Genomic DNA, 72,089 nt, shown 5'->3' on the forward strand with positions numbered 1-72,089 from the left:
AAGGTCATTAGCTTTCCTTGGTCACATTATTTTTGGTGATGGCATTAGAGTTGACCCTCAAAAGACCAAAGCAGTAAGAAATTGGCCAAGATCTGTATCTTTATCAGATATCAGGAGTTTCCTAGGTTTGGCTGGCTATTACAAATGGTTTGTTGAAGATTTTTATCTATTGCATCCCCTATGTCTAGATTGACTCAGAAAAAAGTCAAGTTTCAGTGGTCAGATCCTTGCGAGAATAGTTTTCAGGAGTTGAAGACTCGACTTACCTCAGCCCCAATCTTAGCTCTTCCAGATGGTTCAGATAGGTTTGTGGTATATTGTGATGCATCCAGAGTAGGTTTGGGTTATGTCCTAATATAGCATGGTAAGGTCATAGCCTATGCCTCCAGACAACTTAAACCCCATAAGAGGAATTATCCTACTCATGATCTTGAGTTAGCAGCCATAGTCTTTGCCTTGAAAATTTGGAGATATTATCTCTATGGAGTTCATGTAGATGTCTTCACAGATCATAAGAGTCTTCAGTATGTATTTTCTCAAAAGGATCTTAATCTTCGTCAGAGAAGGTAGTTAGAGCTCTTGAAAGACTACGACATGAGTGTCCTCTATCATTTGAAAAAGGCCAAAGTAGTGGCCGACGCTCTCAGTAGGCTATCCATGGTAGTGTTTCTCATGTGGAGGATATTAAGAAGATGTTAGCTTAAGAAGTCCATCATCTTTCTAGAATAGGCATTCGCTTAGTCGATTCTTCAGAGGGTTATGTATGTGTTCAAAGTAGTTTAGAATCATCTCTAGTTTTCGAGGTGAAAGAAAAGCAAGATAGAGATCCCAGCCTAGTCAAGTTGAAAGAGTCAGTTCAGGATAAAAAAGTAGAGGTTTTCTCCCAAGGAGGAGATGGTGTTTTGTGTTGTAAAGGTTGTCTCTCTATTCCAGGTGTAGATAACTTAAGGTAGCAAATTCTTACAGAAGCGCATAGTGCATGCTACTCTATTCATCCAGGGGCCACAAAGATGTACCACAACTTGCGGGAAATCTATTGGTGTAGGATGAAGAGAGACATTACAGAGTTTGTGGCTAAGTGCTCTACATGTCAGGAAGTTAAGATAAAACATCAGAAGCCTAGTGGGTCTATATAGAAGTTCAGTATTCCTACTTGGAAGTGGGAAGTTGTGAACATAGACTTCATGACGGGTTTGCCTCGAACTCGTCATCAGCTTGATTTAGTCTGGGTCATTGTAGATAGAATAACCAAATCAGCTTATTTCCTTCCAGTTCATACCTCTTATTTATCCGAGGATTATGCCAAACTCTATATTAAGGAGTTGGTCAGATTTTATGAAGTTCCTTATCTATTATCTCAGATAGAGGTACCCAATTCACCTCTTATTTCTGGAAAGCATTCCAAAAGGGTCTTGGTACCCAAATTTATCTCAGTACAACCTTTCATCCTCAGATAGATGGTCAAGCAAAAAGGACTATTCAGACGTTAGAAGATAAGCTAATGGCATGTGTAATCGATTTCAAAGAAAGTTGGGATGACCACTTACCTTTGATTGCGTTTGCATACAAAAATAGCTATATTCTAGTATTCGAATGACTCCATTCAAAGCTCTCTATGGTAGGAGATATAGATCTCCAATTGGTTGGTTTGAAGCTAGTGAGGCCTCAGTCATAGGTCCTGACTTAGTATTCGACACCTTAGAAAAAGTCTAGTTAATCAGAGAAAGACTCTGGGATGCTCAAAGCTGACAGAAGTCTTATGCAGATGTTCATAGAAAAGATCTAGAGTTTGAGGTTGGTGATCATTTCTATCTAAAGATCTCTCCCATTAAGGGAGTGAAGAGATTCGGAAAGAAGGAAAAGCTTAGTCCCTGATATGTCGGTCCCTTCAAGATTCTCAGTCGTTTCGGCAAGGCAGCTTATAAGCTCGAATTACCTTCAGATCTAACCTCAGTTCATCCAGTCTTCCATGTCTCTTTGCTCAAGAAGTGTATAGGTGACCCACTAGTTGTAGTCCCTATTCAGAGCATTGATGTTCAGAACAATCTCTCTTATGAAGAGATTCCAGTTGAAATCTTAGACTATCAGACTCGTAGATTGAGGAACAAAGAAGTCCCTCTAGTTAAATTTCTTTGGCAAAATTAGTCCATCGATGGAGCTAATTGGGAAGCACCAGAAAGTATGCGTACCAAGTATCCTCACCTCTTCCCCACCAACTTAGATCAAGCTCAAGGTAACAGTTCTCCTTAAGCTTACTCAGTTTCGTGATAAGTGTTCATCACGAACTTGGTATTTAGTTGTATGTTCATGTTCCCAGTATAAACTTGGTATCAAGTACCATTGAATATTCAGTCATGCATTCACGTATTAGCTCAGTTATATAATTATGCATTCGAAATGCATTCTCATTGTGAGAAACTTAGTTCCTCGAAACATTCAGTCATGCATTCATGAATTAGTTAAACATATATCAGATATGCATGTTCAGTATGTTATGTTTAACTTGTCAGCCATGAGATCATGTTCCAATTATTCATGTTCAGTTCATGTTCAGCTTATTGTTTCCCCTCTCAGCCAGTCTCATGTGAGGACGAATGTTCTCAAGGGGGAGATATTGTACTACCCCAAAGTTTTCTAGCAAATTTCATCCCAAGAATGCCTAGTATTAGCTCTAAAGTGAATGATAATTATTCAATGAGGAATTTTCAAGATTTTCACTTTTTTCATGTGGAAAATTCAATAATATTTCCATAAATATATGATTCGCTTAAATCCGATAATCGGGTAATGATACTTATCCTCTACTTATGAAAGAATCTTTTCTTTGTGTGTTTCATTTGTTACCTTTAAATTGCAAAGTTATTTTTTATGTTAGTGTTTCCCCAGTGGCTATGATTAATTAATTTGTGCTTATTTTACTCTTAGTTTATTGTACTCACTTTTCAATGATTCCGAAATGGGGGATACTGAGTTCATGTAGTAAGGACCAGGTACCAGGTGAATTGAGTTGCAGATTTAAATGTCATGTTGGTAGGGGAAGTAAATGATATGTTGGATAAATGAATGATGGAAGACATATTGATAGAGAGAAGTGGGGAAGCATGCAAATGCACTAAATGAAGGTGCATGATGACAGGGGAGAAATCATAGTTTTTGCTGCAAATGACAATAAGTGGCCAATTCCCTGTGTTGCATAATGGTGGAAGCATGATGATAGGGGGAACATTCATATTCAGAGTGGTAACCGCACTGATTAAATATGATGGATGTGCCCATAGCTATGTGGTTGGTTTGTTATCATCAAAAAAGGGAAAATTGTTATATGTAATTTTGATGATGAGCATCTAATTTCAAGGGACTAGGTTCATAGATGTTCATGGTAAAGTATAGTTGGCACGCATGTCTACATAGTTTTGTCCTCTTGTGTAACAAACTTGCATGTGTTGCTTGTACTGATTAAGACACCTGGTCCAATGAGATTTCATCTCTAATCATCACCCAGCTATAAAAGAAAAAAGATACTTCTTCATCTAACAGATTTTACACAAATCTAAAGAGTGAAGTGAAACAATAAAAAGTCCATTTGAAGATTGCTCAACATGGCTCATGTTCTTATTTTTGTAATATGCTTAAAGAGTGAGTGAGTGTTGTTGAGTGCTGATTTATAATCAAACTACTAATGCTATAAGAGTAGTGTTTTCTTTTGTTGAGAGAAGTGCTTAGGCATAGTTGCCTAAGCTTGTTGCTGGTTAGAATTAACCAGTTTTGGGGGGCCCTTGGCAGAGTTAACAAAATGAGCTTGTAGTAGAGTTATTATAAGCGAAACAAGCCTAGAGTTAGGCTGAAATCGAGTCTATAATCAAGAGGTTGATTATAGTAGATTTTATTGGTGCTTGTGAGGGCAAGCCGTCATTTTGCCTCCCTTGAAAAGGAGGTTTGCACGTTAAATCTTGTGTGTTGTTTCTTTCATGCACTACCCTTAGTTTTCCTGCACATTATTATTAGATTGTGTGTGATTGACTTTGAATCTCCTGGTCCATCACTATGTGGTGCAGCCCCGAAGGTTCTACAGTAACTTTATTCAACTTCCTGTAATCAATACACAGGCTTAGGATACCATCCTTCTTCATAACAAAATTGGATCACCCTAAGGAGAAGTACTAAGAAGAATAGATCCCTTATTAAGTAACAACTGTAGTTTAGTCTTAAGTTCCTTTAACACCGATGGAGCCATTCGATAGGGAGGAACTTAAATGGGGAGAGTACCCAGCTCTAAATCAATATAGAAGTCAATGTCCCAGTCCAAAGGCATACTAGACAAATCTGTGGGAAACACCTCCTGAAATTTAAACACTAAGGTGAGTGACTCAGCAGAAGGAGACTATGAACTAACACCCCAGATATGTGCGAGAAAATTTGAATACCTTCTCCCAACTAACTTCTTAGCTTGAATAAAAGATATAATTTCATTGGCTTAGGCTTATACACACATTCCCACTCTAACTTATCCATTTTGGGTATCTCTACAGTCACTATCTTAGTATTACAATTTAATATAGCATGATACAAAGACAACTAAGTCATACCTAGGATAATGTCAAAATCAAGCATATCCAAGATTATCAAATCTACCCAAGTCTGAAAACCTATGAAAAAAATAGAACATATACGATAAACATGGGTCACTACCACAAAGTCTCCAATCAGAGTAGACATTTAAAAAGGTGACTTAATTATCTCACAAACTAAGTCTAATCCCAAGGTAAATCTAATAGATACATAAGAATATGGAACCCAAATCATATAAAATAGTATCAGTTCAATCACAAATAAAAATAGAGCCTGTAATGATGGCATTAGATGTGTTAGCCTTGGTATGGACTAGAAAGACATAACGTAAGCTCTATTATTAAGCTGGGCAACCTCCCTAGATGGTTTCACTCCATCCTTTCTTGAATTACCATTATCTCATCTTCTACCATGACCTCTCTGATTATTACCATGCCCACCCTATGGATGACCCTTATTATTACCACTATATTCACCGCCTTAACTAGAAGGAACAACAACCTTAGACTATTGTTGGCTTTGTAACCCAACCTATCTTTAAGAAAAATATCTGTTGAATTTTCCTATAGCACCATAAGTATAACAAACTTACTCAAAAGAGGGCAGATTGGCTGATGAATAAGAAACCTTTTGGCCTCTAGAAATTGAGGGTTATTGAATAGCCCCTGAATGACCACTTGTACAAGATGACAGAGCTAATTGAATAAGGTGATCCAAATAAGTCTACTGGCAATGACCCCTAGAGTAAGAAGCACCAAAGTTACCCGTATTTTTGAACTTCTTTGCTAACACCTTTGCATGACCAAGTTGTTTTACCCCTTCCTCCTTTTTCACATAATCAACCACATTATTAAAGGTCTTTCCAGCTGAAGTCATATGTACAATAAAAACTATAGGTCAATTTTTAGGACTTTCATAAACAAGTGAATCCTCTTCTTTTTTGTACCAAGTAACTGAGTAGCATAATGGGACATAATATGAAACTTGGCCTCATAGGCCGCAACAAACATATTTCCCTACTTAAGGACCAAAAACTCATTCTTTTTGTGATAATAGGGAGTACGGGGTACATACTTTCCCAAAAATAAGGTATGAAATTCAGCGTATATCAATGGAGGCAAAGCTGGTGATCGAAACTCCAAATATGCCCTCCATCACTACTTGGCATCACCTTATAACTGGAACTCAAATGCATCTTCTGTCTCAAACTCCACACCATGCTGCTCAACAATACCCATTTTATACAACCTTTTGTACCAATCAATAATTAACTAAAATGCATCATCTATCTCAAAGCCAAAAAAAGTAGGAGGTGTCATCTTTAGGAATTAAATCAGAATGTCATGTTCAGTCCCAGTCATGATAGGACCTAACATCAAATAAGGAAAGATCTCAATCTCACATACCTCAGCCATTTTAGGAATAACTATAGTAGTCAGTTGAATAACTAGAAACTAATAAGCAGGAATAGACGGAGTGTCCCCAGTAATGACTAATCCACTCAAGAAAGAAGCACTTGCTGAATCATTTCATAATGCATAGGGAAAGTGTTGTACCTCTAATCAAAGCCACCTCTTTCCGCTCCACAACATCCTCACTCATCTCCTTAATCTTATCATAATAATCATAGGGTAAGAAAGGTGTCACTGATCTCTGACAAGGCTAATCAACTATTGATTGATCTACATCACTGGCAGATGTTTCTCTCCCTTTTCCCCTTCCTCTAGTCCTTACGCATCCTTATTCTTAAATAGCCGGTTCCACAACTATCGCTGCTAGTATAAGGGATATAACCCTAGCTCTATTTACTCTACTATTAACCATATGCGAACAAAAGAATTAAGAAGGTCAGATACCAATTAAAATCAAGTCATAGCATGAAAGGATAAAGAAATGATAGTTTCCTAGTCTTATAGCCTCTCAAAGAAAAGTATAGATGTTTTCAAACCGTTTTGTAAGACTCTACTAGACCCATTTTTGTACAATGAGATCAATAAACCTATGTCTCTAATACAAACTTTGTCATGGCCAAAACCTATTAACACCAAATACATGGTAGGAGAATTAACTAACTTAAAAGCATCAAACCAACACATAGCCAGAATAATGAAACTAACTATTTTTCATTCAATAAAAACATTGTCGCCAATATTCTAAATAATAAACAGTGCAGAATAAATAAACTTAACAAATCTCCTAGGACCTGAAAGTAATTGGATCAAAACACTAATAAGTATTAACAAATGAGTTCAACCAAAAACTACTAAAAATATCTAAGTTTGAAACAATGGACCAAAAATCGAATAGAGAACTCATGGTATCCCAAAAGATGTAGCTCACCCTTGAGTTTGAATACTATCGCAATCACTACTAAGGTCTCTAAATAGTCACCAGAATGTGCTCTATACTTAACAAAAAGAAGAGTATGTGTAGTATTAGTACATAAAAGACAATAGTGTACTGGTATGGTTATCAGCTAATCCAAAAAAAAGAAATATTAACACATAACCATAACTTAGTAAAATAAGACAACCATGAACATGGACAATGTAACCTTACCCCAAGTTCTTAACACTTAACCTTATTCAACAACATTATGGAAATTAGTCATTATAAGACAACATGGATAACAAGTTGAGTCAATACCACGCCAACAAGACTCCAAGTCAATAACCATGACACCAATAATTTGATCAACCATATCTCATTTACACAAGTAAATAGACAATACAGATTTATGCCATAACTTATAATTAGACCGAACCACTTAAGGATCCATATGTATAACAACAATGGAAATTATCATGCAACCTAGTTTACATGAAGAAACCACCTTTCAAAAATAATCACTTGAACACAGTTTACTCAAGGAACCCAAAAAACAAGTCAACACTTAATCCCGATTCATTCAAGAAACCAATATAACAACAAACACATAATCCCTAATTTACTCAAGGAAATATCATACTCATCTGAACCTTGTAAATACATGCTAAGGGTCTTATGGCCACCCACTAGCCATGACCTGTAAGGAATGAGCTTTTGTCCGTGTACCAATTTTTTGACATCAAATATTTGTCAACCTTATATCAATTAATCCTGTAAAGATGTCGAAATACTAGTACATCCCACATTAATGACAGCTATCACAACAATCACAACCACAGTGATAACAGAAACAATGCTTATAATAACCAACAAGTTTTCATATAAGCTCATTGCATGTGATTAATAATTATGATATCAAATTGTCATTCACTTTTCTTAAACATGCATTATACAAGCAATATGAAAGAATAGTTATTATGTTCATATAAAATAAATTATGTTTCAACTACATTAAACCATCACCTACCTCAATCCAAGCCTAAAATACTCTAATGAACTTGAGCCTTTCTTTTTTGCAACCTCAGCTTGATTGTGGTTATAAAATAGAAATATAATAAAAAATCAATAAATAACCTACAATATTGAGGATTATAATCCTAATTCCAAACCCCAAAGCTAATGTCCTGATCATTCCTTCAACTCTAGGATTTCCGACAATTATTCCTCTTTATACCTACCAATTTCATTGTTAAAATAGTGATTTATAGTCATTCAAGAGATAATCAACAAACAACCAAAATCCAAAATTTTTACACCCAATTTACCTTATTACACTAGAAAAATTATTTAGGTTAATCTAGTGATTCTAAGGTATCAAGATCAAAAAAATAGTTAACACGAGTGATTAACTTACGGTTACAAATAAATTTGATGGATAATGGGTGAAAATTGCCAAAGATCGCCTATGTTATTTCCAAAATGAGTTTAGAAAATAATTAAACATTTTGAGGTAATTTTTATATAAATCTGCACATATCCCGCTATAGCGCCCCTACCCCTATAGCGGCGGCATTGCTATACGAGAATCTGGCTGCTATGGAAAGATTGACTGACTTTGACTTTCGTTATAGTAGAAATTTTCTTGTGATAGCGGCGTTATCATAGCAGTCTACCACTTGCTATAGTAGGTGTGGTGAAGGAGAAACTTAAGATTTCTCCCAATTTTATCTTTTTCTCAATGTACCTTCAAACCATAACATTCTGGACTAACTCGTTTACATCAAGTTCGATATCGATAGTTCTACTTACCCGGATTCACTTTCAGAAAATTATATGGCTTCTTTAGCTTCTTAGCTAATATAAAAACATGCTAAACTTTATTAAATTTATATAATACATCCTCGGATTACCCTATACCATACCTCGCTCGGATTTCATTTAAGACTAGCCTAGCTTGAAATTTCTAACTTCCAATTTGGGGCAAATCTTTACTCAAATCTTTGGATGTTAGACTTACCCATAACGATGGAAAGGATTGTCATAGAATGTTGGCTTTTTATTAAGGTATGAAGTATGTTGTCTTTCTTTACATATATCTAACCCATTAGATGTATCAATATGCCCAAAGCGGAGAACGTCCCGCTATAACACCCGGTAAATGGTTGCTATACCAACATTGTTATAGTGGCAAAAATTGCGATTTTATTTTAAAATTCTTCAAAATAGTTTATTTTTAAAATATATTTTGGGATAAGAGAAAGACAATTTTGGGCAAAAATCATCAGCTAACCATCATTTTGCTTCATTAAGGTAAAGATTTCATCTATGTTAACTAGTAAGTTGATAATCTAGTCTTAGATTTGCTGGTTTATTTAGTTTGAAGAGTGTTAAGGACTGATTTTAGTTGTTTTTATAGTGCAAGAGGGATAAACATAATTTTTTTAATTAAGATGAAGGTTTCATCACTGTTAATTAGTAAATTGATAAACTAGTTTAATCCCTGTTATTTAGTAAATTGATAAACTAGCCTTAGAATTGCTAGTTTATGTAGTTCGGAGAGGGTTAAGGGATGATTTTAGTTGATTTTCTGGTACAAAAGAGTAATTTAGGTATAAAATTAGTGGATTTTGATTAATAATTATCAAACTATCCTTGCATGTTATTAATTCGCTAAATTATCCATAAAATTTATAATGTTAGGTGAATTAAAGTAGAAAAATGCTTAATGGGGAGAGAATAATCATATACTTGGCCTTAGAGAGTAGGTGTAAGTTATAATTCCTAACATGGCAGATTATTTCATTAATTATCCATTTGTATGTATTCTAGACTAAGATCAACCAAAAATTACACGGAAAGACAATGCTTATGGATAGTGGAGTTGTGCATACTTGGTTCATGGTTGGTGATGGTATTGTATTTTAATCTAATTTGTACTATATGCACATATTAACTACATCTTAGTTTTGCTTGTTAGTGCATGTTATTTGGTATGGTCAATTTAAAAAATTTAACTTGTTGTATGATTTTGACATACCTTATTGTTAAATGAGGAATGTTTCATATTTGAACATTCTCTCGGCTAATTGGTGGAATAAGATTGGTAGACACTTGTATCTAGGGTTTTCTATATAAACAAAATTTAGCTCCTACAAGTCATGAGCAGATGGTGGTTATGATACCTATAGAGTGTATGTATGAGGTTCCAATGAGTTTGACGGTTCTATGATTAGACAAGATAAATGCATTGTATGTTTGATAAGTGCTTAAACTTGTCTTAACTTTTTTTGACTTGACTTGACTAAATTTAACTTAATCCTAATGTCTTCACATATTACTTGTAATCCTAAATTATTTATTGCTTAAACTTGTCTTAACTTGTTTTGACTTGACTTGACTGAAGTTAACTGAAGTTGACTTAATCGTAATGTCTTCACTTGTTGCTTGTAGTCCTAAATTGTTTGATTGATACTTGTTATGAAGTATAGTTAAAATGAGCATGGATTAACTTGTTGTACTACATTTTTGTTAAATGTTCATATTCTCATCTTGGATTGGCCAAATGACCAAACCAGTGCACTGTTATTCTTGTGTGCTGATACTACACCTGCTCTTATTATTGTTAAGTCTAGTGCATATTCCAATGACTCCTATAAGACCTCACTTGTGACCCTAGTGTACGATCAAAATTTTAGGGGTGAGCAGCTTATTTGAGATACCATGAAACTTTCTTTTATGGCATTGTCTTTTGTTTGAGCTTATGCACTTTTCTTTAGTTTTTGTGGTTGCATCACCTTCTTTACATTCTTCGAGTTTCAGATTCTAGGGGTATTGTTAATTTAGTACTTATTTCTTCATTTTTCTTAAGTTGTTAGAGTGGATGATCTATAACTATTGATGGAATAGTTTTATTCATTTTCTCAAAGTACTATTTAATGCGTTTGGGGTTATTGGTTCTCCCACCAGAGAATAGGATGGGTGCCACTCACGTCCAATTAGGTCATGACAACAGTTAGGAAAACTAATCTAATTATTTTTTTTCTGAGACCTCTATTTTTATTTTGGTTTATTTATGGCTTTTACCTTAGGCTTACTAGTAATGTTTGCTTATACATTGTAGACTACAGATATCAAGGTATAACCTTTGTGAAAGCCTCTCTAGTTAATATGATAAATTTTATTTGTAATCAACGTTACTCATATTTATTTTTATGTTCCATAACTATTAAATTAATGCTTTTATTTTAATAATCCTACACAAGATCAATAATGTTATCTCTACCTGATCCATTTATACATTTATTTGTTCTTATAAATTTTATTTTCCCTAGCTTTTATTATGTTATAAATTATTTATTTAAAATTTACATGCCAGATAAGATACCAAAAAAGTTATCTATCTGGTTCCTTGGACATTCGAATAACTTATATCTATATGACACAATCCAATAACTTAGGTAATAATGGCACCTACCTTGACTTTGCCTTAGTAGGTAAGCGAAAAATTCACAATAGATAATAAGTACGAGAAAAGGAGAAACGGAATGATATGATACTTTTAGAATGAAGTCAAGACATAGTAATCATAAACCCAAAGTATGAATGAAAATAAAACCAAATCCCAAAACCTGGTCTCATAAGTATAAAGAGCATTTAAAATAATTTGAACTTTGAAAATATGTCACTGTCTTCGAATACACATAAAGACATAAAATATATATGGAAACTAGAACAATGCACCAAATAGGGAGCTCACCTGGTACTCCAAAAATCAACTATCATGGCACAAATCAGCTACCATAGCTGGTACATGCATTGGGATCTATACTAAAAGGGTATAATAAGAGTAAATATAGTCCACTTGTACTCAGCAAGTATCACAGATCGACTAAGTAAAGTATAAAACAATGCAAGTAAAAGATACTATAGCACGTAACCTACAAAACAAAAAATTTTCCAAATGATATTCCATATCATCTCCACTAATAGTTCGATGATATAAAGATAATAAGAAATACTACAGATAGAACATAACTAAGGAAGGTAACTATACCACAACAACACATAAGGGAAACACAACAATGTTACGCAATGCAATATAGTGATGATGTGACGATGATGAATGTAAGTCATTGCATGGTTTTTCGTATACACCTTCCGAGTCTTAACACTTCAAGACAGGACCCATAGGGGATTCATAATTTGTACTTTCTTATATCGCAATATCATATCTCAATTCATCTCGACAGCTAATGTTCACAAACAAGGAATTTATAAGTTGTCTTAATTTCTTTAAAAAATTAGTATTTCTCAGTAGTATCAGCATCTCATGAATATATAGGTAAGAAATAAGGATGAAATGCTCAAAACCAATCAATATAAAGATAAAATAAATTTAATATAGTATAAATGGGCCCAAAATTCAATTCAACATGTCAATAATTTATGATATGAGACATTCTCGACACCATTAAAATAAATATTCATGTAAGACATCAATACTATCATTTCAAAAATCCCTCTCTCGGATATTACTATCATGATAGAAGGAAATAATATTCAAAAAGGCATATAATATCTATTCAAGCCCCTGTACTGACAACACTATAATTATAATGTCATTTAATGCACAAATAAGACCTACAAATGTTAAATATCTCTCTCACTCGGACATCACCACAATTATATTATCATAAGTCAACAATAATATGCACATAATTCCCCACATGGACACAAGATACTAATAACAATTTCACAATACAACTCCTTCGACTAAATTTCCAAACCCATAACATACTTTGTATGATCATTAACTATCCATCCCAGACTGAAGGAAGTTAAGCCATAACCTACCTCAAAAATTCAAAACTCAAAGCCTAGACCTTCAACGTAAAACCTTTTCTTTATGAGTGGTCTTGAAATAAACTAAATCTAATGAAAGCATAATCTATACATCAAAAGAAATTAATGATACCCATATCAACTATATTTTAAATGGTTCCAAAATTAGTTTAAAAATTAATTTGACATCAAAAGGGGTAAAATTATAATTTTATTTTAGAAATGTGTTTCTATGTCAAAATGAGTCAATATTTAAGAATCCATGTGAAAACAAGTTGAAGTCGATGCTTAAATCTATAAAAAAATCATTTTAAGAGTTTACGAGAAAAATCCCTAATTTTTAGATTGAAAACAAGATAAAAATGTGTTATTGAATATAGAATCAATGAGAATAAATTAAAATAAAATTATAGAGCTTACCCAAGCATGAGTGATAAGAAAACCTTAGAAATCTCCCTTACTTGATGAAACACCCTAGGATTTAGACCCTTGCAAAATTTCTTAAGTTTTGGACTTTTTTGACTTGCTAAGACTCAAGGGTTCCAATTGTACCCTCGAATATGACTCTTAGGCTATATTGAGGGTTCACTCGTACCCTAGGTAGTATGGTTGGATTGTCTACTTCCCAGGATATGACTACTAGGGTATGAATAGCATAGGAGCATATGAATGGTGTAGTGTAAGTTGTATGGTGCATGATCGTCTTGGTCTTGTAGAGTCTATCCAAGATACAATTAGTTGGTACAATTGGGAGTGTTAATATTACCCTTAAGGTACGACTAGGGAAGTGTGAGTCGTATAAAAACCAGTAGGTAGGGTCATGGCATGGCCGTGGGTACTAGTTAGGGTATCATTCGTACCCTAGGATCAGAATGCTAAGAGGAGTCGTACTCCTGAACATGGATTGTTTTAATTTTTAAGTCAAGGGTAGTTTGAAAATTTCATACACAGTTTGAAAATTTCATACACCTAAACCCTCATGTACTCACGTTAAATAGCCCTTGGTGGCCTTCCATAATACTTGTTAAAGGGTCAAAACACTTCAACTACTCTCTCAAACTCACTCTTGAAGGTTGGAGGCTAGGGTTTCTTTATGTGTTCTTCAAAGGGCTCAAAGGTCGAGATTTCTTTCCTAAATCTTCTTGTATAAGGCATGTACTCCTTCCCTAATTGTTAGTTCAAACTAAATACATATATATTGTGTTTTAAAACATTGATTTATAAATGATAAATGGTGGTTTTTAAAATATATATTGAGGGTCTTGATGCATATGGTTTGGTATTGGCTGAAACTATGTTTTTACATATTTTTGGTAATGGTTTTCATGTGTGGTTATTTGTTGGTTATGGTTTAACAAATGGGTTTGGAGCAACCCTAATTATGGTGGTTTATGCATTGGTTTTGGTCTTGGTAAAGGTATTCCCTCAACATGTTTGATAAAATGCCCTAAAGAAATTTTTTACTTACTATTAAACTTTCATTGGGACTCTTACATGGTATGGTTTAATAATGGAGCTTTAAATAGTTTTGAATGGTTTTGCATGGTTTAAATGATATAAATGCTTTAAATGCTTAGCATATTCTAAAATGGTTTCGAGTGGTTTAAAGGGTAAAGGTTTTGGTTATCATGGTTGGTCTATTTTGAAAACCTAGTGGGATACATGGAAATCCCTCAAGTGAATGCATTAATGGAATTGGTTTAAATGGTTTTGAAAGGAAAAAGGCTAAATGTTTATGCTTGTGAGGAACATAGAAGTCCCTAAATGGTTTAACATGCTAAATAAAAGGGCACTTGGAAGTCCCCTTAAACCTGTACATGGTTGGCTATGGATAATATTTTTAAGTAAAGATTGGTATGACAATACCAATATTTATGGACTTGGTTAATAAATGGATAATGGTTTGGTTTTTTGAAAATTAGTTTTAATTGGGAATTAATGGCGGGATATGTACCAAAGTCATGGAAGGTAAAGGTCTTCGGGGACCAAAAGTGGAAACTCATATTTTCCTATATGAGGTTGGTCTTAGTGACCCTGTGCATGATGTAACACTATATTTTGGGGGATGTAGTAGTTATCCCAAGGGTTACTTTCCTAGTCGTACGTCTACACGTATTGGACCCTTTTAGCAAGGCGAGCTAAGCCCATATAGCCCGTGAGTTATTTAGGACAGCAAAGCTACACAACCTAGGTAAAGGATTTAAAGGCATGCTAAACACGATTCCCTTTCCCGACATGGTTATATATATATTTATATAGTTGTATGCATTATGGATGGTTTTACTGGGTTTTATAAATAGTATTCTATCCTTATCTTGAGTGCATGCTATTGTTTACACACTAACCCATCTTCGGGTGGCTGTACACCCATACTATGCAGGAATCAACCATTCTATTTCTTTTGCTTAGTGATCGGATTAAGGGTCAGTCAATGTTTAATTGAAGTGGTGAGCTTCCATTGCTCAAAAAGCTTTTATTTCATGCCATGGGTTACTTTACATATTTATTGTCTTTCATAGATTTTGGTTTTTGTCTATGGTCGGGAGTAAGTCCCAACTAGGTACTCTTTGGTTGGTCTATAAGTTTTGTATGGACAACTGTGGACTTAGGTATGGTATGGATGGTTTATTTTATATATATATATATATATCATGATATTGGCTTATGGTTTCCTCATTAGTTTGGATTTGTTATTGGTGGTTGGACTTGGTTGGGTTGGTCTTAGATATAGACTTATCCTAGAGTCACCACATTGGTGTATACGCTATCTTATTATATATTCAGACATCAACCAACTCAAGATATGCATTTGGTGGTTAGGTTGGGAAATAGGGGCGGTTCCTGGTCCTGGTTGGACTTGGATTGCTTATTACGACAAGGCCCTAGTTTGGGCTATATCAAGTTGGTAAAAAAGCTTTAGGTTTCAATGTCATGGGTGTCTACAAATGTATGTTGAGTAGATTCTTACTTATCGATGTGTCGTGCACCACATTTATAATTAGGAGGCTTGGAGGCATTTAGGATATTTCACTTTATTAGTTATTCTACTTTCGGGCTATGGAGTCTAAGGTCTTGAACTCTTCTCCAAATCTTCTTTTGTTCATATTTTGGATTTTGTCCTCTAAATGATCTAAAGTTCATGGAAACTTATCTGCTCTAGTAAAAAATAGCATGGATGGATCTAGTACAACTCATGGGGAACAGACCTTATTAAGGGTCACAACTTATGGTTTTCCGAGTAGATCCCAATCTGCATCATCCCATTTTCTTTATATATTTTATGGTCAGTTACACCATGGGTGTTGCAAGAAAGTAAGGAATAGGTCTCATGTAACGGGAGTGTCCTATAAGGGTTGCCACTTAGGCAAGTCAGGCATTGAGTGATTTTTCTATCTCTGACATTGGTCAGGGTTGTCTCACTATTTTTACTATCCCTCGGGAGTCTGAGGCATCTTGTGATACCGACATAGGCATGTTGGAAAATCTTCTCTTTATGGTGTGTATGGTTTACTTGGATTGGGGTCCTCTCTCTCTTGTGACTTTATTGGTGGATGTGCATTTTGGTCTTGGTTCTAAGGTTATTTTGACCTCTTTTATTCTTCTATTTTTACCATGGTAGGTGACTCTTTGATTACCAATAGAGTCTATGATGGTGTGTGGTATTTGTTAGTAATAAAAGAGTCTTGGTGGATTTATTTGACTCAGATGTGGTGAATTTTGATGTCATTCAAGGGATGAATTGGGTGCACTCGTACTTCTCATTATTACATTGTCAGATTTGTTAGGCTCCCTGGTGAGTTGATAAGGATTGGAGGATAGTTTCGTTCCCTAACCATTATGGGAAATAGTTGTATCATATCTTAAAAATCAAAGATTGGTTTTAAAAGGGATGTCTTTATTATTAGGCCCGAGTTAAAGATTTTAACTTGGAAGGTTTTTCTTTGCATTCTATTTTGGTGGTGAATAAATTTCCTAGGGTCCTTTTTTATGACCCTCGTGGTGACTTTCTAATGTGGAGGTTGGTTTGGGGTTGGTCTTGTTTTAGACATTTGTCCAAATTTCTATACCTTCTTTATATAATAATTTTGGGAGAGTTAAAGGATCTTAAGGTGAAATTAAGGGATCTCTTAGATGAAGGTCTCATAAGTCTTAATATTCCTCTGTGGAATGTTTTGTTCTTACATGTATAAGGGGAGTGGTTTTCCCTGGAAATGGATAGGTTGTCGGTGGGTAACTAAGGAATTTGGAGTCTCCTCCTTATATGGTGGAGCATTCTTATGTATATTCTATAAGGGTACTTTGCAAGTAGTACATGCTGGTTGGTAGATCTTAGGCTTTAATCAAGATGCTTAATTTTGATAAAAAGGAGTATGATAAGCTCGGAAATAACAATGCAGTAGTTGTAGAGGTAAACTGGTAGGTTGGATAAGGTTGATGATTTGGGAAATACAATAGTAAGAGAGTTGTACCGCATAGGTTGGGAGTTCAGGTTGAATGGGGGGAGTGGGGATCTAGTCATTTGATAGGTTAAAATCATGGAGCTTGTATGTATCCTTGTCCCTATACTTGTACTTTACTATTGGCATGAAATTAATTATTTAATTCATAGTTTTGAAATTAGGTTTTCGTACAATTGAGGTCTTTGACATGGTTACTCATTCAAGTGATTTTCCATGGGTTATGATGCATTATTCGTGCTTTATTTATGTTTATAAACATTGTGGGATGCATAACAATGTTAAATGGATTTTGGGGGAACTATGGGTTTTTCCAATTACTTGGTTTTGGTCTTAGAAATTATATGTCCTTAAACTATTTGTGAAATTTCCACTGAGTATAATTTTGTCATATGGTTTGACTTTTCTTTAATCTTTGCATTGCATAAGTGATTAAAGAGACATAAATTGGTTTTGGTTAGATTCAAATGATTTTTGAAAAGGCCTTGGTTGCTATGTTTGATTTTGAATGGTTTTGGTTTAATTGGAAACCTTAGAGTCTATTTGGTATCATGGTTTTTGCATATCTATATTGGGTTGTAGGTAGCATTTAGTTGAATGAGATTTTGGGTATAGGAAAAGCCAGCATCCCTGGTGTGTCTTCGATGATACCCATTAGGGCTGAGTATTATGCTTGTAGGAGCAATGGGATTAAGGTTGTTGGTTAATCTAGAATTCTCTTTTAGCGGTAAACTTTAAGGAAAGGTCGGGGTTGCATATTCTGATAACATAGTCCTCTCTCGGTTAAGAGAGTACTCTACTAGTATTGCATGTATTCGTTTAGCAAGCCTAAGGTTTGCATTTTGCATTCACCTTGTTCCCTGGATATGAGCCTTGACCTTGTGTTAAGTTACTCATGGTATATGTGGTTATGTTTCTTTTAGGGTTTAGTCTTAAGGACTTCTCTTATGGTATAGCTTGGTTGGGATATTTCTTTATTATGGTCTAGGTGGTTGTTGTAAAGTCCTTCGTGCCTATGGTTCTGTATCTTCTTTCAGGGGTCTTTGTCTTTCCTTGGGTTGCATAGGTAATTCTTGTAATTTAATTTCTTAAATAATTCTTTTTGTGCTAGGATGGTAGAGACTTGGGAATTATAGTGGCATTGTGGAATGGGGAAAATAGAAGTCCCTGAGTGGGGGAGAGTCTAGGGTGACTACCAGAGTTAAGGTTTTGGAAGGTAAGGTAAGGTTGTTGTCATGGGAAATGGTTAGGAAAGAAATAGGTGGTGAAAATCCTTTGTGAAATATTAAATGGTGCTAGATATTTTGATGGATAGATCATAGCACGGGTATATAAGTCGTAGGCTTGAATGTTCAGATTTGTAGATGTACAAATAGTTGTGTTGGGTACTTGAGAGGTTTGATAAGGCATGGTCTTATGAAATTGTCTTCATGCCATAGTGGTTGAATAGCTTTTACAGGTTGGGGTTTTTGGTTATAATGGTTGTCTATGGTTTGTCCATGTCATTTACGCATGGTTCCCATATTATAATGGTGATGGAAGCGGAGTGATTTTTTAAGATAGATGTACGGAGTACAGCCCGGTGGCCTAAGTTAACACCTTTTATCTTTGGATAGGCTTGAACATAGAAGTGGTGTATATCTATACTCAACATCTCATAGTGGCGTGTCTCGGTAACTTCTAGATTAGATTGGATCTGGTCTTTAGCATAAGTTTCATTCATCCGGTAATCTATATGTTTTTGGAGTGAGGTGTGGATGGTCCTAGGTTGGTTGGTTCCTTTGGATGGTATTGGTATCTCGAGTTATTTGTTCTTATAGGGAGTTATCGACAAGGATCTTGGGTTGGTAAGTTAGCCAACTGCAAATAAATAACGTATGACACCGGTAAAGGTCCCACGATGGAACTAAAAGTCCGAGAAAGTCATTTGGAATGCGGAAGGGGATATGGAGTCCAAGTGTCTGTGTTGATTCTTGGTTTTGGAAATTCATTCGTAAAGTGTGTGCACTTCAACACGTCTTTTTGTATTCTAACGTGATTAAAGGTGAGGAATTGTTCCTCTTGCACCTTTATTCACTAACTTAGATAGAGGTCAGAATGAAGGTGTTGGGGTGTAAATCATGCTTGGGGTATGTGATGATTTTCTAATCTTGGTTTGTGTTCTTTTCCTCTATTTCAGTTGGAAGGATGTTTGATAAGTGTTAATGTGTTACCTCATGCTTATTTGTACCCTTACCCATCATTCGAGGATGAATGATCCTAGCGGGGGAGACTGAAACACCGTAAGATTTGGATCCAAGAAGAATTTCTAAAGTTTTGGACCTTTTTTACTTGATACGACTCAAGCGTACCAATCATACCCTTGAATAGAACTCGTAAGTTGTCTTGAGGGTTGACTCTTACCCTAGAAATTATGGTTGGCTTATATAATGCCAAGATACGACTCACTTGGGTACGAATCAAATAGGATAATATGAATTGTGTAGTGCAAGTCATATGGTGCATTATAGTCTTGGTCTTGTGGATTCTGCCCTTGATACGGTTGGTGGGTACAATTGAGGGTGTCACTCGTACCCTTAAGGTATGACTTGGGAAGTATGAGTTGTATGGAAACTAATAGGTAGGGTCTTGGCGTGGTCTTAGGTATGAGTTGGGGTACCACTCATACCCTAGGATACAAATGGTAAGGGGGAGTCGAACCCCTGGACGTGGATTGTTTTAATTTTTAAGTCAAGGGTAGTTTGGATATTTCCTACTCCTAAAACCTTATGTACTCAAGTTAAATAGACCTTGGTGGCCTTCCATAACACTTGTGAAAGGGTTAAAACACTTCAATTACTCTCTAAAACTCACTCTTGAAGATTGGAGGCTAGGGTTTCTTCTTATGTTCTTTAAAGGGCTCAAAGGTCGAGATTTCTTCCGTGAATCTTCTTGTATAAGGCATGTATTCCTTCCCTCATTGTTAGTTCCAACTAAATGCATATATATTGTATTTTAAACATTGATTTATGAATCATGAATGGTGGTTTTCGAAATATATGTTGAGGGTTTTGATGCATATGGTTTGGTATTGGCTGAAACTATGTTTTTACATGTTTTTGGTAATGGTTTGCATATGTGGTTATTGGTTCATGATGGTTTAACAAATGGGTCTTGATCAACCCTAATTATGGTGGTTTATATATTGGTTTTGGTCTTGGTAAAGGTATGCCCTCAACATGTTTGATAAAATGCCTCAAAGAATGTTTTTACTCTATTATTGAACTTTCATTAGGACTCTTGCATGGTTTGGTTTGGTAATGGAACTCTAAATAGTTTTGGATGGTTTTTCATGGTTTAAATGATATAAATTCTTTAAATGCTTAGCATGGTCTAAAATGGTTTGGAATAGTTTAAAGGGTAAAGATTTTGGTGTTCATGGTTGGGTCTATTTTGAAAACCTTGAGGGATATGTGGAAATCCCTCAAGTGAATGCATTAATGGAATTGGTTTAAATGGTTTGGAAAGGTAAAAGGCTAAATGGTTATTCTGTTGGTTAACATGTAAGTCCCGCAAGTAGTCTAATATGGTAAATGAAAAGGCACTTGAAAGTTTCCTTAAACTTATACATGGTTTGCTATGGATAATACTTGCAAGTAAGGATTGATATGACAATACCAATATTTATGGCCTTGGTTAATAAATTGATAATGGTTTGGTAATTTTGAAATTGGTTTTAATTGGGCATTAATGGCAGGATGTGCAGTAAAGCCGCGGAAGGTGGAGGTCCTGGGGGGACCAAAATTGGAAACTCATATTTGTCGATATGAGGTTGGTCTTTGTGACCGTGTGCATAATGTAACACTATATTTTGGGGGATGTACTAGTCATCCCAAGGTTTACTTCCCTGATTGTGCGGCTACACGCACTGGAGTCCTTTCAGCAGGGGGAGCTGAACCCATATAGCACGTGGATAGCTTAGGATGGCAAAGCTACACAACCTAGGTAAAATATTTAAAGGCATGCTAAACCCAATTCCCTTTCCCAGCGTGGTTATATATATATATATATGTATGTATATAGTTTTATGCATTATGGATGGTTTTACTTGGTTTTATAAATTGCATTATTCTATTCTTATCCTTAGTGCATGCTAGTGTTCACCCACTAACCCTTCTTTGGGCGGCTGTATACCCACGCTATGCAGGAACCAGCCATTCTACTTTTCCTGCTTAGTTATTGTATTCAGGGATTGACAATGTTGGATAGAAGTGGTGAGCTTCCATATTTCATAAGGCATCTATTTTATGTCATAGATTACTTTACATATTTCTTGTCTTTCATAGACTTTGGTTTTTGGATATGGTCGGGGAATGTCCCGACTAGGTACTCTTTGGTTGGTCAAGAGGCTTTGTATGGGACAATTATGGACTTAGGTATGGTAGTGATGGTTTATGTTATATATATATATATATTTATACATTAGCTTATTATCATGCTATTGGCTTATGGTTTCCGTATTGGTTTGGTTTGGTTAATAGTGGTTGGACTTGGTTGGGTTGGTCTTAGTTGTAAACTTATCCCAGAGTCACCACATTGATGAATACAACATCTTGATATATGTTCGAACATCAGTCGACTCAAGGTAAGTGTTTGGTGGCTAGGTTGGGTAACGGGGACGGTTCCCGGTCCTGCTTGAGCTTTGGATTGTCCCATTACGACAAGGCCTTAGTTCAGGTCGTGTCACCAGAGCTCTAAAAGTTCAAAAATGGTGAAAATCACAAGAAATTAATTATTTATATTGTTTAGTGAATAGTATCTCATGATCGCGAGCCCCACCTCATGATCACAAGGGTTAAAGTTGACCTGGACAATATCATTCATCACAATCGCAGGATGTTGGCCTCACGACCATGATAAAGTACCTGACCCAATCCCTTAAAACTACCCTTCACGATTGCGGTTAATCCACCGCGCAATCGCGATGAAAAACTTGGTCAAGCCTTGTGATTGCAATACCAGGCCATGCAATCATGACAAAGGATCAGGGGTTGCGCAAGTTAACGGTAAAGCAGCTAAAATAATGTCTAAAAGTCCTCGTAATAATCTTTTGGGAATTTTTTGGACCCAACAGAAATCAACCAACTTGGATATTTTTGACATTCCGGACTCAATGGCACCATCGAATTTATGAAAAGAGGTCGTTAATAACAAATTAGCCTCTACGACCCTTAAAAGCTTGTTTTAACTAATTTTTGAACAGGTGATTGACATGTAAGATAAAGTCTCGATACCTGTGGGATTGTTAGGTTCAATAGGTGTGAATGGAAAATGATAAATTTCTTTGAAGGGACACAACTCTTCGAGTAAAAGACACACTATTTTGGAAATAGGTATGACTGTTTGACAGGTTGTGGCTGTTCAGAAAAGACACACTCGTTCGAATGGACCAACATGACTGTTCAGAAAGGATACACCTTTCTGGTGAACCATTGCCACCTTTCGGAAGGGGCACTTAATGGCCATATAAACCTATATTTTTCCACAGGTTTAGTATGAATTTTTCTACACTTGAAAGCATTTCTTGTCTTCTAAAATACTCCGTGTGATCATCTAACTGTTAGGTGAGTTTGAAGAGAATCCGATCGTTTGAGGTATACCACAGTCGGATTGTTAGGCCATTTTATCCTGAGAAGAAAATTTTCTAACTTCGGGTACATGAGGGGAATGATTTCCTTAAGGACACTTCGTGAAGTCGAAGGACTTGGCCTTTTTCTGCTTCATCTATTTCTATAAAATTCTTAAAACACACTTCTTTGAAAGGTCATTTTGATCTTGTGTTGAGGGTGTTGTATAACTTCATAAGTGTTCTTGTTTTATACTTAAACTTGTGTTGAAGTTGTTGTACCTAAATACAAATTTTGTGTACCTAAATACATCGAAAACAACAATGTGTAGTATGTATTTGTGTTAAAACAATTAAACCCCTTCTATTTATTTATAATAAAAATTGACCCCTTCCTTTACCCAAAAAATAAAAAACTAAACCCTCTTGCCTCCTTAGAAATTTCTTTAGTTCGAAAGTTATTAACCAAAACATTTTTTATCCTTTTATTCAACGGGTGAAAACCCAAACCATCACCTCAAGCGTCACTTTTTAAAAAGTAATGATATTTTGACTTGACTGATTTGTTGTTCTGTGTATTAAAATAATTGAGCCGACATTATTATTTATAGACTGTATTAAATATTGTACAAAAATATAAATGACGATGCATAGTTACAAAAAAATGCAAACATCAAATATAATATAATTATCTTTAAATAATTTATTACGTTATAAAGAATTAAAATTATAATATGTAAATAAGAATTGTAGTGTTATGTTACATACGTATGTAGATGACTATCCAAAAAATATAAAAATGATAATATATTGTTAAAGATCCTAAAATTTATGAAATTAATGATAATTATCATTAAATTATTCAAAATTAAAATAGGACGACAAATTGATAAAAATTCTAAAATAATGGTGACTATCAATAATATATTAAAAATTGTAAAAAAATATGTGAAAAATTGCATTTAGTGCCCTTTAACGGTCAGGAAGCTTAAAAGCGTTAATTAAGCACGGAAAGTCAAAATTGGGTGTCAACATGCAACACACCCAGTGGAATACCTTTTGGGTGACTCCATCCAAATAAGACAATAAACGAATCAATAAATCTTGTATCACTGGGTTAGGAACTAAACTTTAGAGAACCTGAGGTGGCCCCATATCTTCTGCCAAATAAGCTTCATTATCATAACAACTCTCAGTCTTAAGAGAGATCACCTAGAACATCCTCTAGCTTGAGCAGCTCCCCATACCAGACCTCTAGCTCTAGCTCAGCCATGATCCTTGACTCATTCCCTGATTGGGGCTCCAACAGTGGGTGTTGTTTTAACATCCTTGATATCTCTGAATCTAGTCCTGACCATCTATGTAGAAAAGAATGAAATATAAGTTTTAGAATATTGGGTACGAATAACCCACATGATAACTAATAAACTTAGAGAAGTCTTTCCTAAAGATATCTTATATCCCCTTAAAGATAGATATGGAACGTCTATGTATCAATCCGCAAGACTCTACGGGATTTCCTGCTTATTCACTTATGAGATTGATCAGCCTAGTACTCAGATACTAATTTGTCAAGACCTAAAAGTTTAGGTCATGAAGGCACCTACCCTAACCCTACCCTGGTAAGTAAGTCAAGAAACCATAACAGATAAGAAATACAAGGAAAGAACAAATAGAATGAGACAAGACTTCTAAAATGATTTTAGGCCATAGTAATCATAGTCCAAAGTATGAATGAGAATATATTAATCACAAAACCTAGTATTATAAATATAAAGAACATCTAAAACAATTCAAAATTTAAAAATATATCAATGTATCTGAATACAACTAATGACATAAAGATAGATGGAGACTGGAATAAAGATCCAAATAGGAAGCTTATGAGGTACCAAATTTTATCTATGACGGCACAAATCAGCAATCGCGGAACATACTCGTATTGGAATCTACATTGAAAGGACACAGTAGGAGTGAGTATGATCTACTTGTACTTAGTAGGTATCACAAGCTGAGTAAGCAAAGAGAAAAAATACAAGTAAAAGATATTAACTAGTTTTCAAAAGATTATTTGTAGTGCAAACAAAAGGTTCAAAACTCGAACTAACAATACTCCTAACTCAAAATTGCTATTTCAAATTTGATGGAACTGTTCAAATTGCCATTTGGCACCCAAAACTCAAAATATTGACTGAAGTCAAACTAATGACTTTTAAATTCTCTAATAGTCTCAAACTCTTTCAAATCATTTTTGAATGCATTGAGGATCGTGCCAACTCTCCTCACAACTCACAAATATCATGCAACAACTACAAAAAATATAAAATAGTCAAAACATATAGAAGGAAAAAAATCACAATTATGATTATTACACTATATGAAAGAATAATTTATGGAAACTCTAACTTCTACTGAGTATTAAATGTGTATACCAAAGATAGGGTCACCAGACATAAGAAAAAAATCACATTACACACGATAGAGTGAGTAATCAAATGAGAAAATTTATAAGGTGATCCAAGAATGATATGAAGAACTACACAAAATTTTCTTTCTTTTTTTAGAAAAATTTTATACAAAAAGTTATGTGTTGTTTATCTCTTTTTGTTGGCAATTTACAAATTATTTTATTTAAATAGAGAATATTGATGATTCAACATACAGATTATGTTTTTTCAGATAGTGCAAGTCTCTAACAAACTCACATGATAACAATGTAGCTAATAAAATATCTTTATATAAAAATAAAGGAGACTGGATTTTCACTTAGAATAAGAATCAATGAGTACTAGAGAAACATGAATAATGTGCATTCTCTCGAAGTGGACAGCTGGGAGGACTGGAAATAGATGAGAAGGTACAGTTTTACTTGAATTTTAATTGCTTTATGCCAACTATTGAGAAGATTTCATATTAAATTTGTCCATTATATATTTTATTTTTGTACCCAACTTTCATTTGTTAGGAGTATTTTAAATGCTAAGGGTTATGTTAAACCTATCATATGGTCCAAGTAGACCCAGATCCAACCCGACAAGATCATCTAATTGAAGACAACGAACTCGAATAGAACCCAGTAATGTTAATTGGCCAAGGGGATAACTAGGGGTTGGGCCAAAAGTGTTAGGTAGCCCAACACACCAGTGCAGCCGCAAGACCAAATGTGGACCACAGTTGCACCGGACTGGACTAGCCCCGTTCATTTCTTAAGAAATTATATGTGTGACAAGCTATTAGCTTCTGGTTCATCTATTGTTTTGGACCGTTGAGGCCCTAACGCCTATAATATTATTTTTCTAATGGCCATAGCAACCTTTTTGGTTGATTTTTATTTTTATAAAAAAAAGTTAAATTCAAAAATTTTTCCTATAAATACATGTCATTTCAAACCTTTTTTTCACATTCACAACTATCTCATTCTCTCAAATTTCAATCTCTCAATTTTTCTAATTATCTTATAAAGTGAGTACTTATATTATATTATTTTGCTATTAAAACTATCAAGTGGAAGTTTTCAAAAGTATTCAATCAATTAAATTTTGGATAATTCGATAATTTGGTATATCGTTCCGTCTCTTACTTTTAATTTTTAACTAGTGTATTGTTTGTTGAATATTTATTTGTATTATTTTTTGTTTATTGAATATTTATTTGTTTAATTTTTCATATAGATAAAATTAGAAAAGTCGGTAAAAGTTTTAGAAATTTGTGTCCAGGAAGTGACAGTGGTAATAAGTAATAAATTGATCTCAATTTTGGTAGAGGTAGTTCAAATACTCAACATACTTGTGTTCCTTCGGTAACAATTAGTGAGCCCTTTAGAATTAAGTAGGTGTAAGTGTTCATGATATAAATTAATTAGACACCCAAAAGAATATGGTATAGAAGAAGAGAATGAAATAGATTCTATAAACGTAGATGGTGGGTAAAGGTCAATTGTTGAGTCATTTGCAAGGTTATCACCAAGAAGAGCTACTATAGGTAAAACATGGTTGGAATGTTGAGGGGATTCAAACTAGATTGAACTCAAAAACTGATAAATTAATTAGGAGGAATAATAAAATGAAGGATCGTGAAGAATTAGCGAAAAAGATAGATTGGGTTGTTTGCCTTTTACTTCTGTTTCATCTGAAGCTTTTATTCATTATGTTAAATTAATTTATAATCGTGTATTTGATTCCATTTCTAGAAGTAATTATTGGTCTGATATTTTAACACGACCCGAACTGGGGTCTTGTCGTAATGGGTATTCCAAGTCCAACTAGGACCGGGAACCACCCCCATTACCCAACCCAACCTCCAAACACTTATCCTGAGGGATGAAAATATAACAAGATAGAGTTTTGTACAATTCAAAACTCTAGGATAGGTCCATAACTGTGACCAACCCAAGCAAGTCCAACCATCCAATACACAACCAATAACTATACCAAAACCAAAATAATAACCAAGTATGAGTCCATAATATATTAGGATGGAACAATTATAAATATAGTCAAACGGTATCAGCCATAATACCAATACCAATGCTAAGACTGACACCACTATAGACACCGCTCACACCAACCCATAGTAGTCTCACAAAGCCTCTAACCGAAAGTAAAACAAAATTCGATTAGGATATTCCCTCAACCATAGCCAAAACTATAGTCTATAAGAGGAACAAAGTAAGTAAAGACATTCATGACATGAAATGGAGCCTTCCAAAATATAGAAGCTTACCACTTCAATCCAACCGAGCTGATCCTGAATTAAATCACAGAGCAGAAGGAGCAGAACGATCGGTTCATGCATCGTATGAGAATACAATGCTCGAATACGAGTTAGCGGGTGAATGCTAGCATGCACTCAAGATAAGAATAAAATAATACCAACCTTTAGAACCAAGTAAACTAACCATATGAATTCATAACCATACATACATATATATAACCATGTTATGAAAGGGAATTGGGTTTAGCATGCCTTTACACAATTAACCTGTGTATTTGTTGCTTAATCATCTAGAACTACCCACAGGCTATATAGGTATAGTGTAACTACCTGAACGGGCCTCAATGGGTATAGTCGTATGAACTGGAGATATCATAGGAGTAGGGGAGTCCCAAGTACCATTCGCTCTCCATGATACATATGTACAAGTGTACTTAGGGGATTCTCGTGTACCCGTAAGTATCATATATTGTCATCATGACCAATCCTCATGTCAGCAAATATGAGTTTCAGCGTCCATCCATTGGACTCACACCTTCATGGTTAGATATCATACCCCGTTATTATTGCCCAATTAAAACCATTACCATACAACTAAACCACCATTCCATTTATATTAACTAAGGCTATAAGTAGTGGTATCATCATACCGACTATAGCTTGTAAGAAATGTCCTTAGCCATCTTTTTTAAGAAGAAGGGATTCCCATGTACCCACAGATTACATTATTAAGTTTATTTAAGGGAGTCTCATCTACCCTACAAGATGTTTGTTATTAAGTTTGCTTGGGGGAATCTCTTGTACCCTACAAGGCTTTCGAATAGACCAACCATAACCACTAAGACCTTACCATTTAACCATTTATACCATTTAGGGTTCCATTACCAAGTTATACCATGCATAGTTTAATGAAAGTCCAATAATTTAACCAAAAAAATTCTCATAGACATTTTATCAACAAGTTAGGGTGTAGTGTTTTTGTAACGCCCCGAATCTGGTATCTGAAACGCTACACGGTGCCCATAATCCTGAAGGACCACAAGCTAACCCATGACTGATATCTGTAAACTGAGCATTGAATAATAGTAATAATATCATAAATGCTGAAACATAAACTAAACGGCCATAAGGTTCAATACTAGTACATAACTGAAAAGTATGGTATAACAATACCAAAACAATTGAGATAATTGTCTAAACATACTGTAGTCTGAAAGCCTCTAAACTGTCTGAATAAGGAGTTGATGGGACATGTCCTCAACTAACTCCAACTACTAAAATAAACTAAAAACTGAAATAGTTATGTGATCACCATGTCATCAAAGGATGAGGAATCACTGCTAACTCTGAACGCTGGACTGGGATGCTACTAGATCTCTGGAGCTCGTGCTTCTAAGCCTATGGTATAAGGCACCATAGCATAAATACATCAGTACTTTGAATGTACCGATATGCAAGTGAGGTAGGCGGAATGCAATAGGTTCATATGCATCAACAATAATAACTGACTGACTAACATGAATATGAAAATACATGCATGTATATGTAACTGTAACTGAGATCGTGATAATACTGACCCGTGAATTCTAATAACGTGGATTTACTGATATATAAGTACTAATACTGAGATACTAAATGACTGAGTCTATTGAGTAATGAGGAAATAATGTCATATTACAGATAAAGGAATGACTATTCTGATGGTTCTGATTATGAAGAACTGGTCTGATTGACTATATCTGACAGTCCTGAAACTGAATAATGATAACATGAGTTTCGTATAAATTAATATACTATTAACTGGGTTTATGATCACATGTTTACTGAGCCTGAATACTGATAATATGAGTGACGGTATATGACAGTTCTGATACTGATAGAACTAGCTAAGTTCCTCACTGTACTGAGTTGACTGTACCTGACAGTCTTGGATTTCTGAAGAACTGAATTGAGTTCTATTACTGAGATTGGATCTATAACTAAGACTATGGGAAGTAGTTATCTAACCGACATGCCCCTAATATACTATTATGGATGAGTTAGGGTCCAATCTGTAACCCCAATTGGAAGGGTGTCAATACCGCACCACTGGTAAGGATAAGCTTTAGGCGACCCTCCTCTGATAGTGTCCCCAAAAGAGAATGGTGGGCCTTTCTCTGATAGTGCTTATCCGCCTCATCAACCCTCATCGGACAGTGTTGATGTTTCAACCTATGTTGGCTACATAGTTCTTTCTGGAATACAAGGATGACTTTTAAGAATCACACCCTTATCTGATAGTATGTGTTCCCATCCTTGGGTTCACTCGATGCTAATTCCTACTCCCATTTAAATAGACTCTGAACATGATTTACTGAACTGAACTGATACTAATGGTATTATTTAGCAGAGCTAAACTAAACTAAATTTACTAAGTTTCATTGACTAACGGAATATACTGAGTCTGAGGACTGACTGATAATACTGAACTTACTGAGATTGACTGGGAATACTGATGTTACTGAGATTACTGAGATTTTTGAGATTTCTGGGTTTTCCTGAGTCACATGACTGACTGAGTTCTATGGATTATAGTTTGACTGAGAGTATTGTGAAACATAACATGGCTCTAGGCACACAGCTAGATTGTTGGGTATAAGTACCCCCAGGACTCAATGGAAAGAAATTGATATAGCATGACTTACGTGAACACATGACGAACAACACAATTCATAATTCATATATTGAAGCACTTCATCAAACATGTGATATGCATAAACTTGTACAAACATGGGGATTTCATAATATCATGCTAGTTGGGCACTTTTCCTTCATATCGGCATTTAATCAAACACATGATAGAAAAAATATATGTAGAGACTATTATAAAACAATTACACATTATGATTCAATATCTAGTTTCATCATCCTAGGGTTTAATCATAGGTTCACATAAATATACATCTATACAAATCAATTTCTTATAATATTAAACATGAATTTGAATTCAATTGATCATTCTCAACATAAACAAAATAAATCCAACATGAAGTTCATAAAGAAAATCCAAAATCTCGACTTTAGAAAAGAGATTCTTCGGCTTCATGGACGAAAGGAGTCAATGAATGAACACTATGCATAACTTAGTTTGTGATTTCATGAAGATTGACGGTGAAACATTTTTGAATTTGAATCCCCAATAGAAGCCCTACCTTGTTCTTGAGAGAAACTTGAGAGAAACTAGTATATTTTGGGTGAATTATGACTAAATCACGCGTTATTGGGTATATTTAGGGTTGAGAAATTGACCCTTTTAACCCTTGGACAAGTATTTTATATATGAGAAAATTTCCCAATTTGGCAAGCTGGCACGACGCGGCGCTATCGTGTCGTGTCACTGGAAATTGCCAACTGGGAACTGGGCTGACGGCGCAATGTGGTGAAATTGCGTTGGAATACTGGATGGGAACTGGACGTTCACCGCGACGCAATGGTATCCCGCTAAGACACTGGAAAAAGGATGATTCTAAATTTGAGCCCTGGCGCGACGCGCCATAATTACGGAGGCTCACTGGATTTTGATGATTGCCATTTTGACCTGCTCCACGACGTGCTGATGGCTCAGGTGATACACTGTCTCACTAAAAGGTTCTAACTCTTTGCCCGGGTGTTAGCTTTGGGAGAAGTTGGTATCGATGGAAAGCTTATTGAATTTCCCACAGGACAAAAAGTGAAAATCTTGAAAAAACCACATGTATAAAAGTAGATTCATCTTTGAAACAAGTCTTTAACATTTCTGGGATGAATTTAAGCTCGGTAGAAGTACGGGGTATTACAATTTCCAAAGCCAAAACATGTACCAATTAACCATTCATGTGCAACCAAATGTTCATACCACCATAATAATATGAAAGCCATAAGTAAAAGACATAGAAAAAACATAACCAACCTTTGTAACCAAAACCCCCAACGTGTATTTGAAAACCCAAAACCATACAACATTTATGCCATGAAAATAATTCATAAAACATGCCTTTAGTTGGAACTAACAATGGGGGAGGAGTACATGCCTTACATCAAGAAGATAACGGAGAGAAAATTCCCTTGTAAGTCCCAAATTGACCACCTTAAAGGAAACCCTACCCTTTCTTAACCCAAGAGCCTTGAGAGAATTTGAGAGTATTTAAGAGAGTTTGATTGATAGCAAATAGGTTAATAAAGCCCCAAAAAGGTTCTTTATGTCATGGGGTCATAATAGGTTAAGAGGGGAAATGAATAGACTACCCCCAACTTAAACTACTTAAAATTTCCATAGGATGGTACGACCAACCCACCCCAACCATACCCTGGTACGAGTGGTACCCTTATCTTATACCCTAGGCCTCTCCTTGGACCCCAAAAATGTTCAACATATGACCACCCAAGCCAAACCGTAACCAACCATACGATTAGTACCATGAAATCGTAACCTAGACAGAATAGAATCTCCAAGACTAAACTTAGGGCAACCTACGATTAACACCTTACTATTAGTACCCTAACATATGACTTGTATGTTCCAACTGTACCTTGGATAGAAACTGTCCAACCCATACTGGTCACCATACTACCAAGATCAACCAAACCATACCACGTTATATGAGAAGTACCCCAAGTTGTATGATGTCCGTAAGCGTAAAACCTAGAAAATTTCTAAGGGTCAAAACCCAGGGTATCTCTGTCTCCCCTACTAGGATCATTCGACCTTGAATAAAGGACAAGGTAGTACAAGCACGAATTACACCATAACATGACCATTCCAACTTTTAACTAAGTTAGAAAACAAAGATACAAGGAAATCGACCTTACTTTAACCAAGTTAGAAAACAAAGATGTGATCAAGAACACATACCTTCCGCATAAATATCTGGAGTAGAAAACAAATGTGGATACTTGGAATTCATGTCCTCTTTCACTTCCCAAGCAGCTTGTTCCACCTTGTGGTTCTGTCATAGAACCTTAATCAAAGCTACATCCTTGGTCCCCAACTGAGGAACCTGCCGACCCAAGATCTCAATTGAGATCTCTTCATAAGAGAGAGAATTTGAGATACGCAATCCTTCCAAGGGAATAACCAATGAAGGATTACCTATACACTTTCTCAACATGGAGACATAGAATACCGGATGAATGGATCTTAAACTAGAAGGCAACTCCAATTCATACACAACATTACCAACCCTCCTCAAAACCACATAAGGACTAACATATCGGGGACTAAGCTTTCCTTTTTTCCCAAACCGCATTACTTCCTTCATGGGAGACACCTTTAGGAACACCGTATCCCTAACCTCAAACTCTAAGTCCCTATGCCTTACATCTGTATAGGACTTTTGGCGACCTTAGGCAGCCTTAAGACTATCCCAAATTACCTTTACCTTTTCCATATTCTGATAAACCAAATCTGGGGCCAAACATATTTGCCTCACCAGGCTCGAACCACCTAATAGGAGATCTACACCACTACCATACAATGCCTCAACAGGGGCCATCCGAATGCTAGAATGATAACTATTATTGTAAGCAAACTCTACAAGAGGTAGATTCTCAACACAATTATTATCATAATCAATCACACATGCACTAAGCATATCTTCCAATGTCTAAATAGTCCTTTCTGCTTACCCATCCGTCTGTGGGTGAAAAGCAGTACTCAGGCTAACCTTAGTACCTAACCCCTTATACAACGACCGCCAAAAGTTAGATGAAAACTGCATACCATGACTAGACATAATCGAAATAGGTATCCCATGCAGCTTTAAAATCTCATGAAGATATAACCTCGCATAATCCTCAATTAAAAAGTTAGTTCTCACTGGCAAGAAGTAAGCCGACTTTTTCAGTCTATCCACGATGACTCAAACCAAATCAAATTAGTTTCGAGACCGAGGAAGACCAGTAACAAAATCCATATTGATCAGTTCCCATTTCTTTTCATGCAATTCAATTTCCTAATACAAGACTACAGGCCTCATGTGCTCAACTTTCACTTGTTGACACACCAAATATTTGGCAACAAAATCAACCATATACTTCTACATACCATTCCACCAATACATCTCCTTGAGATCATGATACATTTTTATCAAACTAGGATGAAAAATATAGCACGATTCATGTTCCTCGGCCAATACCCTTTCTCACAAACCATCAACTCCAGGAACACATAAATTTCCTTGGTACCACAAAGTACCATCACCACTGATCTCAAATACCATTACCTTTTGCCCACCTACATTACCCTTGATTTTCATCAAGATAGGATTTAGCATTTACTTCTCTTTGATCTCTGCACCAAGTGATGACCGAGCCACTTCCTGTACCAACACACCACCATTCTAGACGTCCCAAAGGCAAAGATTAGACAAGCGGTGAATATCTTTCACCAACTCCTGCCTCTTCTTATCCTCATGAGATAAACTCTCTATGGACTACCTGCTAAGAGCATAAGCAACAACTTTAGCCATCACTAGATGGTAGTGAAGACTCATATTATATTCCTTAAGAAACTCAACCCATCTCCTTACCTAAGTTTAAGTTCTTTCTGTATGAATACATACTGCAAACGTATATGATCCGAGAAGATATCCACGTGCACTCCATACAAAGAGTGATGCCAATTTTTTAATGCAAACACCACAGTTAACAATTCCAGATCATGAGTTGGATAATTCCTCTCATGCACCTTCAACTGCCTAAAAGCATAGGCAATCACCTTACCATGTTGCATCAAAATAGAACCAAGTCCTGCCCGAGATGTATCATAGTAAAACACAAACCCTCTATTGAATTCAGGCAAGGTCAAAACTAAAGTCAAAGTTAGCTTATCCTTCAACTCCTCAAAACTACCCTTACAAGCATCTGACTAAAAGAACTTTACCTTTTTCTGAGTCAACTTAGTCAATGGGGCAACTATCATAAAAAAACTCTCTACAAACCTCTTATAGTACTCAGCCAAACCCAAAAAGCATTGAATATTAGTTGGAGTTATTGTTTTAGGCCACTTCTTAACCACCGCCACCTTTTGTGGATCCACCATGATCCCCTCACTAGAAATAATATAACCCAAACAAGTGACACTGTTAAACTAGAATTCACATTTTAAGAAAAATACATACAACTGCTGCTCTTTCAAGGTCTGTATCACCACATAGAAGCGATTGGAATAATCCACCTCACTCTTAAAGTACACCAAAATGTCATCAATGAACATAATAATAAACAGATCTAGAAACTAATGGAATACCCTATTCATCAAATCCATGAATTTTGTTGGGGCATTAGTCAAACCAAATGACCTAACCAAGAACTCAAAATGCCCATACCAGGTATGGAATATCTTCTTAGGGATATCTATATCCCTAATCTTAAGCGGATGATATCTAAACTGAAGATCTATCTTTGAAAAGAATTTGGCACATTGTAACTGATCAAATATGTCATGTATTCTAGGACGAAGACACTCATTCTTAACCATCACCTTATTTAACAGTTGATAGTCAATACATATCCGAAGATAACCATACTTTTTATGCAAGAATAACACCGGTGCACCTCATGAGGACTTACTAGGATTGATGAAACCCTTATCCAAAAGATCCTTAAGTTGCTCTTTAAGTTCCTTCAACTTAGCCGGAGCCATTCTATAAGGAGGAATAGATATTGGACGAGTGTTCAGAACCAATTCAATCCTAAATTCAATCTTTTATCTAGAGAAACACTAGGAAAATAATCTGAAAAAAAATCAGGAAACTCATTCATCACTGGAACCGAGTGCAAAAAAGGACCTTTCGAGTTAGATTCTTTAACTCAGACTAAAAGATAGAGATACCCATTTGAAATTAACCTCCGAGCCCTAAGATATCATATAAACTTCCCCTTAGGAGCAATGGAACCACCCTCTCATTCAATAACCTGTTCACCAAGGAACTTAAAGACAACCTTATGGGTCTGATAATCTAAGGACGCGTAGCATGAGTGAAACCAAGCCATACCCATAATGACCAAAATCTACCATCTCTAATTAGAACAAATCCACTAAAGTCTCCTTACTACCAACAGATACCACACATACCCTATAGACTCTTTTAGCAACCACAGAGTCACCCATCGGGATAGAAATAGAAAATAGATTTAAAATAACCTTGGGATCTAAACTAACATACACAGCCACAAATAGGGTCACATAAGAGAGAGTGAACCCTAGATTAAGTAAATAATACATGTCATGGGAAAAGAGTTACAATATGCCAGTCACAACATCAGGCGATGTCTGAAACTACTATCGGGATGTAAGAGCATACAACCTATTCTGGCCTGTGTCATGCTAGATACAAAAATAGATGCAAAAGCAGCACCCCTGGGTAAAGAAGAATGTAAAGAGACAACCAAAATCTTATTCGCTCCCGAAGCAACCTTACCAATCAGATAATTTTTAAGTAAATGGCCTGGCTGACCATATTTGAAGAACATATTCTAACCTTCCTCACAGAAGCCCCGATGCAACCAACTATAGAACCTATAAGGAAGACATGATGAGGACGACTGAGCCCCACTAGCCTAAGCTTGGCACCATATGCCCTGAAGTTATCATTGCCTTGCTGACTCCTATCTCCCGACTACTTTGAGTAGGGAGCACTAGCATTAGAGAAAAAACCAAAACTCTCTCACTTCTTCCTTGGACACTTACCACCATCCCAACCATGTTGTTGTTGACCACCACCCTACTTAAATATTCTAAGCTTCTTTCCCTGTCTTTCACCAATCTCAGCCTGCTTTTTTTTCCTTTTCCACCTGTTCTATATGAATAACCAACCTATAAATATCCATATCCTTGATCATTAATGCAGTCTTGCTTTCAAGGATCAACTTATGAGACAACTCAGAAGAAAAATTTCTCACCCTAGCCCTTATATTCGACACCATTTCTAAAGCATACCTAGACAGTTGGTGAATTTTCAAGGCATACTCCTTGATTTACATCTTTTAATTTCAAATTAACAAATTTCTCTTTTTTTTCTTCTCTCAACTCCTAAGGAAAGAAGCAATCTAGGAAAGTATTAGAGAAAGTCTCCTATAGTGATGACTCATCAACCTCACCCCTTGCTTGATCCCATTCCTCGTACCATTAGAATTCCATATCTTTTAGATGATAGGTATCAAAATTCACCCCTTCCACATTCGAGGCCTGCATGACCGTGAAGATCTTTTCCATCTCATCCATAAAACCCTGAGTATCCTTCTCCACCTTAATACCAGTAAAAGTTAGAGGAATCAACCTCAAAAACTGGCCAACCCTTGTGGCCTCAGAAGATACAATACTAGATATACCATGCTTAGTCTGAGAAACTACCAATTCAGTAATCACATAGATCTACTAACTAAACTCCCGTATTCATCACATCTACCTGAGGAGCCTAAGAAGGACTAGAAAGAACCGGTGAAACTCCTTAACAATTAGGGATGGGACCTCTAGACTGAGTATGGATCCCATGAGTAGAGTGTGTCCCATCAACATTGTCCCCATTTGGGACAGAGGAGTTTCTATATGCATCAGATCATCGAGGCATGATCTTAAAGGCAAAGATATAAGAATTAAAGATAATTCCAAGACTTAGACTTCAATCTTGAAAATAGAACACAAAGAAGAGAAACATTCCTAAATGTCTTGCAGCCTCTCTCTTATAAGTGTGGCGTGCTACACATCCTTAAAAGAGACACTACTCGACACGACTTTATAAACTCTCAATTAACCATGAACCTAAAGCTCTGATACTAACTTTACATGACCTAAACTAGGGCCTTATTGTAATGGGCATCCCAAGTCTAACGAGGACCGGGGACCACCCTTATTACCCAACCAAACCTCTAAACACGTACCCTGAGTCGAATGAATTTTGAACATATAACAAGATAACATTTTGTACAATTCCATACTCTGGGATAAGTCCATAACCATGACCAACCCAAGCAATTCCAACCATCCAATACCCAACTAATAACCATACCAAAACTAAAATAATAACCTAGTACGAGTCCATAACATAATAGGATGGAACAATCATAAATACAGTCAAATGGTATCATCCATAATACCAATACCAATTCCAAGTCTAAAACCACCATAATCACATCCCATACCAACCTATATTAGTCCTACAAAGCCTTTAACCAAAAGTAAAACAATATCTGATTGGGACATACCCCCAACCATAGCCAAAACCATAGATTATAAGACAACCAAAGCAAGTAAATACATCCATGACATGAAATGAAACCTTCCAAAATATAAAAACTGACTACTTTAATCCAACCAAGCAGATCCTGAATCCAATCATAGAGCAGAAAGAGTAGAACGATCGGTTCCTGTATCACGTGGGGATATAGCGCCTGAAAACGAGTTAGCAGATGAATGCTAGCATGCATTCAGGATAAGGATAAAATAATTCCAACCTTTAAAATCAAGTAAACCAACCATATATATTCACAACCATACATACATATGTATAACTATACTAGGAAATGAAACTGGGTTTAGCATGCCTTTAAAACTATTAACCTGGGTATGTGTAGTATAACCATCCTAGGACCACCCATAGGATATATGGGTCCATTATAACCCCCTAAATAGGCCTCGATATCGATAGTTGCATGAACCAAAAATACCATAGGAGTAAGGGATTCTTGAGTACCCTTCACTCTTTATGATACATATGTACAAGTGTACTTAGGGGATTTAGTGTACCCCGTAAGTATCATATATGGTCGCCATGACCAATCCTCATATCGATAATTATGAGTTTCCAGTGTCTATCCATTTGACTCACACCTTCACGATTAGCTATCACATCTCATCATTATTACCTAATTAAAACTAGTACCATACAACTAAACCAATATTTCATTTATTATTAACCAAGGCTATAAGTAGTCATATCATTATACTGACTATAGCTTGCAAGAAATGTCCTTATTCATGTTTTTAAGAAGAAAGGATTCCTAGGTACCCATAAATTACATTATTAAGTTGACTTGGGGGAATCCCATGTACACCACAAGATGTTTTTATTAAGTTAGCTTGAGGGATTCCCTTGTACCCCACAAGGCTTTTGACTAGATCAACCATAAACACCGAGACCTTACTATTTAACCATTCCAAACCATCTAAACCATTTATACCATTTAAGTTTCCATTACCAAGTTATACCATGCATAGTTCAATGAAAGTCCAACAATTTAACCAAAAACATTCTCATAGACATTTTTAAACAAGTTGGGGGCATAGTATTTTTAAAGACAAAACATGTACCAATTAACCATTCCTATGCAATCAAATTTTCAAACCACCATAATAATATGAAAACCATAAGTAACAAACATGGGAAAACCATAACCAACCATTGTAACCAAAACCTCCAACATGTATTTGAAAACCCAAAATTATACAACAGTTATGCCATAAAAATAATTCATAAAATATGCCTTTAGTTGGAACTAACAATGGGGGAGGAGTACATGCCTTAGATCAAGAAGATGATGGAGAGAAATCACCCTTGTAAGTCCCAAATTGACCACCTTGAAGGAAACCCTAGTCTTCTTAAACCCAAGAGTCTTGGGAGAATTTGAGAGTATTTAAGAGAGTTTGATTGATAGCAAATAGGTGAATGAAGCCCCAAAAAGGTGCTTTACATTGTGGGGTCATAATAGGTTAAGAGGAATAATGTTTGTATTACCCTCAACTAAAACTGCTTAAAATTTCCGTAGGATGGTACGACCACCCCACCCCAACCGTACTCTAAGTTATGAGTGGTACCCTTATCTCGTATCTTAGGCCTCCCCTTGCACCTAACACTATTCAACATACGACACTCGAGCCAAATCGTATCCCAAATATATAATTAGTACCATGAAATCGTACCCTAGGCAGAATAGAATCACCTACACTGAACTTAGGGAAATATACGATTAACACCATATCATTAATACCCAAACATACAACTTGTATGTTCTAACCGTACCTTGGACAGAAACCATCCAATCCTCATTAGTCACCATGCAACCAAGACCAACCAAACCGTACCACATCATATGTGAAGTACCCCAAGTCATATGATGTCCATAAGCCTAAAATCTAGAAATTTTCTAAGGGTCAAAATCCAGGGTGTTTCATAATTCTAGACTCCATGCACAAGATGTTTTCATATATATGCATTAGTAAAAATCTTCCATGTAGTGTTACTTTAATATCTGATATTGATCGTATTATTAATAAAATAATTATTTAACAACTTCTTGCCACTATATATATTTATAGTATTTGTGTTATGCAAAATCTTTTTTAATCATTTTTGTATGATAAAGATCGTTGTCATACTACGCAATGTATTATGAATCTATCATAAAAGTAGCAAGATATTACAAAATTGATCATAAAATTTTATGTATATCTTTTGATAATGCATCTAACAATAATATTACTTTTTCGATTAAAAAATAAACATGCTCCATCGTTAGAAGAAATATTTCGTGATAGGTGTGCTTGTCATATATATAATTTAATTATAAAAGATGGTCTTGCTTTTTATGAACCTTATATTAAAAAAATTTGGCATGTAGTTGAATTTACTCAAGGAAATAATAAAAATTCCAGACTGACAGAATTTAAAAGAAAATAGTAACAAAGTGGACTTAGACTGAAATTAATATCTGAAGAAACACACAATATATGAAATTCTACTTATGATTTCTTAAATACTTGTAATATTTATAGAGTTCCTATTACTATTACTTTTGACCAATTTGCTAGTTCTTTTTTTGAGCTTATGTTAGAAGATTCAGATTGGGCTAAAATTGATGATGTTATTAATTTTGTATAATAATTGTATATAGCTATGGTTGAATCTGGTGCTTATTATCCTTATATTTGTAATATTCTAGTTTATATAGTCGACATGTCTTTATTTCTTAGCAAATATAAGTCTAGATCTGGTTACAAAATATAATTAATGCAATAATGAATAATTTTTAAAAAAAATTATTTCTCTCTATTTTCATAGCTAGTGATATAATAAACTCATGTATGAAATATAAAATTATGTCTGAATTTGTTTCTCTTATTTATACTACTTTAAAAATAAAAGTTAATGAAGAACCTTCTATATTTACAATTATGCCTGATACAAATAGTTACATGAAAAATTATATTTTTATTATGTTTCTTTACTTGACAATGCTTTATTGATGCACATTACTCTCGCTCCCTGTTCTTTTGATGAACCATCATCTTTCAAAAGACAGACACATAGTATGTTTGCCTATAAATGATGTTTCTAATTTATCTGTTTGGTCTAGATTGCAGCCTTTATTGCAAAGAATCGTAAATCGAGATGAGCTTAATTATTATCTTGAAAAACCTATAGACGATCCTACAAGACAAATCCACATGTTGAAATGGTGAAAGAATAATGAAAGACAAAATATTGTGTTTGCAACATTAGCTAGAGATGCACCAAATGTTTCAATGTCAATCGTTGCACCAGAGAGTGTTTTTAGTCAAGAACAACAGCAAATTGAAGACAACTGACACTCATTATGAGGCAATATCATGAATGCTCTAATTTGTCTTAGACTCTAAATTTAAGCAAAACAAAGAAATCAAGAAATGTTTGTGGATCCGAAAGACGGAGAGGATCTTAAAGAAATAATGACTTTAAGAGAGAATTCAGCATAATCAAGTTTAATGTATGGCTTTGATTCCATTGATTTTGACAATCCTGAGCCACTTTTTGTTCATGTTAACATGGGTGAATCGAAAAAAATAATGAAAATTTTATAGCATTTACAATTAATCTATTGAATGTTTATTTTTCAATTTAAGTTTATAAAATTAGTGAAATGTAATTGCAACCTTGTAACTTGTAAGTTTTGAAACAGTTTGCATTTAATCAATTATAAGGTTCATTTACTCTTTATATATTTTTTCATCTTAATTGAATAACTTGCATGAATTATTTACTTTTAATATATTACTATCAAAGTTTAATATAAAACATATAATAAAAAATCATGTTAGCAAATATTACTTAAACAAGTATTGACATATAAAAATTTTAGATAAGTTTAACTTTTAAGTAGTATGTGTCAATACTTGACTATAGTAAAGTATTATTCTTTTAGGTAGTATATGATATTGAATATATTATTATATTGTATGTATATTCTTTTAAGTAGTAGTATATGTTGTTGAATATATTCTACATATATTTTATATAGTAGTAGTATATGTTGTTGAATATAGGGCATTTATATTTTACTAAGTAGTAGTAGATGTTGTTTAATATATTGTATGTATATTCTTTAAGTAATATATATTGTATAATATATAATACATATATTCGTTTAAGTAGTATATGTTGTTGAATATGTTGTATGTATATTATATTAAGAAATATATATTGTGAAATATATAATACATATATTGTTTTAGGTAGTAGTATATGTTGTTGAATATATTGTATGTATATTATATAAGTAGTACTATATGTTGTTGAATATATTGTATGTATACTTTTTTAAGTAGCACATATTGTATGTATATTTTATTAAGTAGAAGTATATGTTGTTGAATATTGTATGCATTTCTTTAAGTAGTATATATTGTATGTGTATTTATTAAGTAGAAGTATATATTGTTGAATTTATAACACATATATTCTTTTAAGTAGTAGTGTATTAACTCTGTGTGTGTATATATCTTATTCTTTTAAGTAGTATATATTGAATGTATATATGTATGCATATATTACTTAGATTCTTTCAGAAGTAGTATTACTAATATATATATAAGCGGTTTGGGAAGCAGCTGGAGGTTGTCATCCCAGCTTGCCGATGGTCCCCACTTTTTATATATTATTAATTTTCTTCATTTTAATTTATTGTCTTATTTTTAGTTGTTATGTAGTTAAAAATTACATAAAATTTTCTATAAATTACAATAATTAACGGTTTAAGATATTTGAAGGACATAAAAAAGTTTCTTGACTCTCAAAATTCTATTTGTCACATAACTTGAAACAGAGGAAGTAAAATAAATTATTTACAAATAATGTAAAAATATCATAAATCATAATAATTAATAACTTAAAATATTATCGATATATAAAGAAATTTGATTGATTCTCCATATACTATTACAATCGCATAAATTGGGATAGGAGTAAAACATATTATTTGAAAATACTAGAAATACAATAATTAACAACTCAAAATATGTAAGACTATATGTAAAAAATTCGATTGACTCTCTAAATTCAATCAGTGTCACGTAAATTGAGACAGAGAGTGTAGCATATATTATCTAAAAATTATGTAAAAATACTATAAAATACAATAATTAATAACTTGAAATATTTAAAGATCATACAAACACCTACAACTTATACAAAAAATTTGATTGATTGTCTAGCTTAAATCGGTGACACATGAATTCGAACAATGAAAGTAGCATGTATTGTCTTAAAATTATATAAAATGTATTGTACATCATTAAAAATTTTAAATATTTAAAGATAGTATACAAAATTTAATTGACTCTCCAAAATTTATCTGTATTATATAAATTGAGACCAAAAAGTAGCACAAGCACGGACTTTTGTGTCTAGTATATTGAATGTATATGTATGCATATTTTTTGTATATTCTTTTAAGTCGTATAGAAATATGTATTGTACAATATATAAAACATATATTCTTTTAGGTAGTAGTTTATGTTGTTGAATATTCTATATGTATATTATATAAGTAGTAGTACATGTTGAATATATTGTATTCATATTTTTTAAGTAGTATATATTGAATGTATATTTTATTAAGTAGTAGTATATGTTGTTGAATTTATAATACATATATTCTTTTAATAGTAGTATATTGAACGTATGTATTTCTTATATTCTTTTTCATGTAGTATATATTGAATGTATATGTATGCATATTTTTTGTATATTCTTGTTGAATTATATATGTATATTCTTCAAAGTAGTAGGTGTTAAATGTATATATGTTGTATGTATATTTTATAAAGTAGTACATTAAGTGGTATATATTGAATGTATATAGGTATGCGTATTGTTTATTATATCTCTTAAAAAATTATATATTGAATGGATACATGTGTATGTATATTTTCTACATATATTCTTCTAAGTAGTATATATTGAATGTCTATATGTATGTATATTTTTGTATATTCTTTTAAGTAATATATGTTCAATCTATATATGTATGTATATTCTTTAAAGTAGTACATGTTCAATGTATATATGTTGTATATATATATTCTTTAAAGTAGTATTTTAAGTGGTATATATTTAATGTATATTGGTATGTGTATTATTTTTTTTATATTTTTTGAAAAAGTAAATGTTGAATGTACATATGTATGTGTGTGTTGTGTGTGTATATATATGTGTGTGTGTGTGTGTGTGTGTGTTGTATATATATTCTTTAAAGTAGTATTTTAAGTGGTATATATTGAATGTATATTGGTATTTGTATTGTTTTTTATATTTTTTAAAGAAGAAAATGTTGAATATATATGTGTGTGTGTGTGTGTATTACTTTTTTATATAAGTGAAGAAGAGTAGGACCATCACAGCAAAAATAAGTTGTACTATATGCTTATTGGAAGATCAAGGGTAGTTTTGTCATAGTGCATTTTTATGTCATTCTTAAAATGAAACACGTGTTTCTATTTTTGAGAAAATACACTGCATTTGCAGATCACGTGTTTTCCATTTTATGTAAAATATACTCCTTATTCAATGCTTTTTATTTTTTCAATTGGGTTCAATCTCATTTCCCTTCTTTCCTTTTCTGAACAACAATTCTATGGCAGTTATATCAAGATTTTGATGATTTATCAACACTTTTGCTAAGTTCACTTGAAATATGATTATGCATCTATTAGTATTCTTATTTTGGCAATTAAATTTCCCTGTCTCAATGATTTTTTTCTTTTTATCCTTAATTCATTTTTCCTCATGTGTTTCTTTGCTTCTGATTGTTTATATGCAACTATTTAAAGTTTTTTATGGATGCCTAATCAAAATATTGAACATGCATATTCTTTTTTCAATACTGGTGTCAATTTTTTAATGACCGATGCTTTAGTTATGGATTAGTTTCATTAGATACAATTTTTTGTCCACTTTGCTTGATCTTTTAGTTGATTTTTTACATGCCTGTGCTTTTTAAATGTCAGATTATCCCATTCTAAGTTACTTGAACTTAGGTGCGGATATTCAACATGGGTGCCGCTCTAGAGGGTGAAGCCTTTATGATCTCAATTCTACGATTTGAATATATGGGTCGAGGTATGAGTATGAGCGGAGATTCAACTAAAAAATAATTAAAATATTAAAAAAATTGAGTTATAAAAGCTAATTTATGAGGTATTATATGGAGAACTTGAGAAAAATTATTGATCAAGATGAAAATCTTGTTAGTTGATTAATGGCAAATGAGTGACATAGAAATTTCTATATTCATTTTCTTCAAATTCACCTTAACTTTTGTTTTGATTATAAAAAATTATTAAATTTGTCCTGACTTTTTCCATTGATTTTGGTCAGCGTACCAAAAAATTCATTTATCAGATTAGGTACGGATCTCACGCCCACACCCAATCATCGACTTGATTGAAAATTATTGGCGAATCAATATTTTTACTGCGTACATATGTAGGATGTTAGATGTAAGACTAATGCTCCTTATTTGTTTTTCTTTAACAATACAAGTTCTTGTGGCTATGAAAAATTATGTTATTTGTTAAAAGTAGTAATTCATCCACATTAGCATCTTTGCGGCTATAGTGTTGAAGCATCAAGTTTTTGGCGTACTGTATATGTCAGTGAGGCTGCTAACTTTTGGAGTTATATGTCATTGAGGCTACAAATATATGTATGGTTTGAGTTTTATTCTAATCTGAATTCTGTATATTAGCCCGTAGATTGTTCTCAATAGAGATAAGTAGCTTTGTCGATAGTTTTCTGAGCTCAAAAAATATTAGGTTTTATTTATTGATACTCAGCTGGAAACTATAAAAATTTGCATTTTCCTCTTGAGAACGCTCATTAGGAAGACCTTAAAAGATAAAAAGATTTCTTTGTTGAACCAGAGTATGTCTCTAACCTAGACCGGCCTGAGAAGTATGATTATCAAAGTCTACTATAATTCTCTCTAGAGAACTCTAATGAATCAAATGAGCTAGCTGAACAGGTGTACATTGTAGAAGAACCCGATTCAGCTAGTGTTTCTGAATCTAATGGAGTAGATAACATCACTGATAATGAATATGTTTACTTAGTTATAGCAATGTTATAGCATTGGGTCATAAACCACTATTCACTTATTAGAACTATTGGCACTTCAAAAGTTGACTTCACTCTTGGAAGAACAATTCTCCTACATAGATACTATCAGTCATCTCCTCATGGTCAAGGATTATGTGACTCTTCTTGGGTCAGCCCTCAGACAATATGGCTTTGAAGTGAGCACAATTTTTGGGACTCTAAATAGTAGTCAAGAAAAATATTGTGAACTATTTTTGGCAAAGTGTAGACAACAAATAACTGCAACAGTCACCAATGATACATTTTCGTAGATGATAGCAGAACCTACATTTAAATGAAGAGGCACAACTTTTTTGCTCTCTTTCATCTTGAACTATTTGGTGTTACCTTTATCTTTATTATGTAAATGTTATCTAATTTTGATAAACTTTCCTGATATCTTCAATACACAATTGCCGATAATGAGGTTATTTTTTTAAAAATCTTTTTGTTGATGTTTTGTGCTTGTAGTTTGCAGGTTTTACTATAAGATTGGATTTTATTAGCAGTCGATAACCAGTTAGAAGGTGGATGTAGTATAAACTGAAATAATAGAAATATCATAATTTTGATGTTTATTGAGTTAGCTTAGTAAAGTAATGTGGTGAATGGATTATGAACTAGGATTTTAGAAGTAAGAAATTACAACAACAACAACAACAACATCACAAGTGTAACTCCACAAATGGGGTATGGAGAGAGAAGGTAGAGAGGTAGTTTTTGATGGACACTCAGGTATTACAAAGCATTAGAAGTAATAGTTTCACTGTAAAATATTCCTACTCCAGTGGAGCTAGGTTTTTCGGTTTGTCAATTGTTAGACCTTCAAATATGTTTTGATAAGTCGGACCAACCAAAGTGGTTGTATTTATCAATTTGTTACATGTGAAATTTAGTATTGGAAATTTCTTACAATTTGAGGTGATTAAGGTAGGAAATTGCTAAAGTTTAGTTTGACTTAGGTTGAAAATTGCTGAATTTGGGTTGATTAAGGTTTGAATATTCTTCAGTTTTATACAGGAAACCTTTCATTCACAAGAGCAATTTTGTATTTGTTTGTGCAGGTGGGATATTCTCTGCAAAGGAAAGATGAAAAGATAATTATTTAAGAAATAGACGAGAGAGAAGCAAATTTCCAGATTAATTGCAGCATATGCATTTTTAATTTTATCCTTTATCTTAAATATTGGATAGAAACTAAAGAGTTTCAATTAGTCTATTCTTTATAATATGTGACCATAAATTGCATGATTATTTCACTTTTTACTGATGTGTGAAGAAAAAAGGAATCTTTTTCTATTCATCTTTATGCTTCCCAAATGATTGATAGAGTTGACCTACATATTTTAGTCCACCACATCTCTCGAAGCGGATAGCTGAGATAATATGGGGTGCTCATGACTAATGGTATTCCTATTGTGGAAACATACATCTGCTCTAGACTAGAAATTAAAGAAAATTGTCATTCATTGCTTAAAAATTGGCTATATTTTTCTAAACTTTTATATTTCTCTGCAACCTTAGCGTGGATAGTTCTACTGACTTATAAAATTTAGTCACAAAAAATAATTCTTTTTATTAAATGTTATTACAATGTTTTGATGTTTTATAGGCTATTGAAGTAGCCAGTCAAGTGAATCAAGTGAATCAATGGGAGCTGAAAAGGAAAGATTCATCCAACTGGCTCATCTGATAGTTCAACGAAACCTATGTATGCAAATATATTATACTTTAAAGGAAACTAGGATGAGAAGTTTAATCCATCAGTAACCAAGGAAAGTAAGTTTCTTTCATATAAATGGGGTAAGGATAGGCGTCGTTTCTCCATGTACTTTTTTCTTCCTGAAGCTAATGATAGACTGCCAACTTTGATAGATAAGGTCATTTCTAGATCCCGTTTCTTACCTATTTATGTCTATTTCATTTTCTTTCCCAAATATCAATCTTATTAAAGCTCCCTTGGTTGCAATAGCCTTTATGTGTCTAGCATCTTTCACAAGTCCTATATTGAGGTAAATAAAGAGGTAACAAAAGTTGTCGTTATAGTTACTGGTGTTGTTATACTAAGAGCATTGACGTTTGCAAAATGAACTTATCGGTATATTTTTCATGTATCCTGCAAACATTTACTACTATAAAATATGCTTCTGCTTTTTGACAGATATGTAGACTTTATCTAGATATTTTTTTGTTAACACATAGGTGATAACTTCAGCAAAATTCCATCCTACAAATTGCAACACATAGGCATATAATAGTTCAAAAGGATCAGTTCATCTCATAGATTGTGGTAGTCAACACTGTACAATTATCCCACACATGGTTATATTGTTTACCTATATCTGTGGCAGTCAACACTATGCAATTATTCTACACATGGTTATATTGTTTACTTATATCTTAAGGAGGAGTACAATTTTATAGGGATAGGATCTGCTATAACTTGAACAAGGTAGATAGTATCTTTATTGCCCCTTTCCATTTTGGCTTATATTAAAGGTGAAAAAGTAAGAAGCTAAACTGACTTGCTCTAAATTAAAACTATTAATAGTAGGTAATTAAGATTTACTCCACACGAACAATATTTACTTGGGTTTAAACATACTGGATATAGCCATCTAAAACAAAGTTGCAATTGAGAAATTATATAGGTGAAAGTTGTAAGACATCTAGCTTAGGAAGGAGGCTCATAGACTCTAAAATTTCACCTGTGAAATTGTTCATGGGCATATCTAAGTCCACAAATTTTGTTAAGTTCCCTAGTTCCGTAGGGATTTTACCCTCGAGTTTGTTGTAGTAAAGCTCAAGGAGTTCAAATTCTTTAGCTACCCGAGTTCTCTAGGAACCTTACCAAGAAGGTAATTCCCAATTAATTCAAGATCAACAAGATATACCACATTACCTATTGACACTGGAATTGTCCCATGTAGCTTGTAAGCTATCAAAATGATCCACTTGAGTTGTGTAAGCATAGAAATGTCCTCAGAAAATTGCCACAGATTGAAATGGCAATTTTCATTAAAGTTGAGGAGGACTAAATGGTAAGATTAAAAATAGACAAAGAAAAATCCCCTGTCAATTGATTAATGGAAAGATCAAGTAGTTTCAAAGATTGCAAAGGTGACAAGTCAGGCAATTGTCTTGTAAGAGATGTTTTAGTCATGTTTAATTATTTTAAGAAAGAGCAATTAGTGATGTTCCAAGGAAAACTACCTTGGAAGTTGTTATGACAAAGATGAACAATTTGTAATCTTGGAAAATAAGTATACACATCATCAGAAATTAGCCTGATAAAGACCAACTTGTAACATCAATTTTGACAACGTTCCGTTGTTCATCACAATCCATTCCTTTATATTGATAAATTGGCTTTCAGATATCTCAATTAGAAGAAAAATTTCATGTGACATACTTTTTCATGACAACAAAGAATTCAGATTGATCATTTTTGTGGTACCTTGAACAAGGTTAGACAAAGTAAGAATAAACATAAGGGTCATAATTTTGTGAATTGTTATTGTATTAAATTGAATGTATACTTTTTATGTTTTCCTAGAGATGAAGGAAATTAAAGTGGTTATATTTTGGTTGTTTTAGAGGAGATGATGGAGGAGAAATATATAAAAGGAATGATTGATAGGACCATTTTGGCGCTTGATGTACTGAAAGTGAGAGATGGAATGGAAAGAAGCTTTAAGTTTGTACCCTTCCACTTGAAACCTACCCTACGGGAACAACATCTAAATATGATAACACTTTTTATACTCATGATATATCCAAATATACTGCATCTTATTCATTTATCTATTTATTTTTCTACATGAATTTATTGATCAAGACTTGTCAATTCGATTGAAGGCTTAATCAATATTTGATTATTTGAACTTTGTGGGTACTAAATTATAAGAGAGTGACCTCAAGTGTTAGTAAAATTAATTTTAAATTTAAATAGAGAATGAAAGCATCAACCACCTATTCTTTGCGTGTGAAGTGTCACGCCAACTATAGCAGAAGTTGCTTTCTCTCTGTAATCTTGATTTAATTTAGTTAAAATTACTACATATTTTCCTTTATGAACCTTTATATGCAATTTGAATAGTATTTTACCATTTGAATTAAATGAATATTGACAGTGATATCATTTCACCACTGTGCCCAAAGCTCATTTTTCCATTCAATAATTTTGAGTCTTCAATCATTTTTATGAAAATCATTTCTAGAATATCAAGGACACATTATTGTCTTGATGCTTAAGTTTGAAAAATTTCTGATGTCCTTTTTCTAGAGAAATTATCTCTGATGATTGTTTTGTCGCACAGAGAGATATTATTCAAGCTTCCATAAGCTTTGCACAAAGGAATAAGCTACGGGTGCGCCTTGAAGAACAAATGCTTGCTCACTTGTGTTTGAGGTTCAGAATAGATTCGGAAGGTCTGCAGCAACAAGAAACTCTACAAATACTACCAAAAGCTATTCAATGGTTCCTCTCAGGATGACTATGTTGTCCTCATTCTTGACTCCACCACTGGTGATTTTGAATGGGTATGTTCAAATATGTATAAACCCATGAGCATACATTGCTTGCTTTCACCCTTCGTGTCAAGTAAATGATTTGCTGCTGTAACAAGGTCTCTTTTACGGTTGTTTTTTTATGTTAAAGTGAAAATTGATGTTGCATTATTATTGGGTCCGTGCTAAGCATGGGCCTTGCCCATCTAGAATATACATATATATATATACACACACACACATACACACATATACATGCAGACATATATATGTTTGAATATATGTATGTATGTATTTCTTGTAAGTAGTATATATGTATGTATATTATTTGAATATTATTTTAAGTAGTATATGTCAATGTGTATATGAATGTGTATATTCCATAAAATAGTATATGTTGAATATGCAAATTCAAATTCTAAGTTGTTAACATTAAACTACCAATTTCAAATTCAAATTAAAACATACAAACTTAGATAAGTTGATAAAATCACATGCTTAAAAATTCTCACATACAAACATAGGTTTATAACATTACATATTCGAAATTTAAAAAAAAAAACAAACTTAAAACAACAAACTTAGTCCTAAAGGTTCATCTACATGTTCCCTCTTCAAATGCCTACTCAAAGTACTAAATTTTTAAAAGTACAACCACATGAGTTAATTGAAAACTTTTATCATCTAATCGACTAAAATAAAGTCATATCAAACTTGTTCTACAATGTTTTTGGGGTGCCCATGGAGGTGGAAGAGGATTATTATTATCCATGGAAGATGATAGTTAAAACTTGAAAATTGAAAGTTGAAATTTAATTTTGTTTACTAGACAAGAACTAAATGAAAATATGGATAATAATTTGAGAAAAAAGGAGGATTGTATGAAAATTTAGAGGAATATAGTGGTACTATTTATAGATTGACAAATGAGAATATTTAAATTTTGGGAAAGCTGAAAATTTTTAAAATTTGACATTCAAATTTCAAGCTAGAATTAGCTCCAAGTTGGAAACCTTATATTGTCTCCAAGTTGAATGTTGAAAATTTAATGGTCCACTTGAACAATTGAACTTTGAGATTTAAGTTGAATTTCTAAATCTAAACTTTCAGATTAAATTTAAGATTCAACTTTTTGATTTTAAAAAATATTAATTTCAAAAAACCTTCAGATTATTATTCAATTTAAAAGAAAAAAAATTGGTCCCAATTTTGGCACACAATGACAGACCGCTTTAATATACCTAGACCAGCCTAGCAAAATATGACCCAAATGCTTAATGGGCCATGTATTGGGTCATCAGTGACTTTTTTAGTGTTAGACCCGGCACAGACCGACCCAGTTATACCATGATCTCATCGGGACCCGTGACCTATGACTGATAAAAAAGAAAGTTAAACATGTGCCAGGTCGATCTGACCGGGCCGATTACCAAGGTTAAGTAGCCTTTACATACTAATTCATTGACATCTCCAATACTTCATAATTTTTTTCCACGACCTGACCAAGGCCTAGCCGTGACGGGTATCTCAAGTCCACCAGGGATCGGAGACCAGCCTTGTGCACCAAACAAAACAACACAATATTCCCAATGTCAAATGAATTTCAAACATATAACAAGATAAGTTTAAAGAATAAAGGGTATGTCTATAACCGATAACCATCGACCGGCTAAAACAACCGACCAACATCACCCAATTCAACAGTAATCCAACAAAACCTTCTAATAAAAGATCCAAAAACCAGTCTTAATCAGGACATGTACCAGGACTCTGATAGATGACAATAAAAATGATAATGTTAATGATAATGAAAACTATCAACTCAATTCTAAGAATGAAACTGATGAAATTTCTAAGCTTTTCGGATAATGGAAGCTCACCACTACACCACAAAAAATCGACGAACCAAGTCGATTGACCTAACTCTGTGCAGGAAAAGTAAAAGTATCTCTGGTGCCTCCATCGCGTATGGATACAACATTCGGGGATAGTTAGTGGGGTGAACACTAACATGTAACTTAGGGATAAGGATAACATAATACCATGATCGACAGTTCAAAATCATTCAAACCCAATACATATGACAAATGCATATACATATATATAAATCACATGTTGGGATAGGGAACAAGGCTTAATATGTACTTTAAAACTTTAGTCTGGATTGTGTATCTCAACTGTCATAACATAAGAAGGCACCCACGGGCTATACGGGCCCAGCTCTCCCCCAGTGCGTGTGGCCGAATAAACCAGAGGGTATATATATGCACTATGGGGGGCTCGAACCTCCCGGCATATCAAGGTGACACAAGTACCAAATCATATAATATAATATGGGGGACTCGAACCTCCCAATAATATGATTATAATAAGGGGGACTCGAATCACCCAGTCATATTGACCCTTGTGTCGGCAACCACGGTCTCCAGTATTGGTCCTTCAAGACTTCCATTTTCACGACTCAACTACACAACCCTCATTAAAGACCAATTAAAATAATTGGCACATCCATTATCAATTATTAAACAATGATATACATTTAGGCATACATCGTTGGTATTATTATACCAACCACACTTCCAAGGTAGTATCAACATCCCAAACCAATTACCACACTTGGGGGAATTTCACAACCCCCTTGGTTCAATTATACATTAGCTTAGGGAATCACACAACCCCTTAAGGTTCAATTCAAAAATCATTATGCTTTATTGAATTTTCTCACTATGCAATAGTTCATGAGTAGTTCAATATGCATACTTTTCATATTCAAAACCAATTTCATAATATGGGGTTGGAGTCATTACCACTTTAAAATTCACATGTTGGGAAATCACAATCCCTAGTTCATTCACCATTCCCATACATTAGTTTGATTTTAAAACCACCATATAGGATCATTACGACTCGACACCACAAGTCGCAGCCAAGATAGTCTCCAAGGCACTCACAATCTGTTGACTTGATGACTCAACCTATATGACTCGCAATGGGACCCTACGAGTCATAGTCAAGACACCCTACGATTTGTAACTAATAACTTTTAATAAGTCCTTATGACTTATAGTGAGCCATTAGTACTTTCAGTAGAACTCAACCACACACTTACTGATTTAGTTATGATTGGTTCATCAACTCAACAAAACTCGTCAAAGAAGTTGTAGTCAAGACAGTGAGTAAAAAATTTCAAAAATTTCCCCCCTTAGGATCATTCATCCTCGAATGACAAGATAAGGCATTTATTAGCTTGATTTGCTCCAAACACAACCACACTTACCTTTAACAAAGACAAATAACAAAGATATTAATGAATACACATACCTCAAGCACGATTAATGCGAAATAAGAAAGGATACTTGGACTTCATGTCCTCCTCAACTTCCCAAGTAGCTTCCTCGATCTTTTGGTTCCTCTAAAGAACCTTTACTGAAGCCACATCCTTATTTCACAACCGATGGACTTGCCAACCAAAATCTCAACCGAAACATCCCCATAGGACAAGGAATCCAAAATACCCACCTCCTCCAAAGGAACAACCGCCGAAGTATCACCCACACACTTTCTCAACATCGAAACATGAAACACCGAACGAATGGAGCTCAAACTAGAAGAAAAATCCAATTCATATGTAACATTACCAACCTTCTTCAAAACTAAGTACAGACCAACATAACATGGACTGAGTTTCCCCTTCTTATAAAACCCCATCACTCGCTTCATGGGAGACACCTTCAAGAACACCTAATCACCAACACTGAACTCCAAATACCTTAGCCTCACATCCGCATAGGACTTTGGTGACTTTAGGCGGCCTTAAGTCTCTCTCAAATCACCTTCACCTTCTCCATAGCTTGGTGAACCAAATTAGGACCAAATGACTTATTTTCACCAACCTCAAACCACCTAATAGGAGACATACACCTCCTACCATATAAGGCCTTAAATAGGGTCATACCAATGTAAGAGTGATAACAGTTGTTGTAGGCAAATTCTATGAGAGGCAAGTGGTCAAACCAGCCACCCTAAAATTAAAAACACAAGCGCGAAGTATATCTTTTAAGGCTAGAATTATCATTTTTGCTTGCCTATCCATCTGCAGGTGGAAAGCGGTACTAAGGGTTACCTTAGTCCACAAACCTCGCTAGAACGACCTCTAAAAGTGAGATAAGAACTAAGTACCCCAATAAGATAAGATGGAAACAGGAGTACCATGCAACTTCACAATCTCCTCAATGAACAACTTGGCATAATCTTTTTAAGAGAAATTAGTCCTCATTGGGAAGAAATAAGTAGACTTAGTCATCCTATCCACGATGACCCAAATCAAATTAAATTGTTGGCGTGACCACAAAAGACTAGTAACAAATCCACATGAATTATCTGTCATTTCCACACCGGTAGCTCAATCTCTTGGGTCAACCTATTAGGTTGTGCTCCACCTTCACTTGCTGACACACCATACACTTAGCCACAAAATCCTCATCCCTCTGCATAGTATTCCACCAATAAAACTCCTTAAGATAATGATACATTCTCGTCGAACTAGGATGAAGAGTATAGCTCAACTCACAGGCTTCAACCAAAATTCTTCCTTGTAACCCATCAATATTGGGAACACATAATATAACTTGATACCTTAAGATACTATCACCACCCGATCTTGAAAATCATCACTTTCTACCTACCTACAATATTCTTAATTTGCTTCAAGATAGGATCCAACATCTGTTTCTTCTTTACCTCAGTACCAAGGGATGACTTTGCCACCTCTTGAACAATAACACCACCATTAGTCAAATAGTAAATATCCTTCACCAAATCCTTCACCAAATCTTTCACCAAATCCCACTTCTCTTTGCCCTTATGAGATAAGCTTCTCGTGGTCAACCTGCTAAGAGCATCAACAACCACGTTAGCTTTATCTGGATAATAGTAAAGACTTATTTCATAGTCCTTGAGCAACTCAAACCATTTTCTCTACATGAGATTTAGCTCTTTCTAAATGAACACGTATTGCGGGCTCTTATGATCAGAGTAAATAACGACATGGACCCCATATAAATAATATGGCTAGATATTTAATGCAAACACCAAAGCTAATAATTCTAAATCATGGGTCAGGTAATTCTTCTCAAGGACTTTCAATTTTCTAGTGGCATAAGCAACCATATTGCCATGCTTCATCAACATACAAGCTAGTCCAACTCGGGATGCATCACAATAGATAACAAAACCATTAGTGCCCTCAGGTCAAGTCAAGATCGGAGCCGAATTCAAGTTATCCATCAGCTTCTCGAAACTACCCTCACAAACATTAGACCATAAGAATTTTACCTTCTTCTAAGTCAACTAAGTCAATGGGGCAGCAAATGAGGTGAAACTCTCCACAAACCTTCTATAATAGTCGGCTAAACCTAAAAAGCTTTGAATATCGATTGGAGTTGTGGGTCAAGGCCACTTCTTAACCACCTCAACCTTCTGTGGATCCATCATGATCCCTTCACTATAAATAACATGACCCAGATAAGTCACAACATTTAACCAGAACTCACACTTAGAAAACTTAGCATACAACTGCTACTTCTTAAGGGTATGCAACACAAGGCGGAGGTGATTGGCATGATCCACCTCACTCTTTGAATACACCAATATATCATTGATAAAGATAATCACGAATAAATTAAAGAACTGACAGAAAACTCAATCCATAAGATCCATAAATGTTGTCAGGACATTGGTTAAACCAAAGGACATCACCAAAAGCTCAAAATGATCGTACCAGGATCAAAAAGTAGTCTTAGGGATATCCACCTCCCTAATCTTCACCTGATGGTGACCTGATTGAATATCAATCTTAGAAAAGAACTTAGCACCCTGAAGCTGATCGAATAGATCATCAATCTTCATAAGAGGATACTTATTATTCACGATCACCTTATTCAGTTGGCAGTAATCAATACACATCTGAAGGGAACACATCGGCAAATTCATAGACTACAGGGACAATTTGCAAGAAAGGACCTTCGGATCTAGAATCTTTAACATGCACTAAGTGATAGAGGCACCCTTTAGAAACTAATTTTTAGGCTCTAAGATATAAAATGAACCTTCCCTAGGGTACTAGGGAACTACCTTCCCATTGAATTACTGGCTCATTTGGGAAATGTAAAGTGACCCTATGGGTTCGACAACCAAGAGATGCATAGCACAAATGCAACTAATCCACCCCTAAAATCATATCAAAGTCTAACATGTTAAACTCTATCAAATCCACCAAGGTCTCTCTACCATAGACCCATATCACACAAAACTTAGAGACCATTCTAACTATAATAGAGTCACCCACCAGGGTGGATACAGAGAAGGGGTTCAAAATATATTCAGGATCAAAACCAAAATAGATAGCCATATAAAGGGTTATATAAGAGAGGGAAGACCTGAGATTAAGTAGACAATATACCTCTTGAGAGAAGAGTTTAAGTGTATCAGTCTCAATATCGAGGGATGCCTCAGAATCCAGGCGGGTGGTAAGAGAATACAGATAGTTTTGATTAGTACCAGAGATCGAAGCAAATGCAACACCTTTTGGTGTATATGCGGATGAAGTAGAGATAGGAATCTTATTTGCCCCAGAAACAACCTTAGAAGGAAAATCCCTCTGCATATGACCAATCTGATCATATTTAAAGCACTTATTCTTCCCCTCTTCACAAACACCACGGTGCACCTGACCACATAATCTATAGGGAGGATACGATGGAGATAATTAAGCCCCACTAGTTAAGGCTGGGCTTCTGGTGCTGTAAACCCACTATTATACTAAGAATGTCGATCACCCAATGGCTTTGTATAAGGAGCAGTAGTCGTAGAGTAGGAACCAGAATTTTCTTACTTCTTCTTTGACCATTTCCACCATCTCTACCACTTTGTTGCTGACCTCCATCTTGATCTAAATAGTGAAACTTCTTATTCTGCCTTTCACTCATATCTTCTTTCTCTCTTCCACTTGTTCCATATATACTATAAGTTTAGAGATATCCATAAGTTTAACAAGGCAGCCTTAATCTCCATTCTCAATTAATAAGACAACCTAGAGGTAAACTTCCTTATTCTAGCCCTTATGCTAGACACTAATTCAGGAGCATAACAGGATAGCTGATGAAATTTCAAGGCATACTCATTTACTATCATTCTGCCTTGCTTCAAATTCATGAATTCCTTAGCCGTCGCCTTTATCAACTCCAGAGGAAAGAAGTAATCAAGGAAGGCACTAGAGAAATCATTCCATAAATTAGACTCAGCATCGTCACCCCTAGGATAGTCCCACTTCTCATACCCCTGATATGACACATCCTTCAATTGATAAGTTATGAACTCTACACCCTCCACATTAGTAGCATACATCACATAGAAGATCTTTTCCATCTCATCAATAAAATTTTAAGGATTTTTCTTAACTTTGAAACTAGTTAAAATAGAAGGACTCAACCATTTGCCAACTCTAGTGGCCTCAGAGGATGGAGCAACAGAAGCAACACACTCAGTCTGAGAGGCTATCAACTGGGTAAGCAAATAAATCAACTGGAAGAGCTCAGCATAAGATGCACCAGCATGAGGTGCCTGAGAAAGGATAGGGGGATCTGGTGTAGGTTCTTCAGGGAAATCAGAAGTAGTGACCCTTAACTATGTCTGAACTCCAAGAGTACGCCGAGGTCCATCCGTATTATCCTTAGATGGGACAGAAGAGTTTCCATAAATATCAGATCTTCTGGGACGCATAATCTGAAAAGCGAACATACGAGAATTAGAGGATATTCAAGACCTTAGACTTGATAACTTGAAATAGAACAACAAGAAAAGAAAACATTCCTAAATTTTTCATAGCGTTTCCATTATAAGTGTGGCACACTACACACCCAAAAATTAGACTCTGCTTGACATGGAATTTTTGGACACCCGATCACACCAAACCTAGGCTCTGATATGATCTTTGTCAAGACCCAAACCAAGTCCTGGCTGTGAAGAGTATCTCAAGTCCAGCAGGGACCTGAGACCACCCTGGTGCACTTAACCAAACAACACAATATCCCCAATAAAATATATAACAAGATAATTTGAAAGAATAAAGGGTATATCTATGACCGATAACCATCGATCGGCCAAAATAATCGACCAACAACACCCAAGTCCACAATAATCCAACAAAACCTTCTAACAAAATATACAAAAACCAATTTTGGTTAGGATATGTCCCCGACTCTAACAGATGAATGAAAAAGATAAGGTTAATGATAATGAAAACTATCAATTCAATTCTAAGAATGGAAATTGATGAAATGTCTAAGCCTTCTAGAGAATTGAAGCTCACCACTTCACCACAACCAACTGACAAATCGAGTCAATCCACCTAACTCTGTGTAGGAAAAGTAAAAGTATCTCTGGTGCCTGCAGTATGTGGGGATAGAACATCCGAAGACGGTTAGTAGGGTAAACACTAGCATAAAACTCAAGGATAAGTATAATATATGTCATGATCAACATCTCAAAATCATTCAACATAAATGCACATAATAAAATGCATATACATATATATATATATATCACATGCCGGAATAAAGAACAAGGCTTAACATGCACATTAAAGCTTTAGCCTAGATTGTGTTGCTCAACTGTCACAATATAAGAAGGCACCTGTGAGCTATATGGTCGCAGCTTTCACCAGGTAGTAGAGCCCCAGTGCATGTGGAAGCATGAACTATGGGGGACCTAAACCTCCTGACATACTCAAACCACTTGGTTATTGTCATGACCCGAGACTACCCCTGGTTGTAACACGGTGTTTGAAACAACAAGTTGTCCAAAGCTAACCACTGATCGAAAACGTAATCATAATGAATTCTAAATAAGTATGTAACTAATAAAATTTTACAATCTGATGAAACTGAAGAAAGAACTTAAATTACATGACTAACACTAATTGGCATCTATGAAGCCTCTACTATACGGATAATAGATAGTTGGTACATGACTCCAACTATCACTAATCAATATATATATGGAAAAAATAGAAATACAACACCATACATGAACTAAATTTGATTGGAGTTCCCAAAGTATGAGAACTCATCACCTGTTGGCTGGAAAACTGCAACTGTCTGATCATGATGCATGGGCTATAGCTGGTACCTATATTATGAAACATTTTAGACACACAGACGTATATGTGGATCAAAACTTTTGGTATATACTGAGTAAGTGGCGGTGAATGCAATAAGTAAAATTGATTTCATACGTAATCTTAAAACATGCATGCTAAGTCTAAGTAGACTCACCAAGAGATTAAAATAAACTAAACTTTGAAGTTGTTTAAATCATGAGTAAAAAAACTAATATGATAAGCTGGTGAATCACTACACTTAGTTTCTTAAAACTTTACTATTTATAAAATAAGTAGAACTAAAGCTAGGATACAGTAAAATATGAATACATGAACATATGAAACCAAACAAACATATACTGAGCTGATCTGATTTCTTGAATATCTGCTGCCTGGGTGACGGAATGGTTGAAATCTAAGAAAGGGGATAACTAGCGCTTATATAATGAGTAGCATATATATGAACACGGATAAATGATAACTGAACACTGATTTGCTGAGGACTAAATACTGAACTAAACTTAGTCTAAATAACTAGACTAAAACTATGGAGTACTATGCATATGAGATAAGGACTAACTGAACAGCATTGGATAATTGAACATGGAAGCATGAAAATGTAATATCTAAGAATGCAAGACCAAGCATAACCATATTTCTAAAATAATATGTAAACTAAAAGACTAAAATCTGATAATTGAATAACTGAGAGTTTGTATGCTTTGGTCAAGCAAACCTAAATTGAAACTATACTGAATATTATACTGAGACTATGAGAGGATCATGTAACTGACATGCCTCAGTCTGAGCTAATTGGGGTCCAACCTGTAACCCCAATTGGAAGGGTGTCAGTACCATGCCACGGGTACTAACACTGGCTAACGATGTGGATCCATAAGGCTGATGTCCCAAAGGACTAAGGATACTAATAGGTACAGGCACTTTTAACTATAACTGATAAGCTCAGGTCATGGTATTTTGAAAATAATAGTGCATACGGATTTTGGGGTAATTAATAACACATAAACTAAAAATTTTCATCATGAATATGGATATCTATGTATACTGATTAGAGTCATGGATTAACAGTCTGAATACTTGAAAAGCTGAATTTATGTAAATCATTTAGGTATTAGGTGTTCATGACCCACCATCACTGAATGAGTATCAAATACAATTTTAAAGCTTAAAACTTTGGGATTAAATCATGGTTCAAAGACTCAAAAGCAAAGAAATTTCATCAAACACTTGGGAATCATGAACTTGAACATAGAAATGTCTTAAACATAGGAAGACAATAGGATAACATGGCTAAATTCATTACTATGGAATTTATCCTAAAATCAATTGAACATGGTATGGAAATTTCAATACTCAAACATGATATGACTCATTCTACTTGAAACCACATGAAACCATAACTCATAATTGAAATCAACAAGAGATTCATGGAGATAATTTAACTTGAAACATGTAAAACTCATAATTTAAAATCAAAAAGGGTTCTTGGGCTCCATGGGTGAAAGGGGACCCATGGATTAACTCCCACATACCTTAATAGACAATTTCTTGAGGGTTTCTTGAACTTGAATCTTGAATTCTTTGCTTCCTTAGAGAGAAAGTAATGAAATTAATGTTCTTGGGAGATGTATAGGGTTTCTTTGAGATGAGAGTTAGAGAAGAGAGGCAAATAATGCCCTAACTGGTGATATAAGTTGTGATATAAGGACTTGGATTGAGGGGAAAAGACATAATTTCCCCAAGTAATTAAATTTATAAATGGGCCACAAATTGCTTGATAATCACAACGTTGTTGATGTGCCATTGGGATTAGCACTACGACACAGCACTATCGCAATGAGCTACTGGAATCATGATCCAAACATAACCCAATCCTCATCCAAGAAATTCAAAACTTCTCTAAGACATGATCCTTACACCCCTGAACATGAATAAACTCAAAAACCAACATCTTGGGTCTGGAAGACCAATTTAAGAATCCTCGAAGTTAAGAGGCCATAAAAATGACTTAGTCCCCAACATTTGGTGAAATTTTCAGGCTTTAAGCCTCTTATGCATGCAACTAGAAGATGAACTGAGTTAATTATAATATTGGGTATTACAATATCTCTCCCTTAAGAGAATTCATCCTCGAATGAGACTGATTAGGCTGAGAGTTCTAAACTAAGGCAACTAAAATCATGTACTGAACATGTATAACTAGAAACATGATTTCATAACTAAGTCTAAAACATGATATACGAACTGAACTGATCCCTTGAATACATGCAATGACATGAGAATGTAAGATGGTAATGAGAGAGTCAACTTATGAGTAACCATTGACTCAGGATGGATCTGGTTTTGTGAAGAAAAGTTGAGAGGTTTTGGACATAAAAACTCAGGGAATTGAAATATCTCCCCCTTGGGATAGTTCATCCTCCGAATGATACTGACTTGGCTTAAATACTAAGGAAAGACTGAGATAATGTATGAAGAACTTATGAACTGAATCATGAATTGATATCTGAATCTTAATCATGATGCCTAAACTAGACTGAATTCACAATTTACATGGAAGCAGACAAACTACCTCCTAGAATGGTCGTACTCATAAAAGTTCAGATAGTAAGACTAGATCAAAAGATGGAAAAAACACAGGAACTTGTCTGTCTGACTACTAAATTGAATTGATGGTTATACGAACTGAATTATCCTGAAAGCTTATGCTCAACTGGAGTATTTCTTCAACACTCTTTCTAAGAAGTTATAATAATATTAGGGGGCAAAGAACTTAGCATGACCTAAATATGATACATGAGTAATGACTTTTAATATGGCTATGACACTGTAACATGGAACATAGGCCTACAAAACATAAATTTGAATTTACTATGCCTTAGACAATACAACTGCTACATTCAAGCTTAGACCTACTCCTCAAATACTCCCTCAACTATATATTCCACTTCAATACCGTACTTCACTTTAGGCTACTGAAAATATTCACATGGGCACTGATAACTCTTTTTACTAAAGTCTGAGATGAACTGAATTCTCTCACTATGTTCAAGCCTACTCAAATCTACAAAGTGCACCCACAACACTGTAATACTAGTTTAAATCATGAATTTAATATACCTTGTATTTTCACAACTTCTTATTTCATGAATAATTATTATTACCACTTCAACAACTATATTCAACCTTTTACTAGACATTCACTAATGTGCAATACATTCATCCATATATATACAAACATAACATTCAAGCCTATCTTCATAACCACATATGCACTCCTAAACAAACACCCATAAAAGAATCTTTCTCGTATCATTCAAACATCTATCATTAATAACTTCCATTCGCTATTCTTAAGAAAATCTCACATAAAATTTTGACTTACCATGATATATATTAAAAACTTGACCTCAATCTTACTTCAACAAAAAATATTTACTCTCTCCCATCTGAACAATTTTTCTCCACCACTACTATTTCATAAGAAGAGGTCACTAAATGGTTAGAACAAGAGCACCTGTAGAATGAAAGAATACTATGCATAACGTGACACATAACTGAGGCCTGAGGAATAGAGTATCCACAACATGGATTCATTATAGAGATCAAAACTGAGGATATACATGACAAAATCCGAATTTCATTAATCATTAAAAGTGTAGCATGAGTACCTGGAATTGGACATATTGTAAAGTATGAGTACATGAGTCATGAGATGCAAGACCTGAGTTTGGAGTTCATAAATTCATGAAATATGATTCGTACAACTGAGTAAACTGGAACTCCTTATACTAAAAACTAGAAGCGTGCATAATTCTATGGAAAGTACGTAAATATGAGTTGTGATTATGGAACTGACATGTAAGGCATAAGTAGATATTGTGGTAACTAAAGTACAAATACTAATAAGAATGGGTCGGGCATTTTCCCCCTAGTGTTGTTGTACAACACACTGACATTACTGCTAGAATTGGAGAGCCTAACTTGGTTACTTATTCTATCGTCTCCCCCTTAGCTTTAAGCCATCACTCTAAGTCTGCGGGACCCTTTTGATAAAAGTTTAGAATATGACAATACTCACCAATAACAAATTCACCCTGAAGGACTACACTTAAAAGTGCAAACCCCCACTGCTAATACTTTCTTCTGAGATACAACTCTTAACTTTCTATAGCCCAAATGGTCATCAAACAATAGATTTAAACACTGCGTAACTTAGAATCTTCATGAGTATCACCATACACTGAGTTCACACTATTAAGAATTTCAACACTACTTTCTATTAGCTCAATCTTCAAAAATTCTAACTTAGATTTCAACACTAAATATGGATATCCCCAAACCTTTAATGAACCACACTAACTTCCTTCATAGCCTACTAATATCATATCTCTAAATCACACACACGTCATCATAGTTAATTTTGAATCAATAAACATAAATTCTTGCATACACTATTTCAAGCCTTCTGGTTCACCTATCATACAACTAACCCCATGAATACAAAATCTACTAAATTCAGATAATACTATCCGTATTTTACTACTGTTAAACTTCTGAGTTCATGTTTCTAACTCTAGATCACTTACTATTATGGGACTCTGAGAAGGGATCTAAAAGCACATCTAACTTTAGCTTAATGAATAAGTTTTCATAATCATTAATGAAATATTCAAAACTTTGGAACATCACAGAATTGATGGGATACTTTTGAGCCTGTGTACAATCCCATAACAGTCTATAGGGACTACCTGAGAAGGCTCTATCTATAGGAATTTAAGCTTCACTGTTTATGTTACCTCAAAAATAAGTCAGAGATGACATGAATGGAGCAAGATGAGAATCTATATAAGTTTCTTAGAGAACCTTTCTGCAGCATGATCTGCGACATGAAAGTAGGAAAACACTTCTTAATGCCCTGTAGCCTCTCAAAGAAAAATATAGATGTCTCTATATTATCCTGCAAGACTCTACTAGGCACGGCTTCATATACACCTAGCGCACTTGAACTCTGGGCTCTGATAGCCAGTTTGTCAAAACTTAAGACTACCCCTTGTTCGTAACACGATGCTTGAAACCAAAAATGGTCCTAATCTAACCCATGAACTGGCATACTTCTTGAGCAACTAATATAATATATTACATAGCTAGTTCTGCTGTGCGAAAACATAATTATAATGGAATCTAAATAAGTATGTAACTGATCAAATTTTATAATCTGATAAAACTGAGGAAAGAACTCAAATTACATGACTAACTTTGACTAACATCTAAGAAGCCTCTACTATACTAATAATAGATAGCTGGGACATGCCTCCAACTAGCACTAATCAATACATATAGAAAAAATCTAAAATACAACACAGTACATGAACTAAATCAGACTAGAGTCCCCAAAGTAAGAGAACTCATCACCTACTGGCTAGAAAACTATAATTGTCTGGTCATGATGCGTGGGCTACAGTTTGTGCCTACATTATAAAATAATGTATCCACACAAATATATATGTGGATCAGTACTTCTGGAATATACTTAGTAAACGGGGATGAATGCAATAAGTAAAACTAATTTTATACATAATCTTAAAACATGAATGCTAAGTGCAAGTAGACTCTCCAAGAGACTGAAATAAACTAAAATTTGAAGTAACTTAAATCATGAGTAACAAACATAATCAGATAAGCTGGTGAATCACTATACTTAGTTTTTTAAAACTTTACTATTTATAGAATAAGTAAAACTGAAGGTGGGATACAGTAAAACATGAATACATAAACATACAAAACAAAAACATACATGTATTGAGCTGATCTGATTACTTGAATAACTGCCGCCTGGGTGACAAAATAATTGAAATCTAAGAAAGGGTATAACTAGCGCTTATATACTCAATAGCTAATATATCAACACAGAATACTGATATCTGAACACTGATTTATTGAGGACTGAATACTGATCATGTAATACTAAACTGAACTTAGTCTGAATAACTAGACTGAAACTGTAGAGTACTATGCATATGAGATAAGGACTAATTGAAAAACATGGGATAACTGAACATGGATGCATAAAATATAATAATAGAGAATGCAAGACCAAGCCTAAGAATATTTCTAAAATAATCTGTAAACTAAAAGACTAAAATCTGATAATTGAATAACTGAGAGTCTATATGCTTTGGTCAAGCAAATATGAACTGAAACTATACTAAATACTATGCTGAGATTGTAGGAGGTATCATGTAATCGACATGCCCCAATTTGAGCTAATAAGGGTCCAACCTATAACCTCAGTTGGAAGAGTGTCAGTATCATGCCATGGGTACTAACACTGGCTGATGATGTGGATCTATAAGGCTGATGTCCCGAGGACTAAGGAGTTTTCCTATACTGGTAGGTGCTTTCATGAGATATGTGTCAACCCAAAACTGGCAGAAAGATATCTCAAACCTATGTTGGTGACGTAGTTCTGTAACTTAGGGATTGCTCCTACGGGTCAAACCCTAAACTGGCAGGAATGCACCTTTCCCTGAGTTTGCTCGGTGCTCAATCCTACTCCCAACTGAATGACATTTGAATATTAATGGGTGCATACACTGTTAACTAATAACTGATCAGCTCAGGTCATGGTATTTTGAAAATAACAGTGCATACGTATTCTGGGGTAATTATAACATATAAACTGATAATGCTTATCATGAATATGGATATCTGAGTATAATGATAAGATTCATGGTTTAACTCTCTAAATACCTGAAAAGCTGAATTTATGTAAATCACATAGGAATCGAGCTTTCATAACCCACAAATAGTGAATAAGTATAAAATACAATATTAAAGCTTAAAACTTTGGGATCGAATCATGGTTCAAAGACTCAAAAGCATAGACATTTAATCAAACACTTGGGAATCATGAACTTGAACATGGGAATGTCTTAAATATGAAAAGACAATAGGATAATATGGCTAAATTCATAACTTGGGGATTCATCTTGAAATCAATTGAACATGGTATAGAAATTTCAATAGTCAAACGTGATATGACTCATTCTACTTGAAAACACATTAAACCATAACTTGTAATTGAAAAAAACAAGAGATTCATGGAGATAATTCAATTTGAAATATGTAAAACTCATAATTTAAAATTAAAAAGGATTCTTGGGCTCCATGGGTGAAAGAGTACCCATGGATGAACTCCCACATACCTTAATAGACAATTTCTTGAATATTTCTTGAGGGCGTCTTAAACTTGAATCTTGAATTCTTTGCTTCCTTATAGAGAAAGTAATGGAATTGATGTTCTTGGGAGATGAATAGCATTTCTTTGAGAGGAGAGTTGGAGAAGAGGGGCAAATAATGGCCTAACTAGTGATATAAGTCATGATATGACGACTTGGATTGAGGAGAAAAGACACAATTTCCCCGAGGCAATTAAATTCATGAGTGGGCTGCGAATTGCTTGATCACCATGATGCGGTAGACGGGACATTGGGATTAGCACCGCCACACGGCACTATCGTAATGAGCTATTCGAATTGTGATCCAAATGTGACCCAATCCTCATCCAAAAAAAATAAAAATTCTCTGAGACATTCTCCTTACACCCCTTTACATGAATCAACTCAAGATCCAACATCTTGGGGTCGCAAAGATCAATTTAAAAATTTTCGAAGTTAATCGGCCTTAAAAATGACTAAGTCCCCAATACTTAGTAAAATTTTATGGATTAAGCCTCTAATGCATGCAACTAGAAGCGGAACTGATTTAATTATAATACAGAGTATTACAGTTATATAGACCCTCATATCGGTAATCACGATGTCTAGTATTGGTCCTTTAATACCTCCACTTTCACAACTCAGCTACACAACCCTCATTACAGCTCAATAAAAATAATTAGCACATACATTGTCAGTTATTTAACCATGATATATATTTTGGTATACATTGTTGGTATTGTTATACCAACTACACTTGCAAGGTAACTTCAACATGCCAAACAAATTACCATTACTTGGGAGAAATTCACAACCCCCTTGGTTAAATTATACATTATCTTGGGGAATCATAAAACCCCTTAAGGTTCACTTTAAAAATCATTATGCTTTATATACTTTTCTTATTATGCAATAGTTCATGAGTAGTTCAATATGCATACTTTTTATATTTAAAACCAATTTCACAATATGGGGTTGGGGTCATAACCACTTCAAAAGTCATAAGTTTGGAAAATCAGAAGCCCTAGTTCATTCACCATTACCTTGCATTCATTTGATTTTTAAAACCATGACATAAACATAACATTTGAAGGGGCAAACATGAGATATCACATAAACAAAAGCTATTCAAAACCCTTAACCAATGTTTTCAAAACAAACCTCAATACCATAAGAACAACAATTTTAAACTTATGCTTTTAGCAAATTAATAATTAGGGAAGAGTAACATGCCTAAAATACTAAGTTTCACAAAAAGAATTTAACCCTTGAGTCCTTGGATGGCCTACATCTTGAAAACCTTACGTATGGCTGCTTGAGAGAATTTAAGAGATCTTTGAAAGTATTTGAGTATGTTATGTATAAGAAATAATCCTTCGTAAGTGCTTTATGAATGTGGAGTTTTAATTGGGTGAGAAAGAAATTGTCCAAAGTACCCTCAATTTAAAAACTAAAATTTAGTCATCAGTGACTATAGCTCACTATACGACTCGTATAGATGCATATTGACTTGTCACCATAAGTAGTAGCGAAGACAGTCTCTAATTCACTCACAATCAGTTGACCCTACAACTCAACCTATATGACTCATAATGGGACCTATGACTTGTAGGGTCCAATCATAGTCAACTAGCAACAATTTGAGGTATACACTGAACACCCTACGATTCGCACCTAATGACTCATAACAAGACCTTATAATTCATACTAAGCCATTCGTACTTAGAGCAGAATTAGCCATACACTTACTGATTTGGTTATGATTGGGTTTATCGACTCATCAAGACTCCCTTCGACTCATCAGGGAATCGTAGCCAAGACAGTGAGGATAAAATTTCAAAAAATTTCAAGGACTAAAACCCCGACGCATTACATTTTTATTTGATGTCCACACATCTCAAACTTTTTCCATACTAATGGTTTTCCAATTGTATGTAATACTTTGAGAGTTTAAATTGAATAGGATTAAAATCTTTTAGAGATGCACTTTCATTAATAACATCTATTTAGTATTTTGTTACACTCAAGTATAGGGGCAAAAAGTTTGAAATAACATATTCTTTTCTCTAGTGATCTAACATGTGGAATAGATTATTTTTATAAAAGTTTTCTTCAGGTGATCTTATTTCACTAATGAATAGTTGTTCTATAAAGGTTGAACCTAAACATCAAATAATGGTATTGTAGATTAGCGGAAGCATAATCCAAACCAATAAAAATGGTAATATGTACCTTGTACTCTATGATTCACTTTAAAAAATTATGACAAAAATTATATCAAAATCAGTAATGTCATGTGAACTGGTGTAATGAACTAGTTTGTGAAATTTAATTTTTATGTGATTTGACCATTTTGACCTTCCTAGTTGTTACTACATGTTAATTTTGGGCTGTAGAGATGGGTGGCATGATTCCCAATGTCTTTGGGGTGATTCTGGGAGAGTCTGAGGTTTTTAAAAGCTTTAAAAGTTCTATAGTTGACTTCAATCAACATTTGATGTATTGAGTATCGAATGGAAATTTAGACAGTTTTATTATATTTAAAATGTCGAATTTTGGTTATTATAAAAATTGGTTTTGATTCAAAATCTTTAGTTTGTATTTCAACCCTTTCTTTGAAAGCTATTGAAATTTTTCTTAAAGGGGTCTCGGGGTTTAATTTATTGAAAATTATCCTTTTTCAAAAATTAGACATTTTGACTAAGTTCAAAATATCAAATTTAGCCTAGTAGCATATATGATTTGTATATATGGGTCCCAAACAAATTTTGAGGGATCGTTTGCGAACATAGAGAAGGATATTTTCCTTCATCATAAATGCGATGGTGGAACCATAATCATAAAGGATACCGGTTTAGGTCGGGTTCTCTTTCCTTATTTGAAGTACCACTTGACTTACTATTGAACCAATTATTTATCTTGGTCAATTTTGACCCCCCACAAACGTGAAGAGTTGACCGCATTCACGTGGTACTATTAAAAATAGTATAAATGGCCCACTTCATATTTTTCACCATTCTTGAACCTCCAAGCTTCAAAAAAGATGATTTTCTAGGGTATCTTCATTATTTTGCATGTGGGTAACCTCTAAACTCATCTTTCCATTAGCTCTTATTGATTATACCTTCCAAAACACCTTTTAACCTCGACTTTGAAATGATTTATTTAGGATTGTACTGGTAAAGCTTAAAAATGATTCTTTAATTTGGACCTCATTTTCATATGAATTTTCAATAGTAGACTCTTGTAACCTTGGGAGCTTGTTTCTAAAATAAAATTTTGATTGTACCTTTTTTATTTTTTAATTTATTTTGGAATCAATTTATATATGGTTAATATAGGCATTATTTAGTTTTTTTAATGTGTATATGGTGTATTTATATGTATTAGTTGATTCTGATACCATTTGAAATGGAAAGACTTCGTGTTGAATAACTTTAGGCCTGGATTTTGGCACTTTGAGGTAGGTTATGGATTGATTTTCTTCATACTACACCAATTAGTTGATAAATAAGTAAAGCATGTTATGAGTTTGGAAAACTAACTATGGGAATTATATTTTCAAGATTATTATCACTGTTTTGTTCCCATATGGGGACATATATTCTACTGTTGATGTATGATATTATATATTGTGCTTCCCTTGTGGAGGATTTATTTGATATCATTGGCCTTACTTGTGTATTTAAATGTATTAATTCTTAATATGATGTAGTATAGGGGCTTTGATAGATGTTATAGACCTTATTGAGCATTATTTGCCTTTATCATAATAGTATGCCTTAGTTATGGGTTGATATGATATTAATGATGTCTTACCTATATACTTATTCAAATGGTGCCATACTAGAACTAATATCATGAAATGTTGACACGTTAAATTAATTTCAAGACTCAATTAAACACATATTGAATGGATTGTTATCTACATACTGATTTGATTGTGAGCATCATATCCTCATTCATATATGAACATTTATGGTATATCAGTACCATTAAGGACCATAATTTTGAAAGGAAATGAAACATCCTAGTTTCTGAACCTTAGAAAATTTCTTGGAATTCTAGTCTCTAGACCTAATATGACTCATGGGTACGAGCCATATGTTGGGGTATAGATGGTATGGTCCAATTATATACTGACCAGTGTTGGTTGGTGGGATGGATTTTGGTTACTGGAATAGCTATGACTTAGGGGTATGAGTTGTATTGGTGGTTATGGATCATTTGATTTCTTAACCTAATCTTAGACTTGGTTACCTAGGTTGGATCTAAGTATGAGTGGCTCACTATGAGCCATAAGCTAAGGTACTAGTCGTACCCAGGACTCGTATGGTGGACAGTGTCTAAATCTTTCTTGGGTGTAATCTTTCAGGGATACAGAAGAAGGGTATGGTTCATATGCTGTCAATATAACTTGATTGGATGAGTTATATGCTGGAAAGTGTTTGATCCAAGGGTTGAGGATATGAGTGGAGGATACCAATCGTATCGAAAGGTACGACTCATGTAGATTAGTTGTATCCCTGTGATGGGATTTTGTTGTAACTTAGGTAGGGGTATTCTGGATATTTCCCCACTTATCCTAATAGGGTTCCATAATTTCTATCCTACTTGGGAGGTTATTTACTCTATTATTCCATTCATTAACTTTTAGAAACACTTCTAAAACACTCCATAATTCTCTCAAGTGCTTTTCGTCAAGGGGAGTTAGGTTTTTAGCTATAGGATAATTTTGGGCTTGTCTTAGTGGTTTCTTTTTGTCATCATCTTGGTTTAAGGCATGTTCTCTTCCCTCATTGCTAATTCTAACTAATGGCATGGTTTTTATGAATGTTTTAATGATTTTATTGATTGTATGATTATGGTTTTCAAATATAATTTAGGGGTTTTGATATTAAAAGGTTGGTTACGGTTTCCCATGGTTTTAATTATGCTTTTATGTGCATTAATGGTAGTTTTGGAAAATTGAATGGCATGGTAATGGTTTAATGGAAATTGGAATTGGTTTTGGTCATATTATGCCCCCAATGTGTTTGACAAAATGCTTATAAATATATGTTTATTGCATTGACTACTTTTAATGGAGCTCTTGCATGTCTTAAAACTTGGTAAAGGAATTAAGCATGGTTTAAATGGCTTGGAATGGTAAATGGATAATGGTTATGCTTGAAGGGCACATGGGATCCCCCAAGTGGTTTAATATAGTAAATAGAAGGGCAGTTGAAAGTCCCCTTAAACCTATAAATAGTTGGATAAGGATGA

The sequence above is a fragment of the Capsicum annuum genome, chromosome 9 (assembly GCF_002878395.1).
Source record: "Capsicum annuum cultivar UCD-10X-F1 chromosome 9, UCD10Xv1.1, whole genome shotgun sequence".
NCBI lineage: Eukaryota > Viridiplantae > Streptophyta > Magnoliopsida > Solanales > Solanaceae > Capsicum > Capsicum annuum.